The sequence below is a fragment of the Excalfactoria chinensis genome, chromosome 22, assembly GCF_039878825.1.
Source record: "Excalfactoria chinensis isolate bCotChi1 chromosome 22, bCotChi1.hap2, whole genome shotgun sequence".
NCBI lineage: Eukaryota > Metazoa > Chordata > Aves > Galliformes > Phasianidae > Excalfactoria > Excalfactoria chinensis.
In genome coordinates this window covers 235940-293355 of record NC_092846.1, presented here as the reverse complement: position 1 = coordinate 293355, position 57416 = coordinate 235940, and the positions used below count along the sequence as shown (strand labels likewise).

General features: G+C 48.4%; 1 protein-coding gene across 5 annotated transcripts; it reads left to right on the top strand.

Annotated features, from left to right (window-relative positions):
• Nucleotides 1-8839: 8839 nt before the first annotated feature.
• RPS6KA1 (ribosomal protein S6 kinase A1) lies at nucleotides 8840-37715 on the top strand. 5 transcript variants are annotated; one of them, XM_072355636.1, is made up of 23 exons: nucleotides 8840-8987; nucleotides 12739-12783; nucleotides 22491-22544; nucleotides 26058-26174; nucleotides 26752-26833; nucleotides 27045-27125; nucleotides 27756-27835; nucleotides 28105-28211; nucleotides 28744-28781; nucleotides 28906-29048; nucleotides 29452-29522; nucleotides 29759-29847; nucleotides 30047-30111; nucleotides 30710-30812; nucleotides 31065-31192; nucleotides 31616-31741; nucleotides 32714-32803; nucleotides 33023-33181; nucleotides 33344-33505; nucleotides 34107-34183; nucleotides 34280-34397; nucleotides 34805-34942; nucleotides 36059-37715. In XM_072355636.1, the coding sequence occupies exons 1-23, from the start codon at nucleotides 8925-8927 to the stop codon at nucleotides 36179-36181; spliced, it is 2259 nt and encodes a 752-aa protein (XP_072211737.1). In that variant the 5' UTR covers nucleotides 8840-8924; the 3' UTR covers nucleotides 36182-37715. The 5 variants fall into 5 exon arrangements, with proteins under 5 accessions (XP_072211737.1, XP_072211739.1, XP_072211741.1 ...); XM_072355638.1 differs by lacking the exon at nucleotides 22491-22544; XM_072355640.1 differs by lacking the exons at nucleotides 8840-8987; nucleotides 12739-12783 and adding an exon at nucleotides 20644-20944.
• Nucleotides 37716-57416: the final 19701 nt, after the last annotated feature.

The following is a 57416-nucleotide window of genomic DNA, read 5'->3' as shown; positions in this document are numbered from 1 at the left end:
TCTTTTATACACAGAGAGAGCGTGCATGTGTACATATAAGGAGATGAAGGCAATCTTTCATGGGTTTAGTGGTTTTTTTAACCATCTCTTTGCAAACAGAATGTTGAGGGTCCCGGAGAACATGGGATGTGATGAAGGAAACAGCAACAGAATGCATCAGGGAAAACTTGCTGAACTTGAGATCTATGAAAATGTACTGCAGCCTCCGAACAAGAAGACTGCATTGCTTTCAGCACTAAAAGCAGCCTGGAGAATGTATGAAGAAAATGTATTAGAAGGAGAGGTCCTCAAGTGACTGCCAGTAGCAGAAATGTCACATCTCCTGCCCTTCACCTTCCCACCCACCGCAGGTACCAGGCTTGGTGTTCTTCTACCGAACACTTAAACCCGAACATTCTGGGTTTCCCCTTCTAGATGTCAGATTTCGTAGTGGATTTCACTTGATGTTACTCCAGTATCTCACTGAATTGCTGTTTTTATTTTTCTTTCTAGAGATAATGCATGAGACCGGCACTATGATTTGGGTATTTGCTGAATGGATCTTGTTGGACCACCTGGTTGGAAAAGCCCATTTGTGGTGTGACCCAATTAGTTCTGTGTTGGCAATCCATCCAGAAATCCAAGGAGGAAAATTCCATTGATACTGACTTGGTTTCTCTTGTGAAAATAGATGTGGTTACAAGACTAAGCCAACCTGCCAGGGGAGCTCCGCATTTGGCAACCTCTCCTTCTTGCCACATCTCGGCGGGATTTACGCAGCGCTCTTGGATTCCTCACCACATTTTGGTGGACGACTCATTCCTTTCCTTCGCCACAAGGTGGAACCAGGAAACGCAGAATCAGAGGTGGAAGCCAACAAATGGCAGCCCCTCTGTGTGCCATTTCCTAGAGCCGGAGGTGCTCCTCCATCACCCTCCACAGCCACGTGCCAGCTTCAGAAGATCCGCATTATGCCGGTGGTAATCACCTGAGCAGTGAGCCTCCTTTTGGACCCTTTCAAATGTTCCCATCTAACCATGCTTTCCAGTTTCTTTATGCCTTTGCTCAATGCCCACACAGTGTAGTTTGCTGCCGGGGTGCAGGTCTGCTGGCCTCTCACAGGCATGGTTTGGCAGGGCTATGAACACAGGCCTCCTGGATTTCACCTAACAGTCACTGGGCTATTCCTTTATTCCTCGAGCAGTTAGTGCAACTGCTATGACACACATCCTGAACATGTAAGCCTAAGCTGGTTATCTATCACCTGTCCTCAGCTGGAGAAGGGGGTACTGTATGTCTTAAACTCGGATTGAAATAGCTTTTGTGTAAGCCTGGGCAGTTTTAGGCTCGTTGGCACAAAGTGCTTTATGTCAGATGTGCTGAATCTTCAACCTAAGATGATTGTACTGTACTAATAATACGTAATCACAAAGATTCCTGTACTTTTTGTCATGTCTCCCTTTGCTTTTGTGTGCCACCATCCGCAGTGCATTTGATTTTTCTCCACTAAATTTAGGAATGAGACTGTAAAATTCAGCTCTCACTTTACTATCTAGCAACATTTAGCAGCATTGCACTAACACCCTTGTCTGCTCTAGCAGAATGACATCCTACCATATGTGTTGGGCTGAAGCAATATTGCCACTTGCAGAGAGCTCTTTGTCCTTAACCTTGTACGTTGTGAAATACCTCAGTCAAGTCATTGGGTTATCTCCTTCTAACGCATTCTTTCAGTGTTTACCTCTAACAAAGAGCGGTACATGAAGCTGGAAAGGAAGCAGCTGCTCACAAGGGCTGGAGAGATGGCATGTGCAGCACTTGACACGCTCATGATACTTCCTTGAAGATGAGCCCCTGGAAAGTAATTCTTTTTCTTCCATTCTCAGTAGCTGATCTGGACAGAGATTACTGTGCTCAGTGGATTTATTGGATGTAGTGGGCAAAGTACCACCCAGAATTACAGGAAGGCAAGGATTCTTCCTTGCTGACAAATGAAGATACAGCAACACTGAGACCGGTTGTTTCAGAGACATCTAAATGAGCACCTTACTGGAAAATACAAGATTTTATTCACATGTCTCCATTGAATTGGCATCGTCACAATTCCCTGCTAATTCCTAGATAACAAACCTACAGTGATTATTTAATGATAAGTAAAATGACCAGCCCAGAGCCCTTAGCACTTGTGTGGGCATGCTTAAGGAGTTATGTTTATTGATTAACTCAGGAAAGGAACTATTTCTATCAGCAAAGCAAGGATGTGCCAGCTGTAAGTTGTACATAGGGCTTGTGTTTGAAGGGGGAGGGGGAAAAAAAAGCAAACTCAAACCAGATAGATCCTTTCCTCCTATCATTCGCTGAGGTGGTGAGCCTCACAGCTGCCTCAGTGGGCATACTAGGTGGGCTATAGTGAACTGACCTCTGCAAGCTTAGCTTACATACAGTGCCTGGCTTGCAGGGGTGAGTAACTGAATTGCAAAGATAGATGACCCCAATGTCACCCCAACGTCCTTCGCACGCTCTGTGTGTGCTCAACACTGTGTGCATGGAATGCTGCCTTTGTGCAGTGAGAAATGCAGTGACCTCTTTTCTGACATCCAAGGTGTCCATGCCTGGAGAGAAGGAATGGTGCCTGAGCATGGAGCAGGGCACCCACTACGGAGCCAGACACACAAGAAGACTGAACTGTGGCTTCTTTACACTTGTGTACAGTTAGAGCAGCAGCAGCTCCCATGCACGGTGGTTACATAAGTCTCCATGCAGTACCCCGCTTTGCTCACAAGAGGGATTATTCCAACTTCTGCCACCTCACCAGCTTCGGTTCTGCTGCTTTTTTTGTGTTTCTGCCCCCTCCTCCCCATCTCACAGGGTCTGTATCTGTCTCCTGAAATGCTCCCGGCAGCAGATGAGCTCGTGCCAAGAGTGCCCCAGTTCCCTGCAAGGAGGGTTTATCCGTCAGTAACTGACTCCTGTATTAATTTCCAAGGAGCGAGCAACAGCTGCCAAAAAACTGTTTCCATCTCTGTTAATCAATATTGCCTTTCAACAAGCATGTGGTGTAACCGAGTGCTAATAGCACTGTGTTCCTTGTATAGCATGCTCTCGTGTTCTCATATTTGATAGAAGACTTCTAACTTAAATAACATTACAATAAGTGCTATTTATTATCCATTCCCAGCACACTGGCCTTGTTTCTACCACTCCTTTTGCTGGGATGCTGCCACAGGTTGTTCATCTCTAACACTGTGTTAGCAGCTTTTCACACTGAGGGGAGGAAGCGATTCGGTGCAGATTTAAAACGGACAAATAAGGTCTGGCCAGGACTCTGGGGAGCAGTGTTGGGAGCATAACCTGATTTCCTGCAGGAAAAGGCTGAAAGAAGTTTCTGCCTACCTTGCAAGCACCACCTGAATCTCATTTTTGCTGTCATTGAAGTCAGCAGCGAAATACGAACTGCCTTCCAGAGCTGGAACACATTGAAATGCTCACTGCCTCTAGCAAAACCTTTATTGGTATAGAACACCTTCGCTGGTAGGAAGCAGTGTGCACTGAAGCTTTTATTTACCCACCAGGTGACAAAATACGACTTTAAAGCTGAGCAACACCACGCTCTTCTCTTTGCAGCTGCAGAGGGAAGATGCAGCCCCAGAACACGGGGGGCTTCTGACCATGTGGAAGCCTGCAGAGTTTGAAGGAAAGAAGATGAAAGTACTTTTCTTGCTTTTTATCTTAGAAAACCTGAAGTGATCTTTTCTGAGCAGTTCTGGAGTGGCAATGGAGGGACACACACTCCTAACGAGCAGGCAGGTTGTTGGTGTGCTGGCATGCTTTGGGGCTGAATGGAAATGCTTAAACAGTGACAACCTGATCCTGCTTAAAGCCAATATAGAGTTGCTTTAAGGTTCTCTCAGCTTGGAGTCTTCAGGTTCGTCATCAGGACTTCTGAAACGTGCTCCCAGCTTTGAAATAGATTTGTTTTCTAACTTTGCATCATGGCGTCCCAACCTGCGTGATGGAGTAACACGGAGCAGGTATCTGTGTGTGCCCTGGGCCAAGCAGGATGAGACTCACTGAGCTGCGTGGTGAAGGCTCAGAACAGAGGAGTGACATTTTCCTCTCACCAAAGTGGGGTTTTTGTTGAAATGTGGTTTTGCTTTTAGCTGCCAGATTCCCCTTCTGTGTCTGGAGGAACTGGGATCTGCGCAGCTCCATTTGTTCTGTGGGCAGAGGGAATCTATTTGTATGCACTTAAAAGACCCCTCGTTGCTTTACAAGTCCTTAAACCTAAAAGAAAGGTAGGAACGGGCTGCACACGGCAGCTCTGCTCACTCCGCTTTCTCCCTGGTTGAGGGACAACAAGAACAGGCCAGACGGTTTCCCTTCTGTTTACAGTTTCTCAGAGTTTTCTTTTTCATGTTGCCACTTCCTTGAATAGCAGTAGCATGAAATTAACTACAAACACATCCAGATGCTAATTAAAACCAAAATGTACCGGAGCATTGCTCACACTGAGTAACTACTTACATGTGCCACACACCTGCTTTCATAATGTCCCCTCAAAGGACAAATAGCATCTGCTGGGGTTTATCTGGGTTTTTGTGAATGTATTTTTCAGTTGTTCTCCTTTCAGACTTGGAGCCGGGTGCCCTAAAGAGTTTAGCCCAGGTGTGTGCCTGCCTGCAGCTGAGAGCAGCAGAGCTGATGACACACACTGCACAGCAGCTTGAGATGTATGGGAAAGGCTGAGCTGAGAGGCTGGATGGGCTGGAGCAGCTCCTCTGAGCTCCTGGTGTACGACAGCACCAAATGCAATTGGTCAGAGCGTGATTAGACTCGCATAGTACGAATACCAAAGGAGCGAGTCATCTTCCACTCTCCCCTTAGCCAGCATTAAGTAGAGACGTCCAGGTTTGCAACAGACTGCTTCTCCTTTTGTTCGGATGTGAAGAGTTCCATTCTTCACAGAAGCAGGAACAGACCCCCCACTCATTGATTTGCATCCAGGAAATGGAAGGTAACTGATATCAGGGAGACAGACGGGGTGATTGTATCCATGACAACCAGCAGATACGGCCTTGCTGCCTGGCAGCTCTTCCCTGGTCACCTCCTCTACCTTCCCAGCTCCAGCGGCTCCCTCTCCCAGAGGCACCTCTTGGTGCAGTTCAGTGTTCCTAAGAGATGGCTACCAACTTCCCAAATGAAGTGTGCCAACAGCTTCATCACTTCTCCTGTCCATTGACAGAACTCTTCCCCAACTTGAGCTGCATCTGCTTCTGCCAAGGACTCCCTGGCAGCCCCAAAGGAGGCTTCAGGAAATCCGCTCTGTGGAGGAATGACGTGCTTTGCAGGAGCACCACACAGACGTAGGCTGGGCTCAGAACCAGGAGGCAAAATGCAGCATGCAGCCCAGAAGCACTTCAGATCTGCCTTAACAAACACAGGAATCTGAGCTGAGTGAGGCAGCCCAGTGCTCACCTCTGCTGGAAGCATTGGCAGAAGTTAAACATGTTCTCTGAGCAGAGCTTCAATCTGCTCACGTCCTCCCAGGAGGAGAGCTGCCTGCACTGCCGGCCCCAAGAAGTTCCTCACCCCACACTTGCTGTCCCTCCTGCATTCCAGACCTGCCCTGTAGAACGCTGCCATGTGAGGCAATGCACAGCAGTGAGGAACAGAAAGACATCTGTCACAAAAGGAAAAAGCTATTCTGCTGCTGAATCTATCCAGAGCTCCTCATTTGCAGGGCTCCTGCTGTATATCTTCAGTGTAATGTTTGAACTGTGGTAAGGAAAAATGTCTTTCTGAGATCAAAACAAGGTGATTTATCATCTCTTCCTCCACACTGGAAAAATGAAGCAGAAGAGGTGAGGAAACGAGAGCCTGAACTGAGAGCTGGATGTTAGAAGACAGGACATGGAGTTCAAGTTCTGTCCTGATGAGCTGTTGAAAGCATGACTCAGTTTCCCTGTTAGTGATGGGGTTAACAATGAACTGATGAGTGAATCTTAAAAATGCAAGGAAGGTTGCTATATACTCTAATCAACGGCCCTCTGAGTGTATACACAAGGCAGATTACAAGTGTCTGTCTTTGTAAATTGCAGCAGGCATTTGGGATTTGGCTTGTTTGTTCCCATGCCTTCAATCTCTTTGTATCTCGTTGTATGTGTAAAAGCAGTGTAGCATGAAGCCCTCAGTTAAGGGAAGATGCTTCCTGGCTTCAGGAGGAACAAATGGATGCTGTGAGCTGTGGAGGTACTGCACAGCTAGGGGGGGAAACACTGCCACAGCTTTTGGTGTATGCAGCTGAAATTGGCCTCTGGTTGTGTGGGTAAGGACCAGCCTCACTACTTCTGCTTTGGAATTGCTTCTTCAGGGATAACAGGCTTAATGAGCATTGCCAGCCTCCCCAAGGAAGAGAACGCTACAAACCAAAAGCCAGCTGGTGTGAGGAGACAAAAAGCAGCTACCATTGTATTTGAAGATGATTTAATTCTTTTAAAACCAAGCCAACCCAACACCTCAGCATTTGGATTGTCACCCGATGGGACACTGGTTGCTGGGGCTCTGGTTAGCTGGAGATCTCTGTTTCTCATAGCAGCAGCCACAAGACAGTGCAGAAATCCTGCTCTGAAGCCTTCTCTGAAGTGTCAGCACTTACTTAGGTTTTAATCACAGTGTTTAGCTGTGACACTCAAACAGGGTGCAGGCAAAGCATTTCTTGTACCCTGCCTCAGGTTGCGGGGTGCTTTAATAGCTGCTCTTTGGCTAGAAAATAAGTGCTGGGGGAGACCACCACCTTGTCTTGCTCACCCAGACGTCCTCCTCCCCAAGACCAACCAGCAGCGACACGTGTCACATCCTGCTCATCTCCTGCACTGGAGCTGCAGTTATTGAAGGAAGGGCAGTCTGCAAATCGATAGCATTGCTGCTCTGAGTGCCACGAGTGGGAACTGAGGAGCCCTGAGGTTGCCCACCCAGCCCTGCTGAGTTGTTGTGCTGTTGCCTGGACTTCTGGGTGCTGCTTGTGTAACTGTGAGGGTACTGTAGAGCTTCCTCAGCAAAATTCTCTGCTAGCCTTTAACCAAAGTAACTGCACAGATGCAGGGAGTAGTCGTGTGTAAGTTATTTGTAGTCTCCCCAATATCTTTAGTTTGCTGTTGTATGAAAAAAAATTGGGCAAGATAGTCCTTTGTTTTGGTGCAAAGACACCCGTGGGTGTAGAGCTGTCTGTTTCTCCAGGCCTATAAGATGTCACTGCTCCATAAAGATTCACAGTTCCTGCATTAGCCGAGCTCCCAGGGCAGCCTGCCTGGCATCCTGCTGCAACACACCAGGGACTTCCTGCATCCCCATACACCTCCCAGGGGAGCACAAGGATGCAGCAGTGCGTTCCTTCTTTCCTTGCCTCACTGAGTTCCCAGCACTCAGCCCCAGCCCCCCCCCACTGTGCCCCTCAGTGCTGTATCTCTGGGGATGGCAACTCCACCCCTCCCCCCCCCCCTTGAGCAGCAGAGATGGGAGTGCAGCGGGATGTGGCACAGAAAGGTCACCTTCATGGCACCTGGCATGAAAGTACAGCAGGTCACCAAGAGTGGTGTCTCATTTTGTTCTCCCTCACACTCCTCTATGCATTCCCAGCCTGGACTCAGTCGGTTTGCGTGCAGAGTAGCTGGAAATCCAGAACAGGAGCTGCATTTTGCAAACAAATGTAGAAGGTAAGCGGGATGCCAGCACTGACATCATCGTGTTATCGATGCCATTTAAAACAGGTTGCAATCTGCAGCAGCTGGAGGAGGGATGCGAGCAGACGGCACGCCATGTACCAAACAATAAGGGTAAATTATGGACAGCTTTGGAGCTGAATGAATAACTCTCCACAAGATCTGCTTCAGCTTGCTCCGACGGTAAGTGACATCAGTTTAATTGGCCTCACTTAGCACCAGCCTGGTGGATCTGTGTTATTTAATGCCTTCATCTGCAACTCGGTGCTTACAGCACAGAGGGGTGCTCTGAGCACAGACGGCAGTGTGAGGCTCACACGCTTTCTGTCACCGTGGGAATTTCTTACATAGGATTCCTGCACGTGTGAGCAAGACGGCCCTGGTGATGGCTTACAGATCCATTCTGAGAGCTGTGGGGACTGAGTGGAGTTTCTCAACCTGCCGTGCTCTGTCCTACTGCAGCTTCTTCACCTTCACCACCTCTCCGATCAGCTCATGGCATTTGGGCCTCACAGGGACGGCTTCGTGGGACAGTGCCCTCAGAGTGCAGCAGCAGAGCAGCATGCTGTGCTCTCCCTTGGGTTCCTTAAATGATATTTCGGCCACACCTTGGTGAAGTCAGCCCTTAGCAATGCGCCCTTTGACGTGGTTTTTTGTTTTTAATAACAAATCGTTTTAAAGAGGTTGAAAACGCGGTACTTTGGATTTCAGTAACAGCAAGAAGACAGCTCCTCCTGCACGAGAAACCTGGCAAATCCAAACAGTGCCGGATGTCTTTGAGCAGCTGTGCTTACAGCACCTTCCTCCGAGCGTCCCCGAGCACCGAGGTAACGCGGGTAGGGGTTCGTTACCCGTATTCGAGGAGAGCACCGCGAGCAGCGCCTCACCTCCACCCGAAGAACCCAAAGGTGTGCGTGGATATACACACCGTCCTTCATTAACGCCGCTGCCTGCAGGAAAAGCGCAGGACGGGGGGGGGGTGGTCAGGAAGGGCTTAAGGAAAGGCTCTGCACCGGAGCGGGGGGGGCCCGCAGCGGGCTGCCCAGAGCAGCGAGCGCAGCCGAGCGACGGCTCCCCGACAGCAGCTCGGAGCCGCCCCGGAGCCGGGAGGAGCCGCGCCGCCCCCCGCCCCGCCCCGCCGCTCCCGGCCCGGCTCGGGCAGCCGGTGCCCAGCGCGGGGCTCCGAGCCGAGCCGTGCCGCGCCCCGCGGGGCTGCTCGCCGCCAGCATGCCGCTCGCACAGCTGGCCGAGCCCTGGCCCAACATGGAGCTGGTGCAGCTGGACACGGAGGTGAGCGGGGTGACGGGCGGCGACCCCCAAGGGTCTCGCGGAACAAAGGAGCGCCCGGCCGGCCTGCTCCTTCCCTTCCGTCCTACCCTCCCTTCCTTCCCTCCCTCCGCTCCTGCCCCTCTGCTCCAACTGAGCCCCGCGGGGTTGGGAAGCGTTCCGGCGCGGCGGATCGCTGGGAGCTGCCGGCTGCGCTGCTTCCCTTCGGCTCCTCGGTACGAGCGGTGAACGCGAGCACGGCTCGGCTCGGCTCTGGGGGCTTCCCCCGCCCGCCTCAGCGCTGCCCAGCCGCCGTCCCGCGTCTCTCCGCTGGTTGTGTGCGCTCCGATCCTTCCGCTTCGCTCTTAACGAGGCCCCCCAGCCCAGGTGTGCGCTGCCCGCACCTCGCGTTGCACCGCAGCCGCCGCAGAACGTCGGCACCGCTCGCAACCTTTTCCTCGCCGTGGTGCAGCCGAGGTGTGCGCACAAACGGCCCCTCAGCCCGACTGCAGCTCGCGGCTTTCTGGATGGGTTCGTGCGGGTTCTGTCCCGCTGCGCTCACGCCCTGCCGCTGTCCCGTTTCAGACCGTCTTGTGCCTCTTACCCCTCCTATCGTGCCTAGGGATGTTACAGCCGTTAATTGGTCCGTTTCGTTTATTCCTACTTAAAATTATCTCTTAAGGAAGCTCTGCTGGGAACAGAGGCCGGGTTGCCCAGCTGTCACAGCCAGATGTGAGGGGTGGGCGGCTGCACCTCGTGCTGTGCACTCACCTCTGCTTGGGGTGCGGTGATGTGCCTGTGTCCTTCAGGGACTGGGTCGTGGTCCTGAGGCCATAACGTGCTCAGGGAAAGCTGGGTGTGCTGGGGGGATGAAAGCTGGAGTTTAGTTGTGATTTGTCTGGAAAACAAACTTGGAGTGGGAGGAAACTTGTGCTGGTGCCTGGGGCGATGGATGCCATGGGCAGGATTGGTGTGTCACTTAATCCTGGGGATTCGGGTGCTGGGTGGCAGCGGTGCCAACAGCACAAACATCTCCCCTGTCTGGAAGCAGCCACGGGGGCACCACATTCATCAGCCAGAGTCCCTCAGGAGGACTGTGGCAGCAGCGAGGGCTCCTCTCCCCATTGCATTAGTTGTGGATGTGTAATCTGTAAACTGCAGCTGCAGGCTGCCTTCCCCCAGCTCACCTTGGCGGGGCTGGAGGTCGGCGGCAGGGCTGGGAGCAGCGTGCTGGTGCTGGAAGGCACTTAAAACCTTAGCACTGTGCCAGGAGGGACACTGGCAACTCTGCTCCCTCGGGCTTCAGGTGAGCGGTGTGCTTGGCAGCACGGGCACTCTGCACCTCTGGACGCTGCTGCAGCACCCGGAGCCAACATGGTCTGTGAATGGCAGAGAAGGACTTGGTGGAGCTTTGCACGCAGTGAGGTTCTGTTTGCCAGGGGCAGAAAGGTTTACCTTCCGCAGGGCAAGGTGGCACCAAAGAGAGAAACCAAAGAGACTTTTCTGGAATGCGTTACGTAAATCGCCTGGGATTGCTGCCATCGAGGTGTAACGCCAGCTTCCTCCAACCTTTGCTTTCTGAGTCACGGAGCAGAGGTGCTGGCACTGTGCTGCGGAGGCACCCAACTCACTGTGTCAGATTGGGGGTTTTTCCACTGCTCTCCAGGAGCAGCTGCTGAGCGCTGGTCACAGCCAGCACCCACACCGAGCTGTGCTGAGGGACAGTGGGAGAGTGAGCTGTCCTGGGGACTGAGCTCCCTTCATCGTGCTTCCTTCTGTTTACAAGGGTGGGCAGTGATAGGACAGGGGGGATGGTTTGAAACTGAGACAGTGGAGGTTTAGGTTGGATCTTAGGAGGAAGTTTTTCCCCCAGAGGGTGGTGACGCACTGGAACAGGTTGCCCAAGGAGGCTGTGGGTGCCCCATCCCTGCAGGCATTCAAGGCCAGGCTGGATGTGGCTCTGGGCAGCCTGGGCTGCTGGTTGGCGACCCTGCACATAGCAGGGGGTTGGAACTGGATGAGCATTGGGGTCCTTTTCAACCCAGGCCATTCTATGATTTCATTCTATGTTTCATTTATTCCAGTTCTTTTATTTTTTTTCCCTGCTCTTTTTTTCTGCCTATTTGGAATATTGCTTATGTGGTAGAAAAACCTGTGTGGGGCAGAGCACTAGTGATGGAGCAGAGCTGAATGACTGCATTGCCATAGCGATGGGAGCTGCCATCATGGCTGTGCATGCCTTGAAACTCTTGTCGTCTTACACAAACAAAGAGCAACACAGCTGACGTGAGATTGCAACAAACCCAACCACTCCAAGCTAATTACTTTGGCCTGTATGTATGCATCTGCTCATCCCTTGTTGAACAGAAGCTATTCATGAGTAACTGTCTTCCTCTGTGTGCATTTTAAAATTAAAAGTGAAGACAGCGATGATCAAAGGGGGAGGAAGCAGAGAGACTTCTGTCCACGATACACTTTGAGCACTGTCTCCTCGTGCTTGGGGAACTCAGGAGGGAAGAGCTGGAGATGGCTGCTATTGCAGAGTTATGTCCTTTCCCCGGTGCCGTGGGTGATGTGTGCTGGCAGCACTGATAGCAGCGCACAGCCCGCGTGGTGCTGCCCGCCCTGACATTTGTCCTCCTGACGTAGCAGAGCAGCGGTTCCCTGTTCTGTAAATTGCTCCTCCACATGCTTCAGATTAGGTGGAATTAAAGGGATTTAAAATGCAAGATGTCCTAAGAGAAATATCTCCAAGTTCAGCCAGGATGGCAGTTACGCAACAGAGCGCACTTCCTTTTCAGTGCACTTCTCTGCGTGCCATTAAGAAAAGTTCTGAGCAGTGTGTGCAGCAGCACTTTGCATCCCCTCCTCACATGCAGAGCTGTTCCTTGAGCACTGTGCCCTGCTGCCAGGCTACCCTTCCATCCTGGGTGCTCCCAAATGGCTCTAGAATCCCATATGAGGACAGAAAGGCTCTGCTTTTTCTCTAGGGTAGAAGGAAAGCACTCAGCTCCAAACTCTACAATTCTCACCAGTCTGCCCAACATCTGCTGGAGAACATGGCAGTCACATTAGAGCTTCACCTCTAAGACCATTGCTCTGCTGATACGGGGATCTGCTCTCAGCTGTGTGCCACACACCGCTCTGTCTGGCTCAGAGGTTCTGCTCCTTGTGGAACTCGAGCTGCTTTGGACATACCAGCCCTCCCAGCACTATAGTTTTGATTAGCAGTGACTTAATAATTGTTGATGGGTGACAGCTGAGCCAGTAAACACGAGTGTGTTTCCAAGTCTGGCTGTCTTCAGCTCTTTGTGAGGGATAAACATAAACACAAAATCTTACTTCACTTCTTAGATATTCTCTGTGCTGATGGCACCAACAGCTCCGTGTAAACACTGGGGCTGTGCTCCTCTGAGCCTTCACGGCAACACTGTTCCTTCACTCCAGTCACCAGCTGCAAGCACTCGTGCTCCTAAGGCAGATGTAAGGTTGATGTCCCCTTGCTTCTCCAGGGAAGAAGTGTCATCAGCTGTGATATGGTAATAAATAACTGATGAACGTTCCCATTAAAACCAGTGTAGAGCAAAATGGCTGTGGGGCTGCAAACTGTTCTCTGGCACTGCTTCGCTATCCCTGCCTCATCCTTTGCTGCATCCTATGGATGTGTGGAGAGTGCTCCGTACCCTGTCTGAAAGTGGCACCCCCAGCTTGAAATGCTCTCAGAGGCAGTGCCAGTGCCTGGCGTGTGCTAACAGCAGGTTTTCTTCCTTTGCAGAATGGGCAGGCTGCTCCAGAGGAAAGCAGGAACCCTCCATGCAAGGTAAAGCCACAGCGGGGCCAAGTCCTTCACCGTCACTCTGAGCTGCATGCGGTGTGTGATGGGGGGTGAATGGGCTGAGGACGGCTATTTTTAAATCCTGTAAGCCTCTGCTTTGTAATCTGGATGAGTGCATGCAGGAGCACGGGGGGCTGGTGTGGGGAAAGACTGCAGGCAGACTCTCTTTTTCCCCATCCATTTGGTTATCCAAACTCACATGGGCAATCCCAAAGCACTGCCATGGAGCAGCATGCTGGTGTCAGACAGCAGCCAGAGCAGAGGGCTCAGGTGAGAACTGACAGAGTGTTTCGGGCTGTTTCAGTGCCTCAAAAGCACAAACCCTGCGGGATTTCCTTTTCTGATGCACACATGCTGTAGCTATGGGGAGCAACGCCACACGTTTGCTTTGGCTTGGGATCGCTTGCTGCATGGATTGTCTGGAGCTTGTCCTGCTCCTCACAGCGAGCACCCTGGTCTGTTGTTCGTGCTAAGGGCCCTGGAGGATTATGGCCATGCTTTCCCAGTTGGTCACCGTTACACATTTAGTAAAAGAAATTTAAGCCAAATCCAACTGGCTGCTTCTCAGCTCATCCTTTTCCAGAAACTTACACTGAACTTCCAGCACTGCTGTTGCATCTCAGCCACCTGTTCTGCCCTTCTGGGCCGACCGAAGGGCTGGCACCACGGGAAAGCTGGCACGGGTGGGATGAGCTCAGGTCAATGACACTGTGTGCTCTTCTTCCTGAGATAATGGTTGTATGGTTCTTCACCATGCACACATCTCTGGTATGGAAGAGAATATCTGTCTCTTGTGGTTGGATTCCAGCTGGGCTTCTAAGACTTGAGCTTTTGCCTTTTTGATCATCAAGTACTTGACTGAACTGCCCTCCTGGTACCGTGGGTGCCAGCATCCTGCTTTGCCCTCTGCTGAGGTGCTGTATCCACGTGCTGTGCCAACAATCCCATTTTCAGTCATTTTTAAACCTACAGAGCCCTGCAGAAATAACCTCTGGTGTGTTTTCCAAGTTTGTACAAGGTGTACGTTCTACAGGCATGAAGACAAATGAAATCCCTGCTGTAAACACATACCTTACACTTAACTCTGGCACTCTGCACCAGCTCCAGCGCTCTGGAGGGGGAAGTGAGCAGGCAGCAATCTCAATATATCTGTTTTTCTGCTCGCTTGGGAGCCGATGTCAGCAGCAGATTGTGGCACTGCCTCCTTTCACCTACAACAAGGGCTAAAAAAGGATAAGGAAGCAGCAGTCTGAGGCTGAGTGTCTGTGATTGGAAAACTGCTCGGGGTCTCTCCCGTTCCCCTGTTTCAGCTCCGCTGCTGCCCTTCCTGAGGTGGCAGGCAGGAGGCATTCCATGTTGGGTTTATGCTTTCATCCTTTTGTGGCTCATTCTGTGATCTCTGCTAAAAATAGCTGGAAGAAGCGACAGCGGCGATTCCTCAACGCCCACACTAAGTGCCATCCCTCCCGCTGTCCCCGTCAGCAGGATGCTGCCAGAAAGCAAAACCTTTATCTGCTTGGGCAAGAACCAAAGGAACTCAACAAAAAGGAAATCCAAGGGTTCCTCAAAAGAGTTGGGAATTTGGCAGCAAGGGGCTCTGTCACATCCATCTTCTCCCTCCCATCCCACCTGCTGTTGTTGTTCACTGGGGCCTTTGGATATGAAGCACAGGAGAACGACTGCTGCAGATGTAGGGAGAGGAGGTCTTGGTTCAGCTGCTTGTGGTCTGGGAGCAGCTGGGCAGCCCTCAGCCTCCTTCCAAGGACAGCTGGGACATTTCACAACTCCTGGCTTCTATTCCTGTGTGGATTCCCACCTTTGGAGAACAGCTGCGGTGCACAAGTCCCTGCAAGCAGTGTACCTCGTTGTGTTTATCATTGCAGTATCTTGGAAATGCCTGCAAGATCCTACAGGTCATGCAGAGCGTTATCTGGAGTGACTGCCTGCACTCGCGTGGTCAGAGCCATCCCAGCAGCATTCCAGCTGAGTGGCACCGGGATTTCCAAGCCAAACCCTCACCTGACAACGAACACAATCCTAAATTGCTAATGCCTGAATCTTTGCTTATCTGACTGTTCCCACTGTAAGAGTCTGCATTCTGCCAGGCAGTTCTGGCAGCGTCCCTAGAACCGGGTTGCTGATCCAACTGCACTGAGCAGAACTCTGGACAAGCTGGGTGCAAGTGTGTCTGCTTTCTGCTTTTCTCCCCATTGGTGCTCAAACAATTCGGCGCTGGCTTTCAGCCATCAGCAGTGCCCTTGATGCAGTTTCAGTGCAACTTCCCCACCGCAGCCGAAGGTCTCTTGCTTTGCTCCCAGGGCTGCTCTGTGCCAGGGGCTAATTGCCAGCGCCGCGTGCTGCTCCCCAGGGACCAAACCTCATTCTCTCCTGTGTTCTCTAGATTTAATTGTCATGTAGACTGAGGAGTGATCCTTGTTCAGATGGGGGATGGCAACAGAGGGCTGGAATTGAGTGGAAAAACGGAACCTGTTGTCATTGGGGTTTTACAGCCAGCTTGGCTGAGGGGTGAGCACATGCTCCCTGAAGGTGCCGAGTGTGAGGAACTGTACATGAAAGTACAACACCCTATTAGTGAAATCACTTCATAATGAAGAGCAGAGGAGTGGATTTGCAGTGCTGAGTGTGCCCACTCTCTCTGGAGGTAATGCTGGGAGCACTGAGCAGTCGTGGGTGATAATCACAGCACTCAGTTAAACCTGGGGAGGTGAATGAGTAACCTCTTCCAGCTCTGCTTGACACCATAAAAGAGACCTTTGAAAGCAGGGAGCTGCTGCTGTGCCAAGCACAGGGTGCTCCATCGCAGCACAGTGCATTGGTGCTTGGTCATGGCTGTGCTCTCCAGCAGCCCACATTGCCCAGGCTGTGCATTCAGCACTGCAGGTACCTCCAGCTCCAGGCTGAAGCCAATGGGATGAGGTTCAACAAGACCAAATGCTGCGTCCTGCACTTTGGCTACAACCCCAGGCAGCGCTGCAGGCTTGGGGCAGAATGGATGGAAGACTGCATAGAGGAAATGGACCTGGGGGTATTGATTGATGCTTGGCTGAACATGAGCCAGCAGTGTGCCCAGGTGGCCAAGAAGGCCAATGGCATCCTCTATAGGAAATAGTGTGGCCAGCAGGAGCAGAGAGGTAATCATCCCCCTGTACTCAGCTCCGGTGAAGCCTCACCTTGAGTGCTGTGTCCAGTTTTGGGCCACTCATTGCAAGAAAGACATTGAGGCCATGGAGCATGTTCAAAGAAGGGCAACAAAGCTGGTGAGGGGTCTGGAGCACAGGGCTTATGAGGAAAGGCTGAGGGAGCTGGGAATGTTCTGCCTGGAGAAGAGGAGGCGCAGGGGAGACCTCATTGCTCTCTATAACTACCTGAAGGGAGGCTGTTGTGAGCTGGGGGTCGGCCTCTTCTCATGTAACAGGTATAGGACCAGAAGGAATGGCTTCAAGCTGCACCAGGGGAGGTTCAGGCTGGACGTCAGGAAACACTACTGCTCTGAAGTGTGGAATGGGCTGCTCAGGGAGGTGGTGGAGTCACCAACCCTGGAAGTGTTCAAGGAGTGTTTGGATGCTGTGTTGAGGGACACGGATTAGTGAGGGCTGTTGGTGATGGGTGGATGGTTGTACTGGGTGATCTGTGGGTCTTTTCCAACCTTGGTGATTCTGTGATTCTATGAGTGAGAGAGCAGCAGTGATCCTCATCAGCACAGACTGAGGATCCAATTGCAGCCTCTTAAAGTGAAGGGTTTTAAAACAAACAAGCAGAGTACTCTTCTTTGAAGCAGCAACCGGCTGTGCTTGCACAGCTGCTTCTGTTTTCTGCAAGAGTTAGAAAGCTGCTGAGTGTGGGAAGAGACAGGTATGTCCGCAAAGGCATTCTCTGCCCAGTGCCCCTCCTTGTTGCTTCCAGCTGCATAGCAAAGCGTGCTCTTGCTGGTTGGATCCCCAAGCCCTGGGTGCAGAACACCTCAGCACTGCCTGGAAACCCTCCTGGCCTGGCTGCAGTTATTGCATCTTTCCACATGCAGCCTTTCAGCCTGACAGTGGCAAAGCTGTGGGGCGAGCTGGCTGCTCTGTGTCGCCAGCTGAAGTCATCAAGTGATTTTGTTTTCAATGCAATGCCCAACAGTTTCTTGTCCTCAGCAAGGCCAGGCTGTGGTTAATAGCAAGTGTCTGAGCTCCTTAAAAACACAGCAACTAAATGCCTGCTTGAGAAGCTGAGCCTCTCTGATGAGCTGCGGGCTCTAATGAATAATTGAAGAGAGGTCAGTTTGCAGGAGCGCATGTGAGGAAGGCAGAGCTGGGAATCCCACACATTGATGTCTGACTGACCAGAACTCTGCTCTGCTTTCTCCTCTTCCATTTCCATCCACCTCGTTGATTAATAGAAATTGCTACAAGGTCTGTCTCCCAGAAGCCTCTTTTATTGGGAAACATACAAACAACTAAAAAAAAACCCTCTTTTTGGGTTTTTGGCCATATAAAGGAAATCTGTGTCATCCATCTGCCCACCAGAGTTCAAAGGAATGAACTTTCAGCCTTGTGGGAAAAGTCCTTCTCACCTTTAGGTACCAAAAATGAGAGCATTTGTCCCTTGTTTGTACTTGAAAGCAGCACAGCTTCTAATGCAGGTCTGGGAGTACTGAACTGACTGAACAGAATCTTTTTGTGCTCTGAAAGCACTCTGGGATGGGGTGCTATCAGTTTCCTCGCTGTCAGAAGAGGTGTGTTTCACTGCACTGCTCTGGCTGGGCTGGTTGCAGTGTGCTGGGTATGTGTACACAGGGAGGCGATGTCAGTCTGTGGGGTGCTGAGCCGGGCTGGTTCTGTGTTGGGTGCATGGGGCTGCTGCATGCAGGCAGAGCAATGCTTGGGGCTCTGCAAGCACAGTAGGGAAAAGAAGCACCTTAAGAGAACGGTCTGAAAATGTGCTTTCTTCTTGTGCATCTTGCATGGAGAAAACTCCTCGCAGCCTGCATGGTGGGAGGAGTGTGGAATTCCTGCATCAATGCAATGGAATAGTTTCCACATCCCACGACATCTCCAGGGGCAGCAGGCAGTTCTTGTGGTGAAAGCAGTGCTGTGTCCTCAGATTCAGAAAGAGCCTGTGCACTTTGTGTGAGGGCAGCGTGGCTGCAGAGCACACTCAGGTTGTGCCTCAGTGCTGGTTCCTAAGGGAACTGTATTAGAAAAACGTGGCAACGGGTCAATGTTTTGGTGCTTCTGCTCCAATGAGTCAGGTACCAGTGAGCAGATGCATGGGGATGTCAGCATAGCTTGTCTTGCCACGGCCAATTTCTACCTCTTTCTTTCTTCAGCCTCAAGCTTTATCCTTTTATCAGTTCTTAACTCCCATTTCGGGGTGCCATCTGCTCCACAGGTGGTTACAAAATGAACCCTTTCTGTTTGTTCAGGACTTTGCAGAAGCTCCGAGTGCCACCTGCTGGAGTGTGCCCAGCCAGCCCCGGGCAGCCTGCTGCCTTCCTGCCTCCTCATCCTGCAGTGGACGTGGCAATGAGAGAGGACAATGACACAGGACAGTTTGTGCCATAACCCTGGAACGTGCTGCCCCATGCCCTGTTGGAGGTCCCACACTGTCCCTGCTGCTCCTCTCATTGCCCAGGAGCACCAACATCTATTTGTGTCCTCCAGGATTTTGCAGCATTTCCTTCCTGCTACTGTTCCCTCCACCTCCATAGGAGAAGGTGTGAGTCGTTTTCTGGCATACAAAAGCAGTGAACTTTTGCTCTGCTTAAAGAAAGTGCCAATTAAAATAAAACAAAACAAAAACAAACCACCAAACCAAAACAACAACGACAAAACAAACCAACAATCCATGGGTCCTTCTAAATACCAAACAAGGCAAAAGTGGATGGTTTGAATTTTCGCTTCTTAGCTTGTAACCCCTTTGGGGGGAAACTCAGGCAGTGAAGAAGTTTTTTGCAGGGGTGACCAAATGAATGTGATGTAGGAGTGCATGCAGAGCAGTGCAGCACTTCCAGGATGGTACGGTGCCTGGTGAATGTGGTTCTGTGGCGAGAGCTGACGTGTTAAGATGACAAATATGATTCCAAACACGAGGGCTCCTGATGTAACACTGGGGGATGTGGTCAGTGGGCATGGCTGTGATGGGCTGATGGGCTAGGTGATATCAGGGGTCTTTTCCAACCTCAGTGATTCTGTGATTCTAAGAGAACAGGTCTTGGGCAGAAGGGTTTAAAACCTGCTTGTGGTTTCAAATTATTGTTGCTGCTTAGGGCGATAGGAGGGGCAGTGCTGACATGATGGATGTGCTGCAGAGGGCACAGTGTGGGTATGTGGTGACATTCCACTGGTCCCAGAAGGGCCTGGAGCGGCTGCGGACATACTGGGAAGTGTTGGGGGGCAGTTTGCTCTGCAGGAATGCAGCATCACCCGCCTCGCCTTCTCAGAAGCTGGCAGGCAGCAAGGCAGTGAGCTGCAGTCCTCAGCAATGTGACCACCTTGGTGCATCCTCTTGCATCAAAATGGCTTCTGCCTCAAGGAGCTGAGTGTGTTTGTGGCCACAGTCCTTCTGTTGCTGCCTCCTCACCCCCTGGCAGCCCCTGGTGCCGATGGTATGCAGGGGACAGCCCTTGGCTTGCAGCAGGGATGGGCACCTGGTGGGGTTTCTAGGGATGGAACCTGACTGCTGCCAGGAGCTCCTGGGCAGCACCCACCAGAGAAGTGGAGACACACAGACGTTGTTCTGCTCAGTTCTCTGCTTGCACACAAGAGTAGCCATCAGCCTTGCCCAAATAAGGTCTGTGCATGAAGGGAATGAGGGGAGGCAGCGGCTGGTGAGGTTTCTTTGCTTTGTAAGTTCCCCTTTTTGAGAACCACCACTTAAAAAAAAAACAAAACAAAATAAAACAAACAAACAAAAGAGCCAACACAACAGTTTCAGACTGAGCTGCCACTGTCTCTTTACTTGCAGCAAAAAGCGCATTTATTTCCTGTGCACCTCCTACTTCCCACTTGTCCCAAGATCTGCAGTGGGAGCACCACGTACCTGGTATGGAATAAGGCTTACAAGCAGCTGAGATCTCCCCAGGTGTCAAACTCAGATCTTCTGGAAGTGTGATATGGGAAGGCTGGCTCAGCCTGGCTTCTTCCTGCCGGTTACACGTTCATGTGCTGTACTGCATGTTCCTGTGAATGCCATAGCAGTGATACTGGTGAAGCAGCTGGGTAACTGCAGAAGCCATATAGGGCATCTACTTTGCATAGATGAAATGCAGACGGCCTCTTGAAAGGAGCTAGGAGTGTGCACGTGGCTCACTTTTTTTCCTACACTGGGAGAGGACTGGCTCAGAGCCGTAGGACTCAAGGCCTCCTGCAGCCCCTGCAGGACCCGTGGTAGTGCTGCTTGATGTGAGCGTTCCCAGTTCCTGTCTCCTCACCTCCTTTCTGTATCAGGATATCTCTATGTTGCAGAGCAGTGTCATGGTGCAGGAGCTGACCCCAAGCAGGCAGCGTTGCACAACACTCAGCGGATGTCAGTGTGCAGGGCTCACGTGGGGCCTTGCAGCAGTTTCTAAAAGCCCTGATGCAGCAGGATGCAGGTGGCCGAGCTGAGACTCCAGCACAGGGCAGGGACAAACAAAAGGTGTAGAAAACAGCTCCTGCTGACCTTCTGAGAGCTGCATTCCAGCACTGGGGGACCGATGCTGGAAACAGAATTTGTGCTACTCAGAAGGGCAGTGTAGCTTTAGGGAAGAGCTGAAGGGGCTCAGCTGCTATATGCTGCCTCACATTGCTCTGTCTGTGACGTGGGACCTCAATACGTGTCCTCTTGGAAAGCCTGCTGAGATTTGCTGTTGGAAAGAGCCGTGTCTGAGCACACAGAAGTCATCTGGTGTTTGTGTTGCGTTGGTGCTGTGCAGCCATCACCTCACGGTGCAATTTCCCCATGAGGAACCGCAGTTTCCTTTCAGAGAAAACTCCCAAAATACATCCCAGTGACGTAACTCCTATTTGGGGTTCTCGTGGCAGTCTGGGTGCTGCAGAGAGCTCTGGGTTCAGAAGCCAGCTTGCAAACTATGGGAGAATAGCAGCCCAAAGCGTTAGAGATGTTGAGGCTCCTCTTCCGCAGCAAGCCGAGGATCCAGGAGGCAAGTGTCTAGCTGTAAGGTATCTGCTGTGCACAGCTCTGTACTGTCTGCTCTGCAGGGTGCAGGGAGGAGTGGGGAACCTCCTGCTCTCAGAGAGACGGTCCTCGTCCTGTCTTCATTAATGACTTCTTTCTTGCAAAAGGCGTTTCTGATGGTAAAACTGCTTTCCTAGAAGTGTCTTTCCTAGGTGCTGCCAGAATTTGGGGACCAGAGCATGTGTGAAGCAACAGAAATTACAACAGCTTCTGGTTAGTTGTTGATGAATAGGAAGCGAAATGCCAGAAGCATAATCTGCTTCTAGCTCTTGCAGTTTTTTTCTTGCATTTCGATGTGACTGTCTCAGCTGTCAAAGTGACAAAATGCGAGCGAAAACAAACCTGTCTCTTGGCTTCTGGTTCGCAAAAGCTTTCCTCAGAAGGGGGAAAGCAGGAAGGATGACTTGGATTTTGTATTTGGGGTGGCTCGTGCCCCTCGCCCTTGCATAGGATGAGCCATCTGTGCTGGGATGTTCACCAGAAGTCATCTCCAGCTCCGACTTCTGCAACTTCCTGCGCTCGGAGCTGCCGGACACGCATGGCTGCACTTTTCCAGGAGTGCGGAGCTGATTTCCCCAGCGTGCAGGAATGTGCAAGATGGCCTCCCCTGGGACTGCGGGCGGGAGATGGCTGCTGTCGTGTTGGTGGGGTGGGACTTGTGCAATGGGTCCGTGCTTGGTGGAGGGTGTTGGGGTGGGACAGCCCTTCCCCACACCCCTGGGGAGATGCAGTGAAGCAGGAAGGGGAAGAGGTGAACAAAGGGCCCCTCTGATGTGATTCAGTCCTTCCGGACCTTCAGTCTGTCAGTTCGGAGTGCTGATCTGCAGCTTTGCCGCACCTCCTTTCCCTTGGGTGCTGCTGTGCTGCTGGTGAAGCAGCAGGAGCTCGGGTCCATCCTCGGGGCTCTCCTGCACAGACCTGCAGGCTGAAGGCTTGGACCCTGGGGAAAACATTTCACATATGATCAGATTTTTTCTGATCTGATCTTTTTTGAGTGTTTTTTTTGTTGTTTTTTGTTTGTTTGTTTGTTTGTTTGTTTTGTTTTTCCTATCTGAGCTTCAGCTCATTCTCAAAACCAAACCAAAGAGCACCTTTGTGATAGCATATCTACATGCACTCATAAAAACGTATGAGGTGTCAGGATCTAAGCTCTGTCCGTCCAAAATGTCTTACCTTTCTGAGTTCTTAGGAGGAGAAAGAGCCATATCCTAGCTGAGAAGCACTTTTTCTAAGCTTCCTTTACATGTTCCTTAGTTTCTCCGTAAGGTTTCATAGTATTCCATCTGGTACCAAAGTGTTCACCAATATCTCTATTGTCTGTCCAAGACTTCAACAGCAGCCGGCTCCTCCTGCTCTCTTGCAACCACCACCAGATGAGGGTGATGGTCCCAGGTAGTGGGACATGACCAGGGGCTGCAAGCAGCTCGCCCTCCTTCTAAACAAGTTTGCTGGCAAAGCTTTAGTAGAATATTGCAGACTCTTTGTGCTGACACTTATTTATTGTTCCTCAGGCAAAGTCAGACATCACTTGGGTAGAGAAAGATCTGGTGAACTCATCAGACAAGGTAAGAGAGCCTCTGGGAGGGTGGTGCACTTAGTGGCATGTGTCTCATGGTAGCACGTGTGAGGAAGCACTGCTTGCAGGGACCCCAGCACCATCCCTGCCTCGCAACATTTGCCTACAGACCTCTCTCTGCTCAGTGGAAGTGCTGGTGGAGCAAACAGCGCTTAGTCACTTGCTCATGTGACATCCCAGACTTGACTTCATCCTCCTTTCTGCCCACACCAAACCCTTTTAAGTGCCGTCGTTCTTTTCTCCTGCCATGTTCTGATCTTGTCAGCTTGCAGGGGTCTGCTGTTGAACTGTGTGGACGTAAGGTGGCTTCTTCAAGGTGCTGAGTGAAGGTAACCCAACATGTAATGTTGCCGTGGTCGGAACAAAACTTATCAGATCTAAATAGCTCCAGGCACATCTGAAGAGAGCTGTTACTGCAGCTCCTGTGGTGAGGTCTGCACCCCTGAGGAGTAAAGAAGGTGTCAGAATGAACTGAGGCTCTGCAGAGCTCCTGTTGAGCAGCTGTGCAGTGCTGTCCCATGCTGCTCTCTGTCTCCAGCCCCTTGCTTTGGGCATCCTCACCAGGTGCTGAGGCTCTCCCTGCAGATCTGGGACTTGCTGGCATTCAGTCATTTGATTCTTTCGTTATTGGTTATCAAAGAGCATGGCATAGGGGTGGAGGAGGCAGGACAGTCATAAATGGGCTCTCTGAGTCCCCTTCTCAGACTGTGTGTTCTGAAGAAATTCAGAAGTCAACACCATTATTTCTGGTTGCAAAGCTGTGTGGGTGTCTTTGTACTCATCTCAAGGGGTTTCTTTCTTACCTACACTCTGGGGGTGCTGCTGCAGAAGACATCTGTCCTGACCCCATGAAAAGGTCAAAGGGAAACGTGGGTTTAGGGGGGAATGAAACAAAAGGGATTGGGTTTGAAATAAAAATGAAGGGGTAGGTGTAAACCCCAATGATGGCAGAGGGTTCACCATGGGATTGGTGCCCACCGCATTCCACTGAGGGTGACCATCATCCCTGCGGGAGAGGCAACTGAAGTGCTTCCAGGCATCTGCATGGGGTTTCATTCATCTCTTCCTTTTAAAAGAGAAAGAGGCTTATCAGCATATTCCCCTGTTGTGAAAATACCCAAAGTGTGAGCATGGCCCATGGTGCTAAATAGAAGACAGACTTTGACCTACATCATGCACGTTTTCTGTCAGAGAGCATCTCTTCTGAGCGAGGGAAGGGAAACCAAATGTGAACACGGAGCTGTGAGGTTTTTTTATAAAGCAAAACAACAACAACAAAAAAAAAAAGCCCCAACCACAAGCACCGCCAAGGAGCATGAACCTGCCTCTGTGTGACCAAACTGCTCACTTCTGCCGCACATCTGCCAGCGGGCTTTAACCACCCGCATCTCCTCCAGCGCGGCTGTGCGCCCGTGTCCGTGTGCCCATGCCGGAGCCTCCCCAGCTCCAGGAGCTCCCCGAGGTGGTCACTGGGACTCTGCAATGTTGAGCGGGATGGGAGAATGGAGAGGGACCCCAAGCTGCCCCGCATCTGCACCTTCCTCACACTGTGGCTGCAAAGGAAGCACCGAGCGAAGCCCTGCAGCCTGCAGCTGCCGGCCCCCAGCCCGCTCCCCAGCCCGGTCAGTATGTAGGTTGTGTCGCCTGCTGCACATCCCAGCGGGCCAATGCTTTAGATGAATGTTCTGGTTTGCTTTTGTCTTTGTGCCTTGTGGGGTGGTTTGCCTCGTGGTGCCATTGTACAAAACTCGTTGTGGTGCAATGAAGGCTGTTAGTGCTGTGGCTCAGTGGAGGCTGTTGTGCTGGAGATGTGTTGTGCTGTAGGACCTGGTCTCAGAGCTGCAGGTTGCTGAGGGATGCCACGAGCTGCACCTTGGTCTGCAGAGACCCTTCACAGCTCAACACGGTGGGTCTTGCCATTGGCCAAGGCAAAGAGTTCCCATAGCTGTCGTATGAGGAGGTGTCTTGGAGGTAGACACGGTGTTTGTTTTGAATGTTCCTCTCTGAAAAAGTGTGTGAAGCTGCAAGGTGAAATACATGGGAGACATGTAGGCTTGGTTTCTCACTTGAGTTTCCATGAAGATGGCAGGAGGGAGGGAAGGAGCCCAGCAGCCTGCAGACAGCCCCAGTGTGACACAGCCAGCCTCCAGGGTGATTGTTTCACTGTGCCTAATGGTTCATGTAACCCTACACAGCCCACATTAGCACCTGGATTAAGGACAGTCATGGAGATCTGTGGGACAACTGTTGGCTGGAGGTGGGAAGCTTTTCCTGACCAACAGCTTCCTGCCATGGGCAAAGCCTCCAAACAAAACTAGAGCTGTAAGATGGCTGATTTAAGCTGAGAGATCACATGGAATGTGAGACCTCGTTGTTGTAGAGGTTGTAAGAGATTTCTTGGCTGTGCTCGCTGAGTTGGACATGGTGGTCTTTTCCAACCTTCATGATTCCACAACTGAGCGTGGGGTGGGTTGACACTTGGACTAGATGATCTTAGAGGTCTTTTCCAACCTTTAATGGCTCTATGATTCTGTGACATAGGAAGAGCTTCTGCCTCACCACCCTCTCCATGCGCTCAGGCTGTATTGTGCATGGGTATCTCTGACAGAGTGTCTGGTTATCATGGGATCTTGAGAGAGCAAAGCTACCAACAGACATGGAGCAAAGCTCTACCTTGCACAGAGAAAAGACAAGCACGGGAGTGGGAAAGGAAGGGCGCTCAATGCTGTGCTGCAGGCAGCAACCACATCCGTGTGCCCTGTGAGGAGGAGTGAGGGTGTGAGCTCGGTGTGTGCAGGAGGCAGAGCCTGCAGCTTGGTTCCTGTTTTTTTCTAAGAGCTTTGATTAGGTGGTTCCGCAGTGAGTATCTGAGTAGATCTGGAAAACAAAGTCTGATTTTCTCACTACTTTCTTCCCTACTCGGCAAGGGGAAAATCTAACTAGTAACTAGTAAAAGAATGTGTTTTAAACAAAACATGTGCCAGAGACCTTGGCTTCCCCTCAATCTTTCTGAAGGCTTGAGTCTGTTAAAAGCATCATCTGTATGTGCTGAAGATGCACCAAGGCTTATGTTGCAGAGTTGCTCAGATTGCTGAGCAGATGGGCTCCAACATGTCTGATTTTTGCCAGCCCTGGCCATGTTTTGACAACACCGCCGTATTTTTGTGTTGTGGGATTTTTAGTGGCATAAACACTCCTGTTTTTGCCACCAGTGCCTTAAAAAGGAAGGTGCTTTCAAGAACTCTTCTGAAATGCAGTTCAAAGGAACCTCTGGTGCTGGGGAGAGCGTGGGGATGTAATGGTGCTGCCTGGTGGAAATCCACTGGGGATTGCTTTGTTCCAGGTGTTGAAGCGAGGAGATAGCTGTGACATGCACCTGCTCTTACGGCTCTCTCAGATGTGGTTCCTGTGAGTCTGCAGCTGTGGTCCTTTTCTTTGACTCAATAGACCTTTTTCCCTTTGTTTAGTATATTCACAGCCAACCGTGTCCTCTCTTTTCCAGAGTGAGGGTGTTGTGAAGGAAATCAACATCACGCATCATGTGAAGGAGGGCTCTGAGAAGGCCGACCCTTCGCAGTTTGAGCTTCTGAAGGTTCTGGGACAGGGTTCTTTCGGCAAGGTGAGCTCAGTTCTTCCTGCGTGTCACACAGATAAGTGGTGTTGAAAGAAGAGCTGAAAAAGGGACTATCCCCAGCGTAACCTCTTTCCTGATTCTCACCGGACCGTATCCGGTGAGAATCTGATATGCTCACTTAGCAACTGGCTGCTTCTAGTTTGAAGGGCAGCTGTGGAGATACTTCTCATCAGAGTCTGTGTGCCAGCACTACCCGGGGGTCTTTATGCAGCTGGTCAGGAGGAAAGAAGCGTGCAGTGCTGTGTGGGGCAGAGGGCTGGGGCATGCCTCTCTTCTCACGGTGATGCTGTGTGCCAGGGACTGGGTTTGGCCTATTTGCTGTTTCCCTTCTGTGAAGGAGGAAGGAAATAGCCTGTAATTCGTATCTGTTTCAAAGTGCAGATAAGCTAGGTCTCTTGCAGACCATCTGCTCCCATGTTGTTCAGCTTCATGTCAGTCAGCCACCACCACAGCAAGGGGTGGTGCAGCAGGGGTGCTGTGCATGTGCAGCAGCGGCTTTGTTGCAATGAATAAAGGACTTTTGAAGCTGTTTAAAACCAGCTTGTGCGTTCTTCTGCCTCAGGTTTTCTTGGTGAGAAAAATAACACCACCAGACAGCAACCACCTCTATGCCATGAAAGTGCTCAAAAAGGCAACATTGAAAGGTAAGGGAGCCTTCCTGCTGAGTCCTATTGCTTCATGGGAAATTGCACTGCAAAAATGTCACCACCAGTCACTGCTGGCCCTGGGTTGATGGAGATTGGAAAGATCTGGCTCCAGCTGCCTGATCCCAGAAGGCTTAGGGCTAGAAGTGAACTTGACCTCACGGCTTTGTGCTTTCTCCAGCATCTGAACTGTTCCTCTCTTTTCCCACAGTGCGTGATCGTGTCAGGACAAAGATAGAAAGGGACATCCTAGCTGATGTAAACCATCCCTTTGTGGTGAAGCTGCACTACGGTGAGTATGGGACTGGCTGGGACAGATGTGCCTGCCATGGTCCCCAGCAGGTTCTGGGCGCCTGCAGTGGCAGAGTCTGTGTCAGTCCATGTCTCCCAGTGGCTGTGCTGTGCTGGAGCCTTCACAATCCCCTTAAAACAAATCCTTTCCTGGAAAGGCCGTTGGTCTTGTGTTCACCCTTGAGTGGGGCACCAGGAGAGGAGGTTTAAAACGTCAAATCCTTGGGATTAAAACACTAATTCAGGAGAAATTGAGAAAGCAGAGTTAACTGGTCAAGTCAGAGCATGGCAGGATGAACACTCTCACTCTGAGGAAGTTGAGAACAGCTTCTGCCCCTGTAAATTGACCAGGGTATTGCTTGAGAAACAGCCCTTCCAGCAGGGAATCAATGGCTGAAAGGGAACAAATCCCACATAAAATGATGCTTTTCTGCACTGCCAGGGGACTGCATCCTTTTCAGCATCACAGGCAGGAGATCTGATCTACCTTGAACAGTTACCCTACTTGTAACCTACTAATAATGCAGGGCATTTGCACAACTGAAGCCATTGGGATTTAAGTGATTAATGTCACACTATCGAGCTTTCCCTCAGTGGAGGGGTCTGATTCCTGCTCTGGCTTGTGTTTCAGCATTCCAGACAGAGGGGAAGCTGTATCTCATCTTGGATTTCCTCCGAGGAGGTGACCTTTTCACTCGGCTTTCCAAAGAGGTGGGTATACTGTGGCATCTTAGTGGGTTGCTGAGGCTTTCTGTTTGTGTGTTAATTGCCTGGAGGAACAACTGACCCTCAGAAAGTCCTTGAGAGAGTTGAAAGGAGCCTCCAAACTGCTGCTAGCCCAAAGGAGGGGATGTCAGGATGTCATGTCTCCTGGCAAAGCCTCAGAAACTTAGATTTAAAGAGGCACAAGGGCGCAACATGGGTGTGGAGGGTGTTGCTTGTCATGCTTCCAGGATTATAACCCCCATCCATTCCTGCAGGTCATGTTCACAGAGGAGGATGTGAAGTTCTACCTTGCAGAGCTCGCTCTAGGACTTGACCATTTGCACAGCCTGGGAATCATATACAGAGACCTCAAACCGGAGAAGTACGTGTGGTACAGATCTGTGTTCAGTCCTCAGCCTGCAGTCAGGGCACAGCACAACCTTCTTCCATGAAAAAATGCCTTGGGCCAAGCAGATGGAAAGCAGCAGGGTAGATCAGTGAGGCTCTTGCTCCTCACACCAGCAGTCAGAGCCAGGAGCACTGTTGCAGCAGCATGTGTGCACCACGTGTCTGAGCCTGTCAGCCAGTGCTGAGCTCCAGCTTTAAGTAACGGGGAGCCTTCGGAGGAAAAAGGCCTCTGAGGAGACACACAGCAGCTGCATGAGTGGGTTATTCTTACCTGAGACATGGGAGTCTGTGTGGCTCATTGGTTCAGTGTGAAGTTTAGTGTGTATAGAAGGGGGCTGCTTTCCCCCATTCATGCTGATGGAGCTTAAAGCTTAAACAGGGGTTGGAAGGATGGATAAGTCCCTCCTCTGGAGTTCTGGAGCATCTCTGACCAGCTCTGGGACACCTGCTGGTTCTTATCAGCCTTTCTTGCCACTAATAACTTGTTTTCTTCTTCCTTGCTGTAGCATCCTCCTGGATGAAGAAGGACACATCAAACTCACAGGTGAGGCGCTCCATAAAAACCTTGGTTCTTGAAACACGGAGCTTCTCTCCGACCTCTCTGCTCTGGGCTGTTGTGAAGACCAGGTGGTTTTTTAGACCATGCTGATGGTTCTTCTCTTTCGTAGATTTTGGCTTGAGTAAGGAAGCGATAGACCACGAGAAGAAAGCCTACTCCTTCTGTGGGACAGTGGAATATATGGCCCCAGAGGTTGTGAACCGTCAGGGCCACTCCCACAGCGCGGACTGGTGGTCCTATGGGGTGTTGATGGTGGGTACCAGCCAGTGGGCTTGGAAACCTCAGCATCTGCTCAGGGGTTAGCTCTGAAATGCCATTTGGTGACTCTGCATCCAGCAGATGTGCTGGTGCCGGTGTGGGCCCTGGAGCAGGCTGTTGGTTGCTGTGCAGATCTGGTGCCACCATCTGGCAGCTGCTGGATCCAAGGGCTGTGGCAGGAGCAGACACTGCTGGAACACATCCCCACTACACAATGTGATACACAGCTCCCTTCTGAGAATGTGATGCCTGCTCTCTTTTTACAGAGCCTGGCTTTTGAGCACTTGCAAGGCTTCTGCTAGCTGTGGAGAATTCCCAGATGAAGGTGCAATGAGATCTGTGCAGCCCTCAGACTTGCTCATATATGTGACCTCCTCTTGTTCTCTCTCTGTCTCAGTTTGAGATGCTCACTGGCTCGCTGCCGTTCCAGGGGAAGGACCGCAAGGAGACGATGACCCTCATCCTTAAGTAAGAGGAGATTTCATGTGTGTATAGAAACAAGCCTGCTGCTCTTTCTCTAAGCATGCTGCAGTTGGGGTTCTCACAACGTAATGGCATTACTTGGCAGGTAGCTTTGTATCAGCACTCAGTTTGAAGGCTGCAGTACAAAATGCCAAACAGATTGTTGTACTTTCAGGGGTGGAGGTGCTGCTTGTGAGTTAGCTTCTTTATACCTGCAGCTGATTGCATAACTTCTTCCCTAGAGCAAAACTGGGCATGCCTCAGTTCCTGAGCGCTGAGGCACAGAGCCTCCTGCGAGCCCTTTTCAAAAGGAACCCAGCCAACAGATTAGGTAAGGCATTTTTTGTTTCTGAATCCACCTGATGCTGTAGCTGTGCCTCTCACATCACAGTGGGTTGGCAGCATGCTGGCACTTGTGCTAAGTTAATAGGTTCTCCATAATACCTGATTATGTTGCATGCTTGGTGATAGCCTTCGCTTTGTTGGTGATCCTGATTAAATGTTAAGCAGTCTGCGGGTGGATCTTTCAGGTTCTGGTCCAGATGGGGCAGAAGAGATAAAGCGTCATCCGTTCTACTCTACTATTGACTGGAATGTGAGTATCAGAAACACAAAAGCAATTTTCACCCCATTCAGCACAGTGATGCAGCTCTGCTGACCACAGTGGTGCCACATGCAGTCTGACCAGCTGTGGGAGTGCTACCAGCCCATGTTTCCATCTTTCCTATTTGTCCTTCCCGAAACCAAACTGCTGTTCGTCATGCAAGATACTGTTTCATACTGAGTTGCCTGTGACCTCACCCTGGTTTGATCTCTCAGAACTAAGGTGCAGGTTTTAATTGGGGTTTGGCACAAGGATTGCCTTGCACAGAGTAGGAAGGGCTTAGCTAAAGAGCTGCATTGTACCCTGCAGAGAAGCAGGGCAATAGCTGAACCTGTATTTCCCTGCATTGTACATAGAACACTTTCTTTTTTTCTTGATTAATATACAATAGGTGGTAGAATTTCTCCACAAACTGACTGAGAGGCGCCCTCTTGGCCAGGAGGCCACCTCTCCCACTGCTGAACTGCAGTCACAACACTGTTTCTACTGTTGTAAACTTTCTTCCCAGCCTCTCATTCCTAGCAGCTATTTGCATGCTTCTGAGCACATTCAGCTATTCCAGTACTTCCATGCTACCTGTATTTTGCAGAAGCTGTACCGAAGGGAAATCAAGCCACCCTTCAAGCCTGCTGTAGGCCAGCCTGATGACACCTTTTATTTTGATACAGAATTTACATCACGTACACCGAAAGGTTGGTATGAATTTATGAATTCAGCTGAAGCCAGTGTGAAATAATACAGCTTAATCCTGCCTTGCCTTTGCCATCAGGGTAAGGTTTGCCTCCTCCTAGCTACTTCAGGGAGAAGGAGTCCCAGCCATACGCAGGGTGTTATTGGTAGCTCGGTGCTGCATCATATTGCTCTTGTCTGAGCACAGCCATGAGGGGAAGGCTTCTGCTTCCGCTGCTACTCCTTGTCAAGTTTTCCTTCAACTCCTGTTGCAGATTCCCCAGGCATCCCTCCCAGTGCAGGTGCACATCAGCTCTTCCGCGGCTTCAGCTTTGTGGCCACCGGACTGATGGAAGACAGCAAGGTGAAACCTGCACAGCCCCCTCTGCATTCCGTGGTGCAGGTGAGACATGGGGACAGAAGAACAGCTGCTTTGAGGCTGCAGTAACTCCAGAGTGGGTCTGCAGGAGTTAAAGGAAATATATTCTGGTTCGAATTCTTGCATCTTGATTTCTTTTGTTTTTACTGGCTGTCATGCAGAGGTCAGCAGGGCACACTGAGTGTTTGCCTCCTTCTTGCCAGGTGGACTCAGGCTATGTGAATGAGAGGTGCTGCAGGAATGCAGTGTGCTGGATGCAGATAGTGTTAGCCTACTGACCTATATTTGCCGTGTTCTCCTCTTCTCTCTCTCCCCAGCAGGGAGGAGAGGCTGTGGGCTGTAGGAGACAGCAGTCTGTCACTTCACTTGGTGTTGCAGTTAACTCATGTTGCACAAACCATTCTCTGAACCCTCCCAGCTCATTCGCTCCCTGCTCTCTTCTTGCAGCAGCTGCATGGCAAGAACATCCAGTTCAGCGATGGCTACGTGGTGAAGGAGGCGATTGGTGTGGGCTCCTACTCAGTGTGCAAACGGTGCATTCACAAAACAACCAACATGGAGTATGCAGTCAAGGTCTGAGTTATTCCGTCTGACCTCCCTTGTTAGATTTCTGTTCATCCCTGTAATGACCAAAATAATAACAAGGAATGAAATTGTTTTCCCTGACTGTGAGACTTATATATACAATTTTGGGGCAAATGACAGGGAATGGATATAGCACAGTATGTCTGCAGTGCACTGGCACAGGCTGCTTAGAGTTGCTGTGGGTGCCCCATCCCCAGAAGTGCCAGGCTGGATGGGGCCCTGGGCAGCCTGACTGGGTGGGGGGCAAGCAACTGGATGGTTGTTGTGATTTATCCCAGCAGGTGGCTGTGCACCACACAGTCTGTTGCTCACTGGCCCCTTTCCCAGTGGGATAGGGGAGAGAATCAGGAAAAAAAAGTAGAACTCATGAGTTGAGATGAAACAATTTACTGATTTACTAAGATACAGAAAAGGAAATAGTTATCACTATATATGTGTGTGTGTGTGTGTATACGTATATAAATGTGTATAGCATATGATGCGCAAGCAATTGCTCACCACTTACTGACTGATGCCCAGCTTGCCTCTCAGTGAGTAGAAAAGCACAAGATGAGCTCCCATTCCCTTCAAAACTCTCATTCCACATGATGTGGTATGAAATATCCCTTTGGTTAGTTTAAGTCAGCTGATTAAGTCCTGATTCTGTCCCCTCCCAGCTCCTTGGGCCTCATCAGCCTTTCACTGAGAAACGCTGGAATAGCCTTGGCTCTGTACAACACTGCACACAGCAACAACTATAAACATTGGTGTGTTATCAATACTGTTTTTCTCTTAGAACCAAAACATAGCATCATATCAGCCACAGCGAAGATAATAATTCTGTCCCAGCTGAAACTGAGTCTTTAAGGTCCCTTCCAACCCAACCATTCTGTACTTCTGTGATGAAACCTTCAGCTTGTTTGCTTTGTCCTGGCCACTGTCCCATCCAGCTGTGAATAACCTTTACTCGTACCCCTGCAGGTGATAGACAAGAGCAAAAGGGACCCTTCTGAGGAAATTGAGATTCTCCTGCGATATGGGCAACATCCAAATATCATTACCTTGAAAGATGTGAGTGTACCTTGAATAACTTGTTGTGTATGTGTGAGAATGCCGCTTTAGCATGGGCACCCCAGTGGCTCTGCTCGTTGGATCATGCTGGGGTGAGGAAGCATCCAATCAGTACCACCTCTGTGTTACTGACCTCTTTCTGCTTCTTGGTGGTAGAAGTACAACAGGGAAGCCTGGAAAGCAGTTTTTAATTAACCCCTTCCACGTTTGCTTTGGTAGGTTTATGATGATGGGAAGTACGTGTATCTGGTGACAGAACTGATGAGAGGAGGGGAGCTGCTAGATAAAATCCTGAGACAGAAGTTTTTCTCGGAGAGAGAGGCCAGTTCAGTCCTGCACACGATCTGCAGAACAGTGGAATATCTGCATTCTCAAGGGGTGAGTATGGTTACATCTGCTTCCCTGGGTGCTTTGTGTTCATGTTGTGCCTTGCATTGATGTCTTGGCAAAGCAGATATGGGGCCAGAGCAGGGGTTGAGGATCTTGATGCAACTTCAGTCTTTCTTGGGGCATGAATGTAGCATTGCCTTTGTTCTGCAGGTAGTTCACAGGGACCTGAAACCCAGCAATATTCTCTACGTGGATGAGTCAGGAAACCCAGAAAGCATTCGCATATGTGACTTTGGCTTTGCCAAGCAGCTGAGAGCTGAGAATGGTCTTCTCATGACTCCTTGCTATACCGCAAACTTTGTGGCACCTGAGGTAAGCACCTTGCTGACTTGAGGCTTCAGTAGCTCTCAGTTCCCTCCCCCAGCCTGTGCTTGAACTCTGCACAGACTGGTCTAATTTTACCTGTTCTGGCATATTTTGTCTTGGATTAGTTAATTAGAAAAATAACAATACCTGCAGTACAGAACAAATATGGGATCCCCAGTGCAGTCCTCCAGCTTGTGCTGTCCATAATGCTGGGGCTCTGTGTAGGGAAATAAGATGCTAAAATCCCAGTGATTTCATAGGCTGCTTCTCTTCCTGATTAAATGACCTGTTAGAGGTTGGATTACTTTCCCTTCAACTGTCTTCATGTGGACGAAAGAAAAAGAGATGGGAAGCAATGGAACATACATGCAGTGTCATCACTTTGGAACATAGCTTCTTTCTCACTTGTCATTTTGAAGCAGCTGGGAGGGTTACTTTATTCCATGAAACTGAAGTCTGATTTGAATGCTGACCTTTAGTCCATGCTATTGCTGTTCAGTGGGGCTTTAGCAGCTTTGCACCCAGCCTGCACAGGGCTGCTCTTTGCAAGCTGAAGCAAGCTCAGTGACCAGAAACAAACATATTTATTCTCCTTTGCTTATTCCAGGTACTGAAGCGACAGGGCTACGATGAGGGCTGTGACATCTGGAGCCTGGGAGTCCTCCTTTACACTATGCTTGCAGGGTGAGTGCCTCTCTCTGTGGCTTCCTGCTGCCCAAAACCATTCCATGGCCTAAATACAGGGTGGTAAATGTTGTTCTTGCTCTCATCTCTCCTCAGCTGCACTCCATTTGCAAATGGACCCAGTGACACTCCAGAAGAGATCCTGACCCGAATAGGCGGGGGAAAGTTCTCAGTCAACGGAGGCAACTGGGACTCCATTTCTGACATGGCCAAGGCATGATGTGGTGTCTGCCTGCACTGTATTACAGGGTGGGGGTCAGGCATACGTGATGCAGGTTTAGAGCAGGCTAGAGAGGGAGGGTAGAGGGGAGTAGAGAAAAGCAGTAGTGTGTGCATCTTCCCCATGAGCAGCTCAGCAGTGCGCCTCTGCCTGCTTTGTTCTAGCTCAGGCTGTGAAAATTTGCATGCAGCAACAACCTCATGCCTGACTCACACTGGGTTTGTTGCTGTGTTATACCTCCCAGGCCCACTGAAAACATATTTTATACAAAAGGAGCTTGATATCTCGGGTCCTTAAACTTGGCTTCTGAACTGAAATCTGAATTTGGGAACAGGTGGGTGGCATTTTTTCTTTTAAAGTATGAAGTTTTCAGAAGTCTGATTTTCCAATGATTCCTTTAGGACCTTGTATCAAAGATGCTTCATGTAGATCCTCACCAGCGCCTGACAGCCAAGCAGGTCCTGCAGCACCCGTGGATAACACAGAAGGACAGCTTGCCCCAGAGCCAGCTGAATCACCAGGATGTCCAGCTGGTAAAGGTAGGGAGCGGGCCAGGTTTCCTTGTCCCTGAGCTCTTTGGAAAGCAGTGGGCCTCGTGTGGGCAAAGCAGACTGGAAGGTTGTAGAGCTGTGGACTCTGTGGAGACAATGCCAGTGTTTGGGGCAGGAAAGCTTAAGAAGGTTCTCTGAAAAACTGACTGGACAGATAAGCTCAGAGAGTGGTGGTGAATGGAGTTAGATCCAGCTGGTGGAAGTCACAGATCGTGTTCCCCATGAGTTGATACTGGGGCCAGCCCAGTTAAATATCTTCCACGATGATCTGGACAAGGGGATTGAGTGCACCCTCTGGAATTCTGCAGCTGACACCAGATTAGGACAAAGTGTTGATCTGCATGAGGGTAGGAAGGCTCTAAAGAGGGACCTGGACAAGATCATCGATGGGCTGAGGCCAACGGGATGAAATTCAGCAAGACTTTGGTCACAATAAACCCATGCCTACAGACTTGGGGCAGCAAGGCAGAGCTGCAAGGAGGAAAAGGACCTGGGAGTGTTGTTCAGCCAAGTGTCAACCATGAGCCGGCAGAGTGCCCAGATGGCAAAGAAGGCCAGTGGCATCTTGGCTGTGTCAGCAGTAGTGCAGCTGGCAGGAGCAGGAATTGACTGTCCCTCTGTATGGCACTGGTGAGGCAGCACCCCAAGCGTTCAGTTTTGGGTCCCCCACTACAGGAAAGACATCAAGGTCCCTGGAGCATGTCCAGAGAAGGAAATGAAGTTGAGAGGGAGCACAGTGCTATGGGGAGCAGCTGAGGGAAGTGGGATGGTTCTATATGGAGGAGGCTCAGGGGAGACCTCATCACTCTCTACAAGGGGAGGTGGTGGAGTCACCATCCCTGAAGGTGTTTGGAAAACATGGAGATGTGGCACCAAGGGACATGGTCAGTGGGCATGGTGGGGACAGGTGGGGGTTGAACTTGGTGACCTTAGAGGTCTTTTCCAAACCTCAGTGATTCTATCGTTCTATGAACGGCATGCGAATGAGGGAGACTTAAAGAAAGAAAGCAATATGATCCTGGCTTTGATTCTGGCTCCTCTGCTCCCTGCTCTTGTAAAGCATCTCCCACACCTGAGTGATCACTCTTGTGTCTTCTCTCCAAGGGGGCAATGGCTGCCACGTACTCTGCGCTGAACAGCTCCAAGCCGAGCCCCCAGCTGAAACCCATCGAGTCTTCCATCCTGGCACAGCGGCGGGTGAAGAAGCTCCCCTCCACCACCCTGTGAGAATGGGGCAGTGTGGGGTGGTTACACCAAACTTTGCACAACTACTGAGGTGTGGCAGGACATAGGGCAGTCGGCGCCTGCCCCTTGAGGACTTGTTCTCAAATCTACATCAAGGCCAAGTGCCTTCTGCCTGCAGTAGACTGGCTCCTCCTTCCTTGGACTGATCTTTGCTGAAAGAACTTCACTGTAAAACTTTTTTGAAGTGTAAATTGTTGATTTTTAAAGACATCCATCTGTGTATATGAGAACTAGAATGTATAACTGATGTCAAGCGGCACTAAAAAGCAGCTCTGATTCACCCTTTCCCATGTAGGGCCAGATATTTTTTGTAGCTACATCATTTCAAATAAGGTAGGGATCATCTAGAGAGTCCAGCAGAGGGCCACAAAGATGATTAAGGGCCTGGAGCCCAGAACTGGTCGTGGTGTTCCAGATGTGGCAGGGCAGAGGGGCAGGATCACCTCCCTCGTCCTTCTATCCACATGTTTTTTTAATGCACTCCAGGTTACCATTGGCCTTCTTTGGCCACCAGGGCACACAGATCTACAGAGCTGTGCCATTTGTCCTGTGACAGGCAAACCAGCAGTACTGTAGCAGGGCTGCATATTGGGCCACCTCCTCTCAGGTGTATTACACCACTTTGCAGTGGGAAATAATGAGAACTAGTTGGGACAAGGTAGGAATCAACAGGAAAGGTGGCAGGATGTGGGCTGCGGAGGGGAACTCCTTCTCTCAGGGCATTTTAGTGTTAATAGAAACCAACACTTTGAGGTGAACTGTGCTAGAAGTAAATTCCAGGCCCGCTCTCACCTGCAGGCCAGTGCTGGAGCTGCCCCAGTGCTGGCAGAGCAGAATGGCAGAGGCTGCGGGTGCACGAGGGTGTGACTGAAGTCAGCAAAGGTCCTTGTGCGAATTTCTGCTACTGACAAATTCTGGTTATTAGTTCCCAATCAACCAAGTGCTGTTACTTTTTTAATTCCAGTGCTCAATAATAAAGGACGTGTTGATCTCTGTGTATGAGAGCTGTGGGTATCTGTGTGGCCGGGCAGCCCTTTGCTCCCTTTGTGGTTTTCTCTGACAGCATTAAACCTTTCCCAAAATATAGAGGGATTAACTGCTATCATTTGAATGGAGGTCACATCATTACTCAGAGTGAAAGCAGGGCTCCTTCAACCTGTTGTCCTATATCTGAAGGAAAGCTTTGGAAAGATGCAATCTGGGATCCAGCTTCTAATCACGGAGTCTACCTGGAATTATTCAGCAGTGCCTGGGTACTGTGTTAACCCACAGCCACGTGGCCTGGAGATAGCAGCGAGCATCTCTCTCTGTGTAAATGCAGCTTCTGTGTAGGAAAGGTTGAGCTTTCCCATTTGGGAGCATAAATCAGCAGTGTTTTCTATTGCAGAAGGGTTGACCCAGCTGAGAGACTGTTTTCTTTCTTCCCACTGCGTAAAGCAGCCGTGCCTTCCTCTTAATGATGTGGTACTGACCTGTCAAATTAAATGGAGCATAAATAAATGCATTTTGGCCTGGTAGCTGTTCCCACCGTGAGTTCTTGGGCTGTTTGGAAAGTGAAGTCTGGTAACTCTCTAAGCAATCATCTTTTTTCCATAGTGAAATGCAGCACAGCTCCATGCACCCTCTGCCAGCCCCCACCTTTATATCAGTTTATGCAGTTTTAACTCCTTCCTGCAGCTTTGCCACAAGTTGCTGGGAAAAGACCAGGATGGGTTGGCTTCAAGGTGCCACCAGCCCCCAGCAGGGCCTCAGGATGTTCTGGGGTCGTAGGCACACGCCAGGATGTGGGGCAAGTGCTGTGCTTTCATGTAACATTCAACAATGTAATCCCCTTTTGAAAGCAAAGACAACATTTTAAACATATCGACATCTTTTTCAAGCACAGGGCAGGCAATGAATAAAACCTTCATTCATGCTATGGAAGCTGGAGGTCTACTGCCACTCCATTTTCTTGCTCTGGTTATTAACACATCAAGCTGTCTCGCCACTCAGCACAGCTCACTTGCTGCCTTCCTCCTTTGTGCAGCGCCAGAACACCTGCCATTAATACTAATTCTGCTCTGGAGAGAAACTCCCTTTCAGATATGCTTGTCTGAAAATAAATTGACATGTAAAAGGTCTCTTTTGTCGGGAAGTGCGTGTAAAATGCCAGAGTAAGTAGCCGATCACTTACAAAAGGAGCCACTGACTCTTTAAAGGATGCATGTGAAGGGGGTTATAAATGTTAAATATGGGAGTGATGTTGTAAATGGGCCAGCAACTCAAGAAGGTTCACATAGCTGCATCCTCTGTTTGGTATCAGACTTTAAGAACTGGGGTGTTTTTTTTTTCACCTGAACCTGTGGCAATAGAAGCAGTGCATTGACCGGGTGAAGCCACTTAGAACCCATTTGGAGTAAACTCTTCTTTTTGGAAAAAGCACTGTTAAGAATATTTTGCTGCTTTTTAAGCCATGCAACAAAAACTGAGAGCGTTGGTGATAAGAACTTTGATTCGGACATTTTGTGAGGTCCAAGGTGCTCTTGTTTTTCCTGGGACAAAAACTGATATTTACTTTCAGTTAGGAAGCAGCAAAAGAATCCTTGGTTGGAGCATTTGTTCCATTACACAGCAGCAGCATGAGACAGTAAGAGGCAAGTACTGGTATTTTTGAGAAAATAGAGGCTTTCTTTGAGTTCCTCACACCCTGCAGAGCCTGTGGTTCTCTCTTAAGGAAACATCCATAAGTTCTTGTAAGATCCCTTCCAACTCCAACGACTTTATGATTGCATGATTCTTTGGGTCAGGTTTGGCAGTGGGAGAATGCTGGGGTCTGGCTCTCAGCTGCTGCTCACTGGTTCCTGGGTTCCCAAGAAATCATTCACTTCCTAATTAGGAACAAGCTGAAATATGTTTGGGGCTGAAGGAACAAAAGTGGAATGTGCCAATTACACCAACCATCCTAGATAAGCTGGCATTGCTTCTAGCTTATCAAAAGAGCACAGACTCTGTGTGATGGTATCTCCAGTGCTGTCTTATTTTTAAACAGCAGATGGTGGTAAAAACCTGTAACAGGTGGGAACATCTACAGCATGATGGGAGAGATCAGAAGTGGCAACGCTTCCTCATTTCCCAAGATGATAACAGCATGCTGCCCATCGGCAGGGAAATTTATTGCAGAGGGAAAAACTTTGCAATCACACATGCTCATATGGAAGAAAGCAATTCTAGTTGACATTCTGGTTATAATAAAAGGAGCCTGGTAATGTTCTTCACAATGCTCTGTTAGCACCTGTAGAAGAAAGCTGCAGGAGTATGCTGTGCTCAGTGTGCTTCAAACTCTGCTCCAGTCAGTAGAATACTGCCTATTGCTTTCCTGTATATGATAATAGCACTCCACAAGCTCAGTGTTTATAAACATTTAATTACTGTTGCATTTGACTCAAAGCCAGGAATCTCTCATTCATCTGCATCTTGCAAGGTCTGTGAAAATGATATTCAAATTACGGAATTACAACAAGGGCTGGGTTCAGACTTCACTTACAGGAGCCTCCACCAGCACAGATCTGTGAGCGTCATTTCCAGAGCTGCAAGGCAAATCCCTTCCTCCTCTGCCTGAAGTCATCAGAAAATGATTCTGTTAACGATTATTTGCTCTCTTCCCACTCACCACTCTTTGGGCTTCTCCACTCCAGTTCTCCATGCAGGCCCTGAGTGCTCCATTCCTGAAGGTGTCCTCTGTTTTCTGTGTGGCACAGGTGAGATTTTTGCAGAAAATGCCCACCAGCGTTTGTTTCCATCAGGACGACGCCCAGGGTGAGGCTGTGCCGTGGGCTGGTAATTCTGGTTTCCTGCACAGAGTGCAGTGGTGGCGCCCCCTCAGCCTCCGTGCCTCATCGCTCTGCAAAGCACAGGTTTCAGTAATTTGGAATGTACTAATTCATATTTGAAGGGTCTCCATGAGGAGACAGGATTCTCCCTCATAAATCAGAAGGAGAATACTCAGTCTGGCAGTGCCCAGATGTGGAAAAAGAAACAAATAGGGTTGAAAATTACTTTGCCATCGTTCAGCTGCAGGGCCTTACATGCAACTTGCATGAAGCAAAAACAGTTTTATGCAACGTGCACAGTAAAAGCTAGTTTTGGGGGTTCTTTGGGGGTTGTTTGTAGTTTGTTTTAAGAACAACCCCACTCTACCACAGCTCTGCCACTGCCTGAGATATTTACAGGGCACAGCAGGACCCCAGGGTGCATTCCAGCCCTTTCTCAGCCAGGACACCTGCTCCATCGCCCCCCCAGCTGTCTGTCTGCCTCATTTATGTCAATTAGGGATTCAGCGCTGCCTGATTTAATTGGCCTGACTTTCCCCTCTTGTAGCAGCCCCATGGACTGGTATGAGTGCATTCTGGCTGGGACTATGCAGAGCACAATGACCTGCTTGTTGCCACTGGCTGCTGTGGGAAGGTTGCTGACTTCCTGCAGTGCTAAGGTTCACATGATGAATGTCATTGGGCTATTTCTGGGGGTTCAGAGAACCTGTGCAGGCTGAGCCCCCTAAGATGGCATCCCCCCAGCAAAGCTACCACCCTCTGCAGATGGAGGTCTCCAAGAGCTGTTTTGGGCCTTTATGGGCAGGGCCAGCCTGACTATGTTTCCTCTCCAGGAAGCAGAGCAGCCAGAGTGAAACCCCTCTGCCATGCTTCCAGCCACAGAATTACAGGAGCAGAACTGAGCTCCTGACTCCTTCAGTTCTTTCCTCGTGTTTGCCTGATGAGCTATGAGGCCTTTCTTTATCTCTCAGCAGAAACGCGAGTTCCCCAAGCAGCCAGTCCACAGAGGCATAAATATTAAACAGCAACAGTACCATCTAGTGACTCTGACTTACGGAGCATCTTCTAAGAAGGGGATGAGGAGATCTGCGGGCTGGGGAGCCCGGGAGTGGTCCTAGCCCTGCATGTGTCACATCTCTGGGTTCATTTGGGTTTAGGAAACCATTCCAGCAGCAAAGCAACACTTCCTCGAGAGACGATCCCCGTTTTGGCCTCTTGACTCCCTGCTGAACCCAGCCTGACCCACGCTCCCTCTGCTGGTAATGAACCAATTTACTTAATGTGTTCACAACTTCACCGGCAAGCACAGCTGCAAATCCAGTCAGATGCATGAGATGGAAATTTGAGCTGCAGCAATTTTTTGGTCCTGATGAACCAGTTCTGATGAGCCAGGAGTGAAATCTGGAACTGGACACACAAAATAAATAGACACGGTTCCATTACTGCATCAAAACCAGGCCTAAAATCAAGCATAAAGGGCACATAAGCTCAAAAGACCCACTCCAAGCAGATCTGAAATTACATACTCTCCTTCACAGCTGAAGGGAGGAAATCAAATTAGAGCATTTCTCCATCAGAGCACATTAGTCTCTATGCAGCTTGTTATGCTTCACCAGCACTCCGTGAGCACTGCAGCTCTCCCTGCACACTGCTACACACCCACAGCATTGCCACGTTGGCAGAGGCTCTGGGATTCTTTGCAACATGTGTGCATTGCCTCCTTCCCACTCAAAGAGGCAGTTATTGCATGCACAAAAATGCAGGGCTGCTGAACTTAAATGCAAAGACATGACGGCAAGTCTTAAATGCCACTGGAACTTGTGTAAGAAATTGTTTTGCCATCTAATCTACTGTGACCCCTCTTCGCTATCAGGAGCGCAGTGGTGCCTTGTGTCCACTCGCTTGTGGGCTGATGGGTGCCTGACAATTTTCTGGTTTCAAATTAAATAGAAAACTACATTAGCAAATTAATTGTTTGCTGTTTCCTTGGTCCCCATCAACTGCTTGAGCCAATCCCATTGCCTGCACAGCAGTCCTGAGCAGGAGGTGGACTTCCACTCCGGTCCTGCTATCCACCAAGTGTCAGTCATGTTAATTTTAAATTACTTTTGTACAGCTTGGTGTCAAAACGATTAAAGCATGAAAAGAATAAACTGAACTAGAGAGAGGGAACGGGGGGGCTGGGGTGGGGGGAGGAGTGAGAGAGAATGAATAATTTACCTTGCATTTACAGCAAGGACATGAATATTTCTTTAACTTCTCAACTCTGAGAAGCTGAAACTTCATATTTCCTTGGCTGTGACCTGCACAGCACTACGCTGTGCTCTGGATCCTTGCTATCTGCATTAACAATTTGCAGCACAAAGCTGTGCATGATCTGAGTTTGTCCCAGACAAGGTTTGCTAAGCTTTGCACTCACCATTCATTGTCACTGTCAGCACAAAAGCCACCCATCACCTGCAGACCTCTTCTTCCCTTACTGCTCTGCACTCAGCTGGGCTCACTCCATAACCCGTACATGCTGTGCTACCATAACACATCTCTGTGCCACATGCTGCACTCTCCAGTGAGAAGCCAAGGAAGAGGAAAGGGCCTCAGCTGCAGCAAATTGGAGCAAGACATGTCACCTCCTTTTGACTCCCCCACATTTGTGCTGTCTACACTCAGAGCACTGAAATCGTGTGGTTTTGTACGTTTTAGGAGCTGTGACTGGGCTGTAGCGTTGCATGGGATTTCACTTTAAGCATGCAGGCACAAAAATGTTTCTTTCATTAATAGTGGGATTCCCTTCCCATGCTAATGTTGCTTCAGCTGCTGACTCACAAATAAATCATTTAACCGACTTTCCCATTTGGGAAGCTCCTTTAACTCCCCTCATTCTCTGCCAGAGGCCTAGCAGGAGGCTTGAGAGCTGACGAGCAGAGCTTCCTGCTCAGTGACGTCACCCGGCCGTGTTCTGCGGGAGCACTGTACTACTTCCCCTGCCCAGTGCACTCAGCGCAGGAGCAGCAGCCCTCTGCTTTTCTGGGTGCTGCCAGTCCAGGTCCAGAGTGATCTCCACTCACCCATAGAAACGTAAACCTGAACGTTAAGAATACAGGGATGGAAATTATACCTGACCCAGTAGTTATTTAAAATTAAGCACAAGCCTCTATCAGATTATCTTCTCATTTTTTTTTAAATTTTTTTTTAAATTATTTTTTTTTACTTAATCAGGTGATTCTGTGATTCTACCTGGTGCTGAAAGCTGATGTGACAGTAGGAGGGGGATTCATATCACATCTATTATCAGCAGTGCTTTTACATCACTTACTTGTAAGCAAAACCTTTACCTCTCAGCTGTGAAACAGTTCCAAACCCTAAGCTGTCTGCTGGCCAGGCAGTCAGCATCATAAATTGAACAAACTTCAGCCAGAATCATTGGTTTATACTTAATGTCAGAGCCTTAACCTTTGCCAGCAGCACCTTCCCACCTCATGGGCATGCCGAGGGCTGCTCTGTCAGGCTACAGGCATGAGCGGCTTCATTAAACAGCCCTGAGGAACCACCAGAACCACTCAGGCCCCTAATATTAGCATGGTCTGTACTGGTTTCCATGAAAAGAAAAAGACAAGCAGTAACTAATACCAGAGCACAAAAAGGAGTTTAGAACAAGGCGTATTTCCTTTATTAAGAGATCACGAAATCCAGGAGATGTGGGTTTGGTGGGTTTTTTTTCCCTTTTCCAATACTTGTATTTCTTACAGTTGGACACTACAAATTTCTGTACTTCATTTGAATGTGTTTGGGTTTTTCTAGGCTTTTGATAATTCTCCCATGATAATTTAAACTATCTACCAAGCAATGCAAAGCTTTTCAGTTCCGATCCCTGCTCAGTTCCAACAATTCTTTGTTAGCAGATACTTCATCGCCCTGAAGTATCTAGGAAGATTTATTCCAATGGGACACATAAAGTGACATTTTCCCATCTCCTGCTATCTAAACACAGAATGGCAATTACTCCAACATAACCAGCATCAGAATCTGGTATGCTATTGGCTTCTCAATAGCTGTGGCTATCAGCTTTCGCCAGGACCCGCTTTTTTTACTGAGGGGCAAAAGGATCTGAAAACAATCAATTTTCAGCAAAAAGGATTTTTTGGAGGGAGCTGGTTTTAATTTGCTGACTTGCTCCAAGAAAGCAGCCTGTGTGCAAATCCAAAGATCTGCTGATGAATAATCAGCAAGCTTTTGTGTTTTAATATTTTGATGGTAGAAGCAGTACAAGGCTGACAGAAAAAAACACGTATCTACAAAACACTCTGAATTGACTGGAGTACAAAGACCAAAATAATAAAAGCATAACAAAAAGAGCAACAAAAAGCCAGATGCTAAGAGGGATCCGAAGCCTAAAGCAGAGAACAGGTCATCTGCAATTGGTCAGGACAGGAGGAGCTCAGTCATATCATGTCTTATTTTTGTCCTCAAGATTCCCAAAACTTGGATACCCATCTTCCCTGCACCACACAGGTTGAGCTTGAGCAATGAATGAGACAGAACTTCATGAGACACACAGGTCGGGGGCATAAGGCTGAAAACCCTTCACCCTAGATTTATATCTGGGTTTTATGTTTGTAAATGAAGCCACATACAAATTTTAGGAACAGCGATAAGGAAATGGAAGCTCATGAAAGGTGTGGGACATTGGGAATCAGGACATTTCTATGGAAATGCTTGATGGCTAACAGGATTTACGGGCACTTCCACATCATTCCATTACATATCACCTGCTTTTCCTGAGTGGAGCCACAGTGCTGTTGGAACCCACAGGTTCTGTGCAGGAATGGTTCTGATGTCTGAGTGACCCACAGCCCCAAGTCAGGGCAGAATAGTATCATTAAGGTCAGAAAAACCACTAACCACATTAAGTTCAGCCACCAACCCATGCCTGTGACCACTTAAGACAACATCACACAGTGCCATATCTACCCTTGTCTTGAACACAGATGATGACTCCATCACCTCCCCAGGCAGGCTGTTCCAATGTGGAACCATTCTTTCTGAGAATATTTTTTTTCTAACTGGTTCTAAACTGAACCTATCCTGGTGCAACTTAAGGCCATTACCTCATGTCCTATTGCTGGTATCTGGGAAAACGGGCTGACCGCACTTCGCCACAGCCTCCCTTCAGGTAGCTGTAGGGAGTGACGAGGTCTCCCCTGAGCATCCTCCAGATAAAGCCATCCCAGTTCCCTCAGGCACTCCCCATAGCACTGTGCTCCAGACCCCCTCACAGCTCCATTCCCTTCTCTGGACACACTCCAGGGCCTCAGTGTAGTGAGGGGCCCAGCACTGAGCACAGCACTGAGGTACAGAGGGATGGGCACCTCCTGCTCCTGCTGGCTGCATTGCTGCTGACAACCAGGATGCCGTTGAGCTCCTCAGCCCCCTGGACATCCTGCTGGCTGGTGTTTAGCAGTGTTAACAGCACCCCCAGGTCCTGCTCCTCCACACAGCTCTTGGCCGCTGTGCCCCATCCCTGCAGTGCTGAGTGGGGCTGTTGTGGCCAAAGTGCAGGACCAATACTTGGTCTTGCTGAACCTCATCCCACTGGCCTCCACCCAGGTCTCTCTGCAAGGCCTTCCGACCTTCAGGCAGATCGACGCTCCCTCCCAACCCGGTGTCACCTGCACCATTCACGAGTGCACTGAATCCCCCCGTCCAGACCATCACTAAGGATACTGCACACGGCTGGCGCCATGACAGACCGTTGCGGCACACCACCCGCGGCCGGTCACCAGCCGGACCTCGCCCCATTCCAGATCTCACGCAGGGCCGTGAGGGCGGCGGGCGGCTCCCGGCGGAGCTCCGAGCTCCTCACATGGGCAGCGCGGTCTGACGCCTCGCGTCCCCGTCCCTTATGGACCCCACCGGCGGGCTCTCCCTCCCCTCCCGTTTTCCCACTCGGCAGCCAGGGGGCAGCAGAGGGAGGGATTTCACTTTTTTTTTTTTTTTTTTGTTCTCAGCTCTTTGCATCCGGAGCTTCGCAGCCTGTCCGCGCTGGGCGCTCCCGTACCCGTGCTTCCATTTACAAACTCCGCTCCCCTCCCCCCGAGCGGTAACTACACACTCCACCACTCCCCGGGCGCGACCCCGGGAAGAGTTCTCCCTCATGAAGGGACTCCATGCGTTATGAGGGAGAAAAGGGCCATCCTCGACGGTGGAGGAGGGGGTCTGAGGAGCTCATCCGTCACTTTCCACAAAGGGAAATGGCGCTGGGGGCCGCCCGGGTCCGTGCGCGCCTCACGGGGGCGGCGGTGAGAAGGGAGCGCGCCCCCGCCCGCAGCCGGCCTGGGACTCTTTCTCTGCCACTTCCCCCCCCGCCCCCCTCCTCCTGAGCGGGAGTTTCCAGGAAGCGCTGAGGAGAGCCGCAGCACCGCTCAGCTCCCGCACAGCGCGCCCCTTCCGCCGAAGCCGTGGCAGGAACGCAAAGTAGTCCCAGCACCTCTCTGCTCTAAGCAGCCATAAAACGCCGTCCCGCTCTCCTCTCGCGGCAGATTCTTATAGAAGCGGGGGGAGATAAGCGTTTAGCTCTTCTTCTCGTCCTGTGGACTTGCGCGGAAAAAGTGAGAAAGTGGGGGGAAGGGAGGTTAGAAAAATAAGAGCCGGCCGCGGCGGAGAGATCCGCGGGCGCGGAGGAGTGAGACGGCACGGGGCGCTGTGCGCGAGGGAGGGGTGAGCGGGAAAACGCGGCGTGGAGCCGGGAACTGCGCCCCCGCCCCCTCCCGCGGGGGAGCGGCGCTGAGGGGCGGCTGCTGCCTCACAGCCCGCGGGCGGACGGGCGCGGGGGAGCCGCGGAAGGCCGAGTTAGGGGAAAAGTTTTCCCCCGCCTCGAGGTGGAGGGCCCGGGGTCGCGGCTCGGCCCCGCCTGATGGGACGCGGCCCTTGGCGGCAGGTGAGCGGCCCGGGCCGCCCTCGCCCTGTGCGAGAAGCGGCGTTTCTGTCGGCGCTCGCAGTCCCTCCGCCCGCCCCGCGGCCCGCAGGTGGGCCCCGTCCCGCGGAGACTCGCTGGGTCGTGCGAGGGAAGTTCGGCCCGGAACTCCCCCGGGCGTTGGGTTTGGCTTCGGGCCTCGCCGGCCACCGCACCGCCCCGTTACCGCTCCCCAGCGCCGCGGCCCCGTGTCCCCCCCCCCCCTTAGCCCTGCGGTGAGAAGACAAAAGCTAAATGAAGCCCCTGCTCGGCTCCCCGAGCCCCACGTGCCCGCCTTGGGAGCAGAGCAGCAGAACAAGGCTGCGCTAATCGCGACGCCTCGCGCCGCTCTCCCCACCCCCTCCGCAGCCCCATCCCCCACTGCAGCTCCCACAGCCGCGTATCCCTCCCATTAACGCTGAAAGGGGAGGACAGGAGCTCTGATGGGTTTTTCTCAGGCTGACTCTGTTTTTCCCCCCACCAGCTAATACCAGCTCGCAGCCCTGCATAAGTGCAAAGCACGCATCTGGCTCTGCGAGCGTATCGACTGAATGCCCCCTTTCCTCTGAGACGTGCGAGAAAGAACCAATTCCCCTTGTTTTGCTTATTCATTATAAGGGCTTGGCAGTGTGCTTTTTATAAACGTGTGATCTCTCGTTTTAGAAGCATCTGTGCTTTAAGAATAAGGTTTTGTCTTCTATCGTTGCTCTTGATAATAATCTCTTGAAGTGCTCCATTTTTTTTTTCCTTAAAGTTCTATTTTATTACCTTTTGTGAATCAGTGAAGGTCAGTTTAACCCTTCACGTATGAAAATCGGCAGTCACTGTACAAAAAGGTTGCTTTATTCTTTACTGATTCATGTGTACGATAATATTGCATTGAGTGAGAGTTTTTGTGTTTTGTTTTTTTCCCCCCAGATAAGTCCTGATGCATGCTGGAAGAAGCGTGTGCTTCAGCACTGATTAAAGTCATGTATGAGTTAATGAGAAGCTTGCAGAGTATCTGAAGCAAGAGAAAATCTTTAACCAGCTCTGCTGTTCCCTCTACATAGCACAAACTTGTAAGCTGTAACCAGAAGGTGGATTAAATACGTGAAATGCTGCAGTAGGAGACTCTTGTAATTGCATCACAGGTGGATGCTCACTCAATTAACGTGTTATTTTCACCATACCTAAAAGTTAGGGGTTTGGTTTTTTTCTGTTGTTTTTTTTTTTTTTTTTTTTTTCTCAAATTTCTGTAAGATGCCATATTTCAAAATACATTTAAATCCTTGGATGCTACAAACCTACAAAATAGTATTTTCTGGCTTGGTTTTTCATTTTAAACAATGCCTTTGTTTGTTGAGATGTTGTTTTGCTGTTTTTTTTCCCCCTTTTTCCCTATGCTAACTGCTTCCTGGATTAATAAATTGGTAATACATAAGAGACTCTCAGGTGGTGGAGGAACGCGGTGGTGTAATATCAACATTCTAGTTGTGGGACTTCTAATTTAAGAAACACATTGCCAGAAGAAATAAGATCAAGGCTGAATCTTGCTTGCATTTAGGTCCAAATGTAAGATCCCCTTTCTAAGTAGTCCCCAGTGAACACTGAGGGTAATTAAGTAAAAATAAAACCTTTCACTTCAGCCCTCTCCAACGTTTTTCACATAAACAAGAAAATGCAACACTGTTTTCATTATGTGTTCTGATATTTCTTAATTTTGTACTGTATCTTAAATCCTCCAGAGGCTTATAATTGGTGTGATTTGGGGTATTTCTAGACAATACTTTTAAGGAAATCATCTCACTGTGTCCCAAAAGGAGCTGCTGAGCAGTCGTTCTCTTAAAAAAACAAAAAAGCAAAACAAAAAACCCCTGAATTTCTACAGCTTAGTCTTCCACCCCCCACCCCACCCCCTTTTTCTTTCCCCCGATGGAATTTTCATATTTAATTGTTGAATTCTTCTTTCCTTTGATTGAGTTAAATATTTATTGGGATCAGATGGATTTTTTTTTTTCTATCTTTCTTTTATTTTTTTTAAAGAAGAGAGCCTTAGTGCTTCATACTGCACTGAGGATACAACACAGAAAGGGACTGAAGGAGAGTTGTTTTGTGCTGGGAAAGTCAGTGCTGTTTTGGGGGAAAAAAATGTTATAGGAAATGGAAATTAAAAATACATTTTATGCTGGTGGGAACTTTGGAATGAGGCTAAGAGCGGATTTGAGGTCTCAGAAAAGCAGTTATTACAAGGGAAAAAGAAGGACTTTATCATCCATTTGTAAAAGTTCTCCAGCTGAATATCCTTTTGGGGAACTGAAATTTGGCTCAAGTCTGTTTATGAACATCTGTTGAATGGAATTTTAAAAAGGCACAGATTATAATCTTAGTTTCTGTTGTCTGTTTAAGATGGAATTGACAAAAACAAACTAAAATGCAATGGCTTTTTTTTTTTTTTTTTTTTTTTTAAGTAGTGAGCTGCGTGAATCTTCCATAGTCTGTAGTACTGATTACCTGTCTGTGTGTTGTGTATGTTTATTCTGTGCATTTTCCCTCTTTGGTTTATAACATGCAGATTTATAGCCTCCGCCCCTGTCTGTAGTTGGTTAACTCCATTACTTTCCTAGAGAGCTCTCAAATTGTGAGGGTTTTTGTTGTTTTGGTTTTATTTTCATTTATTTATTTTCACCAAGAGTCTTTTGGATGTCTGTGTCTCTGATGATTTTGTACAAGGAATAGAGTGATATATTTGAGGGGACATTTTGAGAAATGCTGGGTGTTAGCAGAACTGTTGCCATTCGCTCACTTTAGTTTTGCATCCTTCCCACCTGTCTTCAACTAGGTTTCTGTAAATGCAATCGTTTTGTGTCCACTGTCTCTGGATAGTACTACTTCAGCATCTATTTCTGCAGTGTTTGTAACCTCCTGTTATTCAGGAAGGTCTTCACTATAATTTTCCTTTCTATTATTTTGCTGTTTTTGCAGCCTGATGTTTTTGCTGTTGTTTTATATTCCCAGCAAGCATCTTGTGAATGCTTCAGCTCAAAATTTAGGTCATCTCTGATAGAAGAAGGAAGAGGAAACCTAAAAAGTAAAAATAAGATTTCAATGTGCTTCAAAAAGTGACAACTCTTTTAGGGGAAGAAAAAACAAAACAAAACACATGAACTCTTCTGTATTTTATGTTCTGTAGGGACTGGAGAAAATGGAGGGGGCCTCTGTTTGATTTCAGGAGGAAAGCTGTGTTATCTTCATGTGACCATGGTTTCTTACCCTTGTGCTTTGCTGATCGTTTTCATTTTCACACCTGCCTTGAGCTTTAATCACTCAAATTATTCATAGACTTGCCCTGGAAAAAGAAGAGACTGACCTCTTCCCATCTGGAGTAGATGGATTTACTATCAATAATTGTAAATGGACTTGGATGACTTAATGGTTTTAATGCTTAATTTTTTTTTTTAATTCTGTGACTTTTTTTTTTTTTTTTTTTTTTTTTTTTTTTTTTTTTTTTTTTTTTTTTTTTTAGGATTCTGCCCACAGTCTTCCCCTGAACTGATAGATCTCTATGGTATAACTTCAAGTTATTCCTTCCAGACTATATCTTTAACACTGGACTCACATCTGCAGCGTTCTGATGCTGTGAACTGCTGAGTAGTCAAAGAATACTCAGTTTGCACAGGATCAGGCCTGGAAGTTGCAGTTGTCTTCTTCTCTTCCCCCCCCCTCCCCCCATAATTATATACAATGTCTTTCATAACAAAGAACCTCAAGACAATTTATGAAATCAGCAGATCAGCAGTCACAAAAGTAATGCAGTGCCCGTTGGGGGTTATGTATTCACATTGATTACAATTTAACAATCCCTCAGCCTGAGGATATCTGAGAGGACTTAGAGCCAACTGCTTTTCAATCCGTGCATGTTGCTATAAGCAGCAAGCTGGAATTGATAGATATCTGTTGCTCTTGCCAGCAACTCTTGTTTCTCTGTTACTTTAGTAGATTAATTTAAATTAAGAAACTTGTGAATCTGTTTTGTTTTTCTACTCTTCCTAGCACCTAAGTTTCATCTGGCCTAGATGTATAATAAATACTTTGGTGAATGTGATTTAGTCCACTTTCCTCCACTAGCTCTTTTCTGGATTGTTTCATGTTCAGGAGAAGGCTTGCATAGCTGGAGTTCACCTGGATAAACTGAACTTGGGGCAGAATAAGATACAAGATGAGAACAGTCTTGATTTAGACTTAAGAAACTTTGTGTTGTTCTGCTACAGAATCGTACTTGGTAAAAGACAACCAGAGGGAGCCACCTGTAACCAAACACATCTTGATAATGGAGGGAGCACCACAAGGTGACTTCAGTGAGCTCAGCCATGGGGCTATGTATTTAGGTGGCCATACCGTATTTCCTTAATACTGTCTTTTGCATACTGTGCTGCTGTTTTCTCTGTTTTGCACTTTCTGATACTCAGAATGCAATGATTTGTTTTCTTTTTCCCGTTTGCTGTTTCCTCAGTGTTCTCCCATGGTTCCCTGTATGAGTTAGGTTACGTTCTGACACTGATGTTTTATTTTCTGCAGCTATGTGGAAGGGCCACTTCAGAAATCAGCAGCTCTCTAGCTTCCTAGGTTTTATCTGAATTTAACCTTTGGTGATTAGTAAACAGTCATGTTAAGAAAATGTGTGGCCCAGTCATTCCTCTTTCAAATTACACAGACTTGTCAAGCAAACTCTGCACCTTTGTCAGTCTACATGTCAGTGTCCCTCTCATCTTACTGCAGTTTCTGGCTTTTCTATTGGAGATGGGAACTTCTAAAGATATCTTTAGGGTGATGGGTGTTATGTAGATACAGATAGCAGTATTTTTGGTGCAAATAAGGAAAGAAAATGCTCTCCAACTTGTGAATGTATATGCTAGGTTCTTTGTTAACACTGGGTCATTTGTTTCTTCTTCCCTCTGTCTCACAAGTTTGGTAGGTTATTAATTGAAATTAGTTCTGCCAACTTCATAAATTAGTGATGTGTTTCATAGACCTGTCTCTGACCAGAACAAATCTTGCAAGGAAAAAAATAAAATGCTTTTTTTTTTTTTTTTTTCCCTAGTTTCTAACAACTGTTTAAGATATACATAGGTCTCTTTGAAAGTAATGCCGTCCCATTATTTCTATGGAAACAACAACAGATACAAAGGGCACGATAACACTATTTGATAGAGCAAAATCTTAGCTGCAAAACACTCCTTTCAACATAGTCACCACCGTTAGCTGTGCATTTTCACAATGAACAAGAGCCTGCATGCCACACTCATCAAAATCTGCACTGCCGCCACTGCTGAAATGCAGCACCCACCACCTCACTGTGCTCACATCTACTGCTTGATCTCAATAAGTGTTCAACGAGTGTCAATGAATGCCATGCTGTTTTTTTTTTTCCACATGGAGGAATTCGATTCCACACCTTTGCTTCATATGCATGTCCATGTCAGACACCCTTCTGTCAGTGTGCCCCTCTGCTACCCTCTGCCATATGGCAACAAAATATAATGGGCTATTGGCAGGGAGGTTCAACTTCTACTGCCATGCCATCAACGCCTGCCTGTGGCATTCTGAGCCAGTGTAATATAGGAGGCATCACTTCTGAAGCAGCTGTGGTAATTGTTTAGCACTATTATAATTTTCCAGCTTTCCCTTCAACATTTGCAGTTGCAAACTAAGCCAGTTTTTCTTCACTCACAAGTGTCCTCTATGTTAAGATATTATTTGGTGGCTTCCAATTAACCATGTTATCTTGTTAGTGATAACGCCACTGTTTTTACCAAAAGATCAGAAAGACATTCCTGGTCTTCACCCAGACCTGCTACAGTGTGCAGATATGTCATCATTTACTCCTTTATTTATCAGGCTACATCCTAGACAATAGAACTACCAGAGAGAAAACTGCAGCCACTATAACTGGTGTGGCTTGGAGTGCTGGTTGTGTCCCAAAGGTTGCTAATGTGCAGACTGCATCTCTTCCTAATTCCATAGTAACACTGCAGCTAATTCTGATGGTTCCAGCTCTTCTGACTAGTTACCACAGTGCTTTTTGTTTGTTTGCTTTTTTCCAAGTTTAAACAGTACATCTTATATTTGTTCAACATAAGGTTATTTTTTACTTTCAGCATTTTTATAATGTCTCCATTACTTATGGGAGTTGAGGGTGTTCTTTTTGATTCTGAGTGTTTGATGAATATATTTGTAAGCACCTGCAAACTTTGTCCTTGCTTCATCTACTCATTCCATGTTTACTTTAAGATAAACCTATCTTCATTCCCCTAGATATGATGGGTCTTTACTTCAACTAGATTAGAGCTTCCTGTTGGTGTTTTGTTATTTCTGAGTAAGGAAAGTCTGATATATTTCAGCTCAGTTGTTGCTTCATCTCCTCTGCTCTCCCAAGGGGTCTTACATGTACTTTCAGTTCTGTCTTATGTTTTTGATTTCGTGATGTTCCCTACTATTTACATTTCCTCACATGTATCCTCTTCATACTATCTGCTGCTTCATGTCTTGCTCATCTCTGAAGTTTGGTAACCATGCTGCATGCAGCAGCATGCTGCCTTATTAAAATTCAATAAAAAAAGTTTTAAAAGAACACAGCAAATTAGAATTCACCATTTCCATCTCGACACCTTAACTGAAGGAACAATTCAATGAAGGCCATCAAATCCTTGAGATGAATTAATTTGTAACTGAGATATTGTATGTTGTTTATGCAGAAGATATTTTAGTATTATCCAATCTGCCACAGAGGTTTTATTGCTGACAAAAATTAAGTTGTTTTAGAATGCTTCCCTATAAATTCTTTTCTTTAGAATTTGATAATTCTACCAGGTAGTATTTTCTTTAGAGTCAGTGTGTGGCTGTGCCTTGTTAGATAAAAGCTGCAGTACTAAAACTGTTTTACTGATAGCTCCTGACCTACCTTCTAAGGCCACGTCTACAAAGGGATGATACATCAGTCCAATCCTTTTGATCTAATTACAGCTGTTTAACTGTATTGAGCACAAGTGTGTTCATCTCTCTTTGTTATGCTGATTTAAAGTATTTTCACTGTTAATTGTGTGCACACTATCCCTTTTTTTTGTATCAGTTCACCTCTCAAAATATTCTGTACTGTTATCCCATGGAGTGCTATTCTGCTTCTCAGCTGTATGTTCTTTTTCACAGCAGACTGACAGGGAATCTCTGTGTACAGTATACAATTGTACAGTTATACAGTTGAGAGATAAACAGATGCTTTGTACGAAAGATTATCGTGATAGAAAGATAATCTATGATAAATGGAAAATGCTCACCAGTGTTGAAGTAAACTCCACAAAGGAGCAATCTCCAGAGGAAGTCAGCCCTTAAATGAGATCTAGGAGAGGTGGAGTCAAGCTCCACCCCTTCTGGTAGCACAGCTGAATTGCCTTCACCTGTACTCCTGCAGCTGACTCATTGCTTGCTTCAGGTGGTTAATCAGAGGTTTAGGCTGTGATTAGCAGTTTCTCATATGCTCTGGAATGTGGGAATTCTACAGGTCAAACTGATAATTCAATATTGCTTTTTATCTTGGCATTGATTTTTGCCTGTGCAACTTCCTCAGGGTGCTGCAATATGGCACAAAGAATAAGCCAGTAAGTCCATTATAATGCTTGTTCCTCAGAGGTTGTATAGGTGGAAAGGTTTTGTTTTACAGCTTTGTAAGTAGCAAAAGCTCTGTGTAGTAAAAGAAACGCAAGAAGGGAAACCATCGGATATGATCAACCTGTTACTTCTGTGTGGTGTTTCTGGAGCAGCTGACACAGTGTGCTGTGTCTGCGTGTAGTCAGCTTGCAGTGCCTGAATAGCACAGGAGGCCAATGCAGACCATTAGCAGCAACCAAACAGTGGGGTGACAGCAGCGCACTCATGGATCTCAGCTGCAGAGGTGAAATGCAAAGCAGGGACTTCTCTTAACATGCAGAAGCCCATTGCTGTTTATGGAAAAGCATTATTTCTGATTACTTGCAACTGAAAACCATCTGGGTTTGTGTCAGGGATGTTGTCATGTTGGTTTTTTTTAATGCATATAGCTGAAGAAGGTGCTAATCTTCTGTATCATGAAGCGTGGTACTGCATAAGAAATTACTGAGAGCTTTTCCCTTTAGGCTGTAGGGGTTCAAGGAACAAGCATGGCCTGTTTGAGCCAGGAGAGAGAATTTATGAAGACTGTGAACAATTTCTTAATGGTTGTACAGCACCTTGCTCATCATTGAAGGTTGAAGATTTACCATTAAGTGGATATGGAAGAGAGCAGTACTACAAAACTTTCTCATAAAAGAAACTTGAAATTGCTCTGGTTAGTACAACATCTGTAGGAAAAGATAATAAAGAGCGGGTGAAGACAAGGAGCGGGAAGGTGAATTTTTTTATATTACCCAATGAAAAAAAGCCTCAGCAAAGTAGCCGCTTTGAGGAAGAGCTGTGCACTTGTCTCAACAGATTTTTTCTTTCTGTATTTTCTATAGCAGTACAGCAGTCAGACAGACACCAGGAGTCTTTGTCCCATGTGGATGTTTAATGTGCTATCTTTGAAAATATATATATTCTCCTCATGCTGGTATTTTCATTGCTTGCGCATGATTTTCGTTGCTTTACCAAATCTTACTGGATGAAGACTATTACCAGTCCCATTTTCAGTGGATGTGAACATTTGATTGCCAACATTCAGCATAACTAAGTGGAAGATTGTGTGCCCCGGTGGTGCAGCGGTAGAATTCCTGTCTGCAACACCAGTGGGCCCGGGTTCGAATCCCCCCTGTGGAGCAGGGGGTAGAAGTGCTGCTCTGCTACACAGAGGGCTCGAATCCCGGGAGTTGGACTTGATGATCTCTAAGGTCCCTTCCAACTCGCACAATACTATGATACTAAGATCGGTATTTTGTCCCTTAGTTCTCTTCCCTTTAGTTTCTCTAAGTCACCTGGCATTCTTCTTGGTTTTTTTTTTTTTTTATTAGTTATTATGTGGTGCCTAAAACTGAACACGATATTCCAGCTGGGAGTTTCACCAGCACTGAGTTGAACAAGATAACTGTCAGGAGTGTCCTATGTAAAGCAACCTTATTAAATATTTCTGTGACGTATTATCTTTATTGTGTTGACTCAAATTCAGTTTGTGATGCATTACAACCACTGGCTTCTTTAGCGCAGTACTGCCTGTTGCTCCTCTTATTGTGCATGCTTCCGACTTGATCCTTGGTTACAGAAAACTGCTGAAAATGTCGTGTCTGAAGACGAGGAGAAAAAGAGATGAGCTTTTCCAAAGACACCGCTCCTGTGAAGTCCAAGTGGGTCAGCCTGCCTATGGAAGAGAGAGTCATTAATGTTGAGAGATTATCACTTAATGTGTATTCTCAATAATGGATGGGAATGACAAAGTGTTGTCATTATTAAGTTCATAGAAGTCCTAATATGAGCTGGAGTAGGAATGTTTGCTTGCAAATGAGAAAGAAGATGGTTACAGTACATGAATCTTACATTATACTTCTAGATACATTTTTTTCCACTCTCCTGTTACTCACAAGATGTGCAGAACAACTTAATAAATGTCCCTTTTAATAAATAATAGTTCTGGCTGCCAGAGTTGAGATGAACTGAAGTTAAAATGGAAAGGCTTTTGAAGAAAGAAGAAAACAACCAGAAAAAATATGCAATTCTGCTTTTGTCCAAAATGCTGAGAACATAAAGATGCAATCTATGGATGTGAGGTGTCCTCTTTTGGTCTTTCATGTGGATATCTGGTTAGAACACTGCCAGAACCAACCAAACAAAGAAGACAAAGGTTGTGTTTCTGCCTAATGCCCCTCACATATTATAGTTTAAAGAAACATAAAGCGGTGGCTGATGAGGAAGGAGTCTGACAGCATGGAACATGGTGTGCTTAAAATCATGAAAAACATTCCCACTTGAGAATAGAAGATCCCAACAAGAGCAGCCAAGGCTTGTTTGCAAAACAGAAGTATTTCTAAAGCAAGTGTATTTTTGTCTGGAGAAATTAAGAGACCTTAGACTGGAAGAACTGAATTATTCCTGGTGAAGTTCTTTGTGATCAAAATTGAAAATCATCAGATATATATATATATATATATATACACACACACATGTATATATACATGTATATACATACATACATATATATATATGTATATATATATATAGTGGAAGCCTTTTATGGTCATCTTTGGAAAGCTCTCCCCTGAGAAAAGATGGTTCTTTCAACTGTCCCTCGCAGAGCCAGAGGGCCGTTACAGTGCTGAGGTGAGTTTGTGTGTGTGAGTGGCTGCAGCAAGGGTCACTGTTCAGTTCTCCAAGTGCTGCCTGACAGAATGTGCTGAGCTTGTGTGTATTCCATTGCTGGGTCAGCTTGCATATTATTCACTGTATATTTCATGCTGCTTAACCCATAACCCATGTTTGCAGA

Bases quoted from the DNA above. Each gene is read 5' to 3' on its own strand.
- RPS6KA1 (XM_072355636.1), top strand. From the start codon at position 8,925: ATGCCGCTCGCACAGCTGGCCGAGCCCTGGCCCAACATGGAGCTGGTG. The intron at 8,988-12,738 runs GTGAGCGGGGTG...CTTCCTTTGCAG, and splicing joins TGGTGCAGCTGGACACGGAG to AATGGGCAGGCTGCTCCAGA. The intron at 31,193-31,615 runs GTGAGACATGGG...CTCTTCTTGCAG, and splicing joins CTCTGCATTCCGTGGTGCAG to CAGCTGCATGGCAAGAACAT.